The sequence below is a fragment of the Tamandua tetradactyla genome, chromosome 4 (genome assembly GCF_023851605.1).
Source record: "Tamandua tetradactyla isolate mTamTet1 chromosome 4, mTamTet1.pri, whole genome shotgun sequence".
Taxonomy (NCBI): Eukaryota; Metazoa; Chordata; class Mammalia; order Pilosa; family Myrmecophagidae; genus Tamandua; species Tamandua tetradactyla.
In genome coordinates, this window is record NC_135330.1 from 73,462,278 (window position 1) to 73,524,079 (window position 61,802).

Below are 61,802 nucleotides of genomic sequence, written 5' to 3' on the forward strand. Positions count from 1 at the left end.
TGCAGAACTTGTGTAACTTTTAAGTTACTGGGGTTGTGTTGGCAGTGGGGCGAAGCAAGTGGCTGCGTGGACCCTGGGCTTCGTGGCTGGTGTCGGAGACGGGGCCAATATCTCGGCGACTTCTCTTCTTCGGGCTGACTGATCCCTTCTTAGAATACAAACCCAGAGTCGCCCGAAATAGGAGCCTTGGGCCTCACACGGCTCGCTCCAGGACCTCCTGAGACCCGGGAGAGCGCCGCGGCTCGGGCGAGAGAGGTCACCAGGAGCTTGGCCTGTGCGCCGCCGGGACAGTAGGGGACCGGACAGGGCTCGGCAGAGGCAGCTCGCAGAGCCGGGCTGCAGACCGAGCTCGCTGATACTGCGTCGCGCGCGCTCCTATAGCAACCAGCGGCTCCTGCGCCCTAAAGCGGGCGGCGAGACTCGGCGGCCGCAGAGCACCGCGAGCCGCGAGCCGCGAGCCTCAATCGCCAGTACTGTGGGTGGGGGAGCTTCCTTGTTTACAAAGCCGGTTATCCCCGCTTGGACTAGGGCCTGTCCTCCCCCCAGGCGTGATGGAGGACTTACTGGGGCTTGCAGGGAACTTTTCCCGCCGCCAGTTCCCGGGCGTGGTGTGTGCAGAACGTGCATCCGAGTGCTAGGTGCAAATGACACAAACTTGTCGGCTAAAGTTCAAGCCATTTTTTTCCAGAGTTCGAATTTTTTCCTCTCTCTTTGCCTCCCTTCCTCCCCATTCTCCCCCTCCTCCTTCCCTGCCCTCCTCCTTTTTAAACGTCGAACTGAGCAGATGGTCTTAAGGTGTGGAGGGCATATATCCTTTAACTCCTACCAGTTTATTTGTGGATTGACGCTAATTTATATGTACAAAGTGGGAACTTAAAGAAAAATAATAGGACGAAAAGGAAAGGAAGGACCCTTGATTCATTCACAGAGCCCAAATTTCCCCCGGCTCAATTCCCCCGCTTACCTCGAAAGGATCCCACCAATACAAGCATTATTCTGTCCTTGCATCTAATGGGCATGTTGACAGATTATTTCTATTTCCACTTTAAATTGTTACATCCCGATTGAAATACATGATACAATGGCTGATCGTTGGAATGTGAGTTGTGTGTGTGTGCGCGCTTCTGCGATGTTTCTGTAAGGGGGGGCGGGGGTCAGGCGGCGGCGAAATGGGGCGAAATGAAGGCTATGGTGCTCATGAAAGTCTCTTTTCTTGTCACCGGCACCTACCCTGGCCCGGCTGATTTTTCCTTCTTTTCAATTTTTGAATTCCCTGCTAGAAAGTTTCCTACAATGTATAGAGTCGGACATGCCATCGCTATTCTTTTCCACGAAATTTAATATCGCCCTCACAGTTCTCTGAATTTGAGGCTGAAATTCTAACTATCCTAGGAGAGGTGTGTAGTGTCGCAGAAGATGGTGGTAGTGCTGTCACCGTACTTGTAACACAGCTCCTAACACCCTGTTGTCATGGCACAACATGATTCAACCTTTGATCTGATTAAATTCTAGGGACACACGTAAAATACTGGCTTCCATCCTACCTAAAACATGAGCGTCTACTCAGCTAGATATGAATATTTCTCCTTCGCAGCCCTTGCAAATCCTGGCTTTGCAGGATCTTCAAGTCATAAACACAACTGCTTTATTAAAAGACGTTTACTGTACCCCGTGAAAGGGACGCTCTAGCTGCGGCTAGAGGCTCGCTCTTTAGCATTTGTAACTTGGAAGCCCCAAGGAACTCTTGAAGAGCTACAATATCGAAAGAAATCTTGCTTTTTCTTTTCTTTTCTTTTTTCATTCAAGAACTGCCAAACCAAAGGGAATTTTCAATGGCATTACCTGGAGCCCCAGATTTAAGCGATTGAAATTCTTTGCCCTATTGGGCAAGCTTCAAAGTTTGTTACTCAGGCGTCAAAACTGTGTGTAAATCCTTATTGCGCCTCTCTCTGTCTTCGGTAATTCTGGGGAGAGTTAGCGGTAATCGCGAGGTAACGTTTGTAACTTTTTTTTCCCCCCAGAAAGGCTGTTGTACCTACAATTCAAATAACGTAACTCGAGGTAAACACGGCTAAATATTCTTCTTTCTATTAATTTTGACGGGAAATTGTCTGGTACTCAGCCAATGCTGGTCTTCTAATAACAAGTGCGGGGGAAACCTCGGGCACCTATTATTTTAATCCCAAACCTACCTATATTTTATTGTCCCGCTCGTCTTTAAAAGGAAGCAAGGGTGTCATGTATTCTTGATACTACCTATGATCCTTTAAAAAGTGCAATGATTTGAGGAGCCTCCACCCCCTTCTCCTATGCCACCCCACCCCTAAAACCCTCATTTTCCCTCCAGTATACTTTTCCGTGCCTTCCTCCACCCAAGTCCGAGGAGCGCTCGCTCTCTCAGCCAACTCGGCGAACTCCGTCAGCTGTCTCTGGGAAATGAAAAAAGAATAAAAGGAGAAGAAGAAGAAGAAAGAAAAGGACCTGCGTCCTGGAAGAGCGAGTGGGAGCCCGGCGCCGCTCGCGCCGTCGCCCGCTTTGCATAGTGCTCGCAGATGGCTCGCTCCGGCCCCGGCGCGGCGATCGAGTCGCCCCGAAGCAGGGGCAGGGAGGGAGTGGGGGGAGGCCGAGGATGGAGGCCCGAGAGGGGGAGCGCGGGGCCCCTCTCCCCTCCTCTCTCCCAGCCCCTCACCCCCACCCCTTTTATATTTTTTTCCTCCCAAGTTCTCTTGCCTCGCTATCCCCCCTTGAATCCGAAGGCGCCTCGCGATTGGGTGCTGGAGCCGGGTACGTCAGTCAGACTGTGACGTGCAGTCTTCCTGTTTCCTTCAGCTGTGTCTTAAAGTAAATCTTGTTGTGGAGCGGAGCCCTCAGCTGAGGGAGCGCTCTGAAATAATACACCATTGCAGCCAGGGAAAGCAGAGCGGCGCAAAAGAGCTCTCGCCGGGTCTGCCTGCTCCCTCTCCGCTTCGCTTCGTGCTCCCTTTTCTTCGTCTGCTCTTTGCTCCTCGCCTCTCTTCTCCTCTCTTCTCTTCTCCTCTCCTCTCCACTTCTCTTGTCTTCTCTCCCCTTCTCTTCTCTCCCTTTCTCTCCTGTCCTCTTCTTTCCCTCTCGGCTCTCCCTCCCCTGATCCTCTCCCACCAGCCCGGCTTACTCGCTCGCACACTCACCGGCCCTTGTCCAATTATCATATTCATCACCCGCAAGATATCAACGCGTGTGCGCGCGCGTGTTTTCCTCTCTCTGCCGGCAAAAAAAGAGAGGCTCAGTCCCCCCTGCTCTCTGCACCGCGTAAGTATCTTCTCCCCCTCGTGAGTCCCCTCCCCTTTTCCAGAATCACTTGCACTGGCTTGTTCTTGAATGAGAAGAAAAGAAAATAGACTTCGATTACTCATACCCGTGTAAACATTTTTTTTTCCAGGAGAAAATGGTGTTATTTAAATGAATCATAATAAAATAGCCTCTAAACAGTTTTCTAAGCTTGAACCTCAGTGGAACCCGGCGCTCCGCTCCTCCCAGTTCCTAAGAGTAAGTGATCCGCTTGGCTTTTATTTCTTTCTTTCCTGCTGGTGGCTGGGGGTGGTGTTTGCGATTGGGGGAGGCTGATATTGCTGGACTTGTCGCTGATCTTATCACCTTTTGTGTACTGTTTCTGGGGTTTGAGGAGGCGTTTGCTTCCTTTCCTTCTTTCTCTTGCCCTCTCTTCTCAGGAGGACCGCGAGGGGGACCGGGTCGCTTTTTTGTCCGTCTGGCTCCCTGGTTCTCGCCACCCCTCCTTCTTCCTACCTCCCCGGGTTAAAGGTCCTGGGCTAGTCCCCGCGTCCTTTCTCTTTGTCTTGTTTATTATAGCTGCCTTTCTTCCAGGCTCTTCCAATTTGCTTGTCATTTGCATACCTTTCACTTCTCCTTTTTAACCTCCGCAGAGGGCCGGGGAGTGGGGAGGAGGGGGAAAGGGACGAGGGGGGCGCTCTCTTACTTTCCTTTCAAAATGCTGTGGCAGCCAAAATGTAGAAATCCGGGTTGGAGTCGTGGAGAGATGGGTGCCGGGAAACGAGTGCGGCGCTGCTCTGCATGAGCTCGGTGGAACCAGGGCAGGGTCAAGTAGAGTTGGGTAAGGAGGCAGCGACCGGAGTCTCAGGGAGTGGAGAGATTGGGGCCTGAGCACCACCGAAGGACAGAAGGATTGGAATCCGGAGGGAAGGGGGGCTGCGGGGGGTGGGGTGAGGGGGTTGTTCTTGGGCAGCGGGTGTCCGAGGCGAAGAATCTCACAGTCATTGCTGGCAATCAGTGGTGTTTGCTGCCTTGGTCTTGTCTTGTCTGGGTGGTACCCACAGTTTTGCCCCAGATCGGAGGACTGGAGAGGGAGGAGAGGAGAGGTGAAAGTAATTGTTACTGGGAAGAATAGTGAGGAGGGTGGCGGAGACTGGGGGGGGAGGGGGGGGGTCGGCAGAGGGGGCGGGGAGAGCTATCTTGCCAGACCAGACAAAAAAGGGGGTGCCTGGAGGAGGGGGGGATGTTGATATTACCCACAGTCCAGTTTAGCAAGTTGTTGGTTCTTCTGCTGTACCAACCAGTTACTCCTGCGAAAACTGAACGTTGGTGAAGAGAGTGGATGGGAGGGAATAGGAGAGTAAGTAGCCTTCCAGGGACTTACAGGTCTCCCGCCTGTTCCCAGCGTCTTGGGAAGTTGAGAGACCTTCAGACAGGGAAAGAGCAGAGCTAGGAGGAGGGGCTGGAAGCGGTCTTAAATAGCCCAAGGAGACAGGTTGGAGTGTGAAACTGCTGTTCTTGGCAATCCAGAACCGTGCTCCGCCTGAGGGAAGGCTGGGAACTCACCTGCTTGTTTTTATTTTTCCAAGAAGGTCTGTGTTGTCTCCTCGAGTTTATAAAAACAGAGCAAGCCCAGGGTGGCCTCCTCTCAAAGTCAAGGCAAGAAGAGTTGGTTGTGCGCTCTCTTCTTCACCCATGAGCTCTCTTACAAAAAAATCATTTCCTTTCCTAAACTAGGTAGACAGAGGTCTATTAGCGGAGTGCTTGGGGGCAGGGCCTGACAGGTGCGTTGTGTCAAGAAAGACAGGTGCAAATTTCCTCTGTGTCTGTGTGTATCTGTACAGTTCCAGACCACAATGCTTGCTTGGGAATTGTAGAGGGTTTATGAATTTATGGGCATCCTGGTTAATAGGATTGTCTGTGCTAATAGGAATTGGACTGTTATTATATTTTGAACCCTGCCATGTGAGTTCTTTTGGTGGGGGAGTGGGGCAAGTTGGTATGTGTTTGTTTATTTTTCTTAAGGATATTGGCAGTCTGCTGCTGAGGCTGTGTCTCAGGCTCCTGTCTGCCAGTCGGCCAAAGGCACCCACGCTTCAGGCAGCAGGTGGAGAGAGATTGACTTTCCCTTTGCTTTCCTCCAGCTTATGCCTATCTCCCAGGTCTGTGCTTGGCAGAGAGAGAGAGAGAGAGAGAGAGAGAGAGAGAGCACTATGGCTGTCCTTTAGTATGTGTGTGTGTGTGTTTTGGACAGCCATGGATGATGTGTAATTGCCAGGAATACTAAAGTCAGTTTGAAAGTGTTACTGTTGTTCAAGCTTATCTTTCTCGCCTGCCTTCTCCCTGTCCAGAAAGAATAGGTGTGTGCATAAACTCTTTCAAGTCGTATGTTAGATACTCTCATAAAGTAGAATGAGCCTGTCATTATACCAGACATGTGCCAGATGTCCTAGATAATACTTTGATGGAGGAGGAAAATCTCAAGTATACGAGAGGTAACTGCACTTTTCTGTTTGATGCAAGATGTGGGCAGTTAGTTCTATAAAGAGTTTCTTGCAGAAACTTCTGAGAATTTTCAAAATGAAATGGACTGTTTGTGATAGGGAAGAAAAAGGAGAGCCTTTGCATTGTTAACCTGTCCATGTGGCTACAACATGGGCATATTTATACAATGGGGAAATAGACTAAGTTAGGACTCTGGCTTGATGTTTGAGGGAAGATCCTGGGAATTCAGTCAGTGTAAGCACTGTATCTGTATTCTTAAAACTTGATCTTTGTTTTTTCCTTTTAGCAGGCTACTTCTTTAAACAGTTGCATAGCAATAGGTTAGATGGCAGATTGTTTTTGTTGGTTTTGTTATTTGAATGGTGATCATCATTTCCATGAAAATGAGATAATATGTGTCATTTGTTCTTTAAACATCAAAGTTTCTCCCCCAATATTTTCCTTGGATCCTTTTGAATTTCTTTGATAATTAAAATGTCATCTTATTTGCTTTATTTTTTAATAGGAGTTATCTGTGCTTGGCATTTACTGTTATTTTATGTGTCCATTATGCAGAATTCTATTTAATTACCACCTTGTGTGAAAAAAAGTCATGCATATATAAGATCCATCTTTGTTTTCACTTATTCATTTCCTAGCATTGTTCCTATAAAAGTAGCATTTGGGATTTTTGAACATAAGCGAGCTTATTCTTTAAGTTGCCAAACTTGCTCTTAATTTGTTGAAAACTCATATAGGCCTCTCTTTTTTTTTTGCATAAATTTCTTATATCATTTCAGGAATTGTCTCACCTTTGCAACTGCTAATATAGGGAATTTTAAAATTCTGGGTTAAAAGAAGAAATTATAAAAACGTTACTGATTTTATAATATGAAAATGGATTGTGTATGATATATTGTTGTAGGATTCTAGTTAAAGAACTGCATAAATAAGAAAGACATGTACATAAAGAAGTTTTCATTGTATTGCCTGGTGCATTCTAAAGCTTCAAGGGACATTTAGGGCATTTCAAATTTCTGTAAAAAGAAAAAAGTGTACTTAAGATTATTTTTCACCCTCTCATTTATCAATTTGGTGAACTATTACTTTTAAAGGAAGTTAGAAATTAATATTTTAGCTATATCTCAGAATATGCAGTGTGTGCTCATTTTTCAGGGAAAAATGTAAGAAATTGTTGAAAGGATGGGGGAATCTTAGGATAGGAACTTTAAAATCCTGTTATAAGATTTTGACAATGCAATCTTAGTTCATTTAGGTATTAATTTATGTCAAATTGTTCTTCAAAATAAATATCAAAGGCTTTCTTAACCTAATAGTAAGCAGATACATCTATGAAGGAAAAGTTGCTAATTGGCAGAAATGAACTTTATAATATAGTACAGCGAAGTGGGCAGTTTAGTAATTTTTCAAATCATCTGATTTTCCCCCTTGAGTTACTAATTTCCAGATTGATTTAAAATGTTCTTTATGAATGATGTTCCATTTGATATTTCATAGCCAGGTTGACCTGAGTAGACTAGAGGCTCATTCAAAGATTGTTTTTTAAAGAAAGTAAAATGTAGACTTGAGCAATTTCTTGAATAATATAATCTAAATAATCTAGACAATAAAACCATGTCAACGTTATGCTTCTCCCTGACTCATCAAAGAATTGTCTGAACTATCTGAATAATTACCATAGTGAAACCCTTCTTTGTCCAGAATCTGAACTCCAGATTCATGCAGTAAAAGTTGCATATACCCCCAAAATAACTTCTTTATTTAAAAAGTACAGTGCTTAGCCATTTTCTTCTTTACACTGCAGTGTTTCTTTAAAATTCTCTTCAGAAAATTCTTCTCTGCTAACATCATTATCAGTTTCCTTAAGATTCTACACATTAAATAGTATGTGAGATAATTCAGATTTTAATGAAGAATTTTTGGGAACAGTGAAAATTTTACTTGATCATATCTAGATATTTGGTCTTATATTGTCTTTCTCTGGGAGAAATCTGCTATGTTAAGATATCCCTTGTATAAGAGCTATTAAAGCATATGCGTGGATTAAGTGCCAAGCAGTGCAACCAAACATTTAACTATGAAAAAATATTCCATATAGATTTTTGTTTTAATTAAACAGTTTACAGGCAGAATGCATATGCATCGGATCAATTATATATTTAGGTTCAAATTCTAAATCAGTATTTTTTTTTTTGCCTCCTTGCTATGCTGATGTTCACCAATGCTGATCAAAAGGTTTCTTGTGCCTATGTTGAGAAATAAAGCAAATTTAAAATCTTAAGGGATACAACAATATCATTGATACAATCATTGCCAGGATCCTCTAAATTCTGAATTGGGAAATCATGAAAGCACCTTGCAAATGTTTTTAAGAGATTTAACTTACATTATGGCCATTTAACAGTGCGTTTTCTTGTGTAGTAAACATATTCATATAAATATGTATCTTGTTTATGAAACATGATGCTAATAAAGTGCTATGTGAGGCAGTTATAATTAGTTAATCTTGCCTGTACCCTCCATGGATTTTTTGTTCCAGTGTCTACTACAGTATACTTATCTCAAAGTTTAGGTCTATGCTCTATGGAGAATTATTTGTGCCTGTTGATATATCGCCTTCTCTTGCAGGATTATATAATTGATCCTGTTATATCTGGCCTGGACATTTTACAGCTAGACCCAAAAATATTTTAATTTTTCTAGCCCCAAATAGAAACAAATTATTATTTGATCTAAAAATGTTAAAAGGTTGAACAGGAGTTGGAAAAAAATCAGTTTAGTTTGGCGAATTTGGAGGCGGTGACAGGATATTTTGTTCTTAACTGGTGAGCTTGTTTAATTAAAATTTATCCTGCACTGAAGATGAGCACATCATTTCTTTCTACCTTAGGAAGAGCATAGCCCTCCTCTTGGCTCCAGCGTGTGACAGGGATGCAGCTGTTGATACCTAGGCTAGAAGAGAGGAAGTGCAGTTGACGCAGAGGTACATGGCAGTTGGAAAAGGAAGGATGCCTGGGGATGATCTTGTGCTCATCTCTTACATCAGCGTGTCATTTCCAAGCCTCTGAAGCAGAGGTGCTTTTCTTCCCATGGCAAGGAAGAGTTGGAAGAAAGCACAGTTTGGGTATTTGGGTTAACAGGGGAAGAAAAAAGACTGCAGAAAGTTGGTGTAATGTTTTGATTGGAGATTGGTGTGCTTTGCAGGTGATGTTAAAGAGAAAAAGATTTGAACACGAGAAGAAAAGAGGTAAAATTTTAAAATGATGGCAATGAACTGTATTTTCAGAAAGCTGATATAAATGCAAAAAAAAAAAGCCTTCCTTGTTAAAGACCACCCCCCACCACAAAAGAAACATGCAAGTCTTTCTGTGATTAACAGAACTTTGAAATAATTTGTCCTTTTTTCTGGTTTGTCTCAATCTCTCTTTTTTCTACCTCTTACCTGACAGCTACACCTGATTTATTAGATCTAATGTGTTAGTGAAACATTTGTCATTGGATTTTTGTATTCCTGAAACCAATACTGGTGCATGAGGAGTCTCAATCATTCTGAATTCAATTTTGAACCAAATATTGACATTTTGGAGATTTGTTTCCATTACAAATTCAGGTAATTTTATCCTGAAGTATACAAAAAGAAATGTAAAGAAGCATCATTTTTTTCATAAGACTCTAAAATAGATTCTAAAATGTTTCTTCATATAGGAGCCAAGAACAAGGATTGCAGGATGAAATCTTTGTCACTCAAAAATAAATAAAATAAAAGAGGAAATCACATTGTTGCCATCTAAGCATTATGCGTTTTCTTGATTTTTACAGGTTATTTCATGCTGAAATTATGCCTATTTGCATGGATAGTCATTCTTTAAAACTAGCCACAGATGCAGTCCTAGGGAGCACGTAGATGTTTTTACAGGTGAACCGAAAGAGATGGGAGCTGTTCCAAGCGCTCTGCATGCTGCCTTTGGCAATAGACCCTGTTATTGTGAAGATGTGCTCTGTTAAGCAAACGTGAAGTTTAATATTAGATAAACCCTGTGTGAAAAAAATATTTTCGTTTTCTTCATAAAATGTTAATTATACACAAAAAGATATGACATCTTATATGTATATGAAATTTGGGGTTAGCACCACTAGTTAATGTTAATCACAAAATAAGTCAAGCGCCTTTTATAAAATGCAAGGAAGGATATTCTCTTTTTATATTGTGTTCCCAAGAAACAATGGACGTTCATATACCACCGAATAGGTATTTCCCTTTCTTACACATTTTATTGATGTTTTCTTTCTTCTTTTTGCATTTTCTTTCCATTTTTTTCTTTTATTCCCCCCTTTTAATTTGGCATAGGAAATAAAAATTGTGGGTGTAAAAGGGTTTCTTTAGGCATTTGAAGTATTATTTTGGTGTAGTCTAACAGAAGAAAACTAGTACTGAAGATTTATTTATCTTTGCCTAGACCAATGATGTTATTTCACATATTGATTTCTAAAATATAACAATGTCTTCCTTTGCAGTGTGTCCAACTTTATACTTATTTCAGTCGTCAGAAGGGCATGGTGAAATTTATAAATATTCTCATAGTTACGTTAAGATATAACAACAGATACCATCTTCCCATATGATTTTACTAATAAAAAATGCGTAACTTATGCTAAATAAACAGACCTGTCTAATTAATATTTGTTAATTCATTTCAGTGCTATATTGACCATTTATGTTGGAAAGATGCTGACGGGGCAGTTCTCCTTCCCATTTCACATATAGCAGGAATATTTTTAAATTAGATAATAAAGGGTGTATACTGAATATTTGAATTTAATTTAGAGTGCTTGCCCTTCAATAGCATTAAAACCACAATCATTTTAATACATAAATGGAGTTTTTCATCCGAATTCCATGCAGCCCCAAAATTTAACCTTATTTCTTAAATGTAGACCATATTCATCTTCTTTTATAATATGTATCCCAATGCCCAGAATTTCATCAGTCGGTTGTCAGAGGCTGTGTTCTTATAATCTACTGTTTCTTCTGAAGATAAACAGTATCATTTTAGGCATTTGTGAAAGAGAATCATATTACTGGTGCTTAAGCAGTTTTTGCTTCTTTTTTTTTTTTTTAATCTTAATCCATCTTAAACCGGTGGAGCAGAAATATTTAAAAATGTTTCATTTCAAGCAGAGTGCATAATAAATTGCAATAATTGTAATGTGCCATAAATCCCAGAGCCTATGCATTTTGCATTTGATTCAGGATTGAGGTCAGGAAATTTGGAGAAATTTAAAGAAAATGATTCATCAGTCCTTTTGTTCTGTTGGCCAGGGTCCCGGGATTCTTGAGCTGTGCCCAGCTGACGAGCTTTTGAAGATGGCACAATAACCGTCCAGTGATGCCTGACCATGACAGCACAGCCCTCTTAAGCCGGCAAACCAAGAGAAGAAGAGTTGACATTGGAGTGAAAAGGACGGTAGGGACAGCATCTGCATTTTTTGCTAAGGCAAGAGCAACGTTTTTTAGTGCCATGAATCCCCAAGGTTCTGAGCAGGATGTTGAGTATTCAGTGGTGCAGCATGCAGATGGGGAAAAGTCAAATGTACTCCGCAAGCTGCTGAAGAGGGCGAACTCGTATGAAGATGCCATGATGCCTTTTCCAGGAGCAACCATAATTTCCCAGCTGTTGAAAAATAACATGAACAAAAATGGTGGCACAGAGCCCAGTTTCCAAGCCAGCGGTCTCTCTAGCACAGGCTCCGAAGTACATCAGGAGGATATATGCAGCAACTCTTCAAGAGACAGCCCCCCAGAGTGTCTTTCCCCTTTTGGCAGGCCCACTATGAGCCAGTTTGATATGGATCGCTTATGTGATGAGCACCTGAGAGCAAAGCGCGCCCGGGTTGAGAATATAATCCGGGGTATGAGCCATTCCCCCAGTGTGGCATTAAGGGGCAATGAAAATGAAAGAGAGATGGCCCCGCAGTCTGTGAGTCCCCGGGAAAGTTACAGAGAAAACAAACGCAAGCAAAAGCTGCCCCAGCAGCAGCAACAGAGTTTCCAGCAGCTGGTTTCAGCCCGAAAAGAACAGAAGCGAGAGGAGCGCCGACAGCTGAAACAGCAGCTGGAGGACATGCAGAAACAGCTGCGCCAGCTGCAGGAAAAGTTCTACCAAATCTATGACAGCACTGATTCTGAAAATGAGGAAGATGGTAACCTGTCTGAAGACAGCATGCGCTCAGAGATCCTGGATGCCAGGGCCCAGGACTCTGTCGGGAGGTCGGATAATGAGATGTGCGAGCTTGACCCAGGGCAGTTTATTGACCGGGCCCGAGCTCTGATCAGAGAGCAGGAGATGGCAGAAAACAAGCCGAAACGAGAGGGCAACAACAAAGAAAGAGACCACGGGCCAAACTCCTTACAACCAGAAGGTAAACATTTGGCCGAGACCTTGAAACAGGAACTGAACACTGCCATGTCGCAAGTTGTGGACACTGTGGTCAAAGTCTTTTCGGCCAAACCCTCCCGCCAGCTTCCTCAGGTCTTCCCACCTCTCCAGATCCCCCAGGCCAGATTTGCAGTCAATGGGGAAAACCACAATTTCCACACCGCCAACCAGCGCCTGCAGTGCTTTGGCGATGTCATCATTCCGAATCCCCTGGACACCTTTGGCAACGTGCAGATGCCTAGTTCCACAGACCAGACAGAAGCACTGCCCCTGGTTGTGCGCAAAAACTCGTCTGACCAGTCTGCCTCCGGCCCCCCCACTGGCGGCCACCACCAGCCCCTGCACCAGTCACCTCTCTCTGCCACTGCAGGCTTCACCACCTCCACCTTCCGCCACCCCTTCCCCCTTCCCTTAATGGCCTACCCATTTCAGAGTCCATTAGGTGCTCCCTCCAGCTCCTTCTCTGGAAAAGACAGAGCCTCTCCAGAATCCTTAGACTTAACTAGGGAGACGACGAGTCTGAGGACCAAGATGTCATCCCACCACCTGAGCCATCATCCTTGTTCCCCAGCGCACCCACCCAGCACCGCCGAAGGGCTCTCCTTGTCGCTCATAAAGTCCGAGTGTGGTGACCTTCAAGACATGTCCGAAATCTCACCTTATTCGGGAAGTGCAATATCCTTTTGTTTTCCCCTTAAAGAAAAACAAAGCAAAAAACACAAAAGCTCTCCCCCAAAGATTAGGTTTACACAGTACATAAAATAATGTAGACTAGTATGTTCTTAAGAATGCAATCTTTCCTGTTATTCAAAGTCATAGGCTTTTATCAACATGTCTGGGACATTTCTGACTGCACAAAAGCTTAAAACTGAACCCAAATCACTTTGTCAAGTCGTTAATTGCCTCAAGAAGCTGGCGTTTAATAAGGTGCTTTTTCAGAAGTGTTTTCCCTGCTGTTCTTCCTGTATTATCTTCTTATCCTTATTTTTAAGAGTAGATTCCAAGAAGGAAAAAAAAAAAACTCGTTGTAAATATTGAATTCAATCAGGTATTTTTTTAAAAGATGGTAAGTTTTATAATGGAGTAAATAAGAAAAGTCTGTTTTCAGATCCCTGAGATTCCATAAGCAGAATTTTCCCTTTAAACTGTCTGCAAGACTCCTGGTCTGTTTAAAGAAGGCCAGAGTTAGATTTTAGGAAGAACGCTGAATAGGTGGGAGATTGGGATGGGAGAAAGATGGATGTGGAGTGGGGAGGTTAGATTTTCTGTTTAATCTTTAAGCAAGACCTTTTTGAAAAGGAAATACACAGGTACTGATTTATTCCAACGGCATCGGTCTCTCGTTCATCCAAGGTTTGTTCTTTGGGTCTGGTGCAGCTGCCTCTATGCATGATTAACCTCTGTTCAGCCATACACAGAAATCTTTTGTCCTAACATTCACAAAGCAAATTATTTTGGAAAGCGAGAGAGCACAATTAAATATAAAACTCAGCTGTATTAGATTTTTAAAAGGTTGTCTTTTTAGGACTCTTTAATTTTGAACCTGACTTTTATGTAGAAATTCTAGTTATATATTTTTATTAGACCTATTCTGAACTCTAGCTATTTTTAAATTGGCCTTTTCAGGAATTTTTTTTTTAAATCTTGTGGGCATTGAAGTTTTGGGGTAGTAGAATAGCAACATTTTGGGGCAGGTGGAAACATGTTTTTAAATAATAAATTACCAGATGGATAAAAAATTTAGCAATTAAGGCGGGCCGCGGTGGCTCAGCGGGCAAAGTGCTTGCCTGCTATGCCGGAGGACCTCGGTTCGATTCCCGGCCCCAGCCCATGTAACAAAAACGGAGAAACAGAATACAATAAAACAAGAAAATGTTTAAAAATGTTTCCCTTCCTTCCTTCCTTCTATCCTTCCTTCCTTCTCTCTGTCTTTCCTTTAAAAAAAAAAAAAAAAAAAAAAAAAAAAAAATTTAGCAATTAAGTTGGCTGTTGCTAAATTGAGGATTTTGAGCAATAGTCTTGATGACTAGAGACTGACATTTTAGTATCTAAGCCCACTCTAGAGGCTGCCACGTAAGTGGCAAAGTCCCGGCTATGGTGGAAATGTGTTTTCCTAGTTAATGCAGGTCAGTCTTAAAGCCAACTCTCAGGATAGTAGTGAAGAATTCTGAAAAGGTGAATGGGAGCCACAAATATGAAACCCACGTGGGCAGTTAAACAGCATCACTTTCCATAAAATGAGGAGGAAGAGAATCATGTCATGAGAGGAAGAGAAAAGAGAAAGATATTGAGCACTTTGGTATATAAATAGAAAGTAAGTCCTGGTTTGTTTGCTAATTTAACTTCTTCCTTTCAAAGATCTAAAAGTTTAGTCCACTGATCATGAATCAAATCATTATAAGCATGCAATAAATATTGGTCAAAATGATTGGAATATAGCTATTAGTGATGCAAAAGGCAAAGAAGACCCAATGACTCGAATGTTTTGTTTTATTTTGTTTTAACCCTTTGTAGGAAGAGCATTTTCTAAGGTTCTTCCCAAGCTAGCAATGTCCAGGACTAGACCCCATTGCTCCTCAGAGTTCCCTTAACTTCATTTTTTAAAAAATGTAATAGTGATTGTGGGTTGTTTATCATGTACACACACACATGCACATACACAAAGTAAAGGGACATACCTATTCCTGGTTAACTATTTAAAGCCAGATTTCAAAGTCCTAGAGGTCCATTCCAAACATTTTAGATCCATAGACAAGTTTTTCTTTCTTAATTGGACTTTAATTGTTACCAGATAATCAGGCTGCACTTTTTATTTTTATTCATTTTTTTGTAATTTGGGCTGTCTAGGAAAAAGAATCTTTTGAATTATTTTAAGTATTAGCTATGTCTATTGTCTCACCCTTTCTAAATCCCCTCAGGAATTTGAGGATTTGAATGGAAAAAAAGTTCCTTTTATTTCTGTACAGATTAAAGGCATTAAGGAAAATATAGTTGTATCTTCTCCAGAGAAGTAATTTCTCTCTCCTACCAATAGTGAGATCGGTTGAAAATGGTTGGTTTAGAAATGCCATGTTCAAATGAAATGTTAGTGGACAACATCTGCAGTTGTCTTTTTAATAGCTAAATAATTTTGACATCTCATTGCAATTAATGATTACATTTTCCACCTTTTGGCCTTCAATTATCAGGTTTTTCTTATTCATTTCTGTATGTCATTTCTCAGGAAGAAGATAGGCAAACAACCTTTTCTGTAGTCCAAATGATTCTGAAACCAAGAAGGAACTGAGTATTGGTTGGCAGAGTGGGCCCACTTTTCAGGTTGTCTTCATCCTTGTTTAGCAATGAGTCCTTCCCCTAATTCAAGCTTTTAGTTTGATAAAACTTGTGGAAAGCAGAGTGAGTGTTGTCTTACTTCAGTTTTAGTTTTCACCCATATTTGAACTTGTTATACGGTTATTCCTAGAAAGGATCGATAGAAATGAATAGAAATGGGATAAAATGATATCACTATGTTTGTCATTGTTTTTATTTTTAATTCATGTCTTTCCAAATTGTTGTAAGTAATTTAATTCTTAAGAAACAGTTTTTTCACATCCAAAGGGAATCATCTGTTTATTTAACAAAGTAGTCAAGATAAAAACTATTAAGAACACCAGCTTAGATAAATCCGTTCTAAGTACAGCAAGTTAAACATATATGTTCCATATAAGAGAACATATTACATCATTCTTCTTTTTAATAGGAAGGAAATACTGGATGTGTGTGTGTTAAGCTGAACGCCAACACACCTGCTCCAAGAGTTCATGTCTTGGGTATAAAAAACTATGTTCAGTATCTTTGCAAATGAAGCCGTTTAATCAAATATTACGTTTTATTCAAATTCCAAAAAAACACCCAGCCAATTGTTTTTCTTCATGATATTCCTTGTCATTCATCCTCTTTGCATCTCAAGAAAAATAGCCTTGGCTAGGCCTCAAGCATTTGCATACACCCAATTAAAGCACAAGAGTAGTATTATAAGCCTTTAAGATGTGCAGGTAAGGAAACCGAGCCTGTTCTCTGTGACAGCCAGCTCTCCCTGCTCGACTTTTCTGGAGAATGCTAAAAATAATTGAATTTTGGAAAGGAAAACTCTTACTAATTTGAAATTAAAATCTCACTGAGAACCTGGATTAAAAATGGATTTCGAAAATGTGGAAACAATCCGTGGAAGTTGATCTTTCACATTTTTAGAAGTCTTGTTGGTCTTTAATAATTCTCTTATCTATACAGAAGCATTTAAATTAAAGACTGAAAAAACTCTGGTCTCCCCAGTCCTCCCTCTGTACCCAGAAAAAAATTATAAAGTAAATTTAGAAAGAAAAGATTTCTATAAGCTACACATTCCACTGATTATGCTGCACATCTTATGGAATAACTTTCTCTATCGCTTCCATCATTAAATGAAAGCATTTCAGTCTTTTCTCCATTGAAGGTTTCTAGGGGAAAAGCCTCTTAGAAACACCGAAAATTGAAGAATAAGGAGAATGCTAAAATTCCTTCTGTTTCAAAGTGTTTCAGAAAATATTAGTAAGTAGCCCCAATCGATTTGGTTGGAACGACAGCGTGTAAAATCTTTAGCCACAATCCAGAGTCCAACTGGAAAAAAGGAATTTTCTTCTTCCAGCCTTCACAACCTATTATTCTTCCATTTGCCTTTTTGCTGCCTCCACTGCCCCTCCCGCTGCTGCTGTTTAGGTAAGGTTATATTGTACTTAGTAAACAGACAACACTTAGATTCTCAGGTTGTTTGAACACCGCTTTAGGTTCAGCTGCAATACCCTGCTTCTCTGATCTTTTATATTCCCGAGCAGATGTCTTTCATTAATTTATGGATTTATCATCTTTTCTTTTTTTTTCTTTTCCCTTTTTTTTTTTTTTTTTTACACCTGGCAGCTGTCTCAAGTTTCAGCAGTTATTGTCTATTTTGCATTACACATAGAATTGAATGTCATCTGTCTTCACAAAGCTATGGCTAAGAGAATTGAGGCAAAGCCACATGAGCTGCTGGGACAGATCTTGTTTGCGTTCCATCCCCCTCACCCCCACCCCTCTTTACCTCCTTAATATTTATTTGTGCTCATTTTCCTTCCTGGCCTTGAATGGAGCTTAGCTCGTGTTCAGTACAGCTGTATGTTTACTGAATCTATTCCATCATGAGTCATTGTGCGTGTGTAAGTATCCTGGAAACAGCTAGTGCTTTCTTGGAAGAACAGTTGCTTTTCAGCACAAGCACTTAAAAGGGAAATTAACCAATTGGTCAGTTCAGATTTATTTTGAGGAGGAAAAAAAGGGTTATCCAACTCTTGGCTTTTAAATGTTTCATTAACTATTTTTAATAGTTTATTAGAAGCATACATTTTATGGGGATTTTATCTTAATTACACGATAAGCGAGAGATAAAGATTTATTCTGTGTTCCATTTCAATTGCTTAATTCCAAGTATTACCAACAGGAAACATTTTGAAGCAAAAAATGAACTTGAAAAATTCAAATTACAATAATTTTTGCATTAAATAAAAGCCTCTAAATCCTGATCAAAACAAGATGAACAGTTTGTGTTTTTAATAAAAAGAATTAAAACATCTTAGCATAACTGAAAGCTTCTGGAAGATTTGATAGCTCTATGCTTATCTGAGAACCATGGCAAAGCAATTTGTATTTTGTATGGACACCAGATTTTAAAAGATTTTGGATTTTTCCTCACCGATAATTAAATTACAAGGTTGTTTTAATGTACTCATCTGATAGAGAAGATTAGAATCCAGATCTGAGGATATCTGCCGAAGTTTTGACTTGCCTAAAACTCTTATCACGAGGCAATGGGAGACAGCTTGCAACTATTATTTCACTTATCCATTTGGACAGATGGTCCTGAAGTGTGCCGGCCTCCTTTAGTCTTCTCTATCAGTCTAATGGAGGTTACTGGAGGGCCTTTCAGCTCTTTCCTTGGCACAAGAAGTATGTCAGTCATAAATTACCATCTTTGTAATCATTAAGGATCTCAAATGAAAACACAAGTTAAGCTGCTTGGGTTTACAAACATAAAACCAAAATTTGTTTCTTTGGTTTTTATCTTAGTGGGGGAGGGGGGACAGTAAGTAAGCATGGTCCCTAACTTTTCTATTTACAAAAAAAAAAAACCAAGCTGTTCTTTTGAAAATCGCATGGAATGTCAAAAGCAGTACTCATTGAAGAAATTCTCGGATATTTGGTTAAACATCCTGATATAAGTAGTCAAGAGCTTATCAATGTGCATTTGATTGTGTCTCCCGTGTAACTTTCTGGTTTCCCTTCGTTAAGATGGGTCATGGTGTACTTGGTGACGGTCATTTGGAAACCTTTGCCGTTTCCTAAATAACTGTTTATTTGCTTTTTCTGCATGAGGTGTGAAGTCTTGGTTGTGTAGTTGTGTGTGTGTGTGTGTTTGCACATACACATATGTTTTTCTCTCTCTCCCCTCCCCACCTCAGACTCTCTTTTAAGAGAAACTCCTTAGAGGAGCTTCTAGGAAGGACCCTTAATTGACCTTGGGGGGACCACATTGATTTTCTCCACGTGCATCTTCATTTCTGATAAATTATAAAGCCATTAATTTGCTGAGGAAATGGCAGGGCCAGGCTGCGGCACAGATGTGACCAGAGCCATCCCAGCTCCGAGTCTGCTGAGGAGTGCCAAGAATCTGGGGGAGAATCAGGAAGCCTGGATTGTTATGGTTAGCCTCACATTCTCTTGGGAACGGTTTTAGTTGCTGCTGTTTACAGATCTAAAAGGTAATGATGTTTCCAGATAAATAGGCCTTCTTATTTGGGGTAAGTGGCCATTTATTGATCTGATAACCCACATTTATTGATTTGTTAGCCCCAACTCCTGTTTTACCCTTAAAGGAGTTAACTTTAAATCCAGGAGAGGCAAATCGTATTTGGTTTTGGATCATTGCTTTAACAAAAGCAACACCCCCAGCCCCCATTCTGTCTGTGCCAAAACTACCCCTCCCAAGGTTTAGCTCTTATTTAAACACAAATGATTAAAAGGATGTAATAATATGATAGGAAGATACTGAGTCAAGTTGCTCCATTAGCACTAAAGGTAAAATGTGAAGCTTACATAGCAATGTTCAAAATAATGCATTTTATATCTTCATGTACATCAGTATAATAATTTGATAAAACTGCATAGTGTGAAGTGTGGAGAAAAGCACAAACAGAACTGTAATTCCCAAGAAGGAACAAACTCGTAGGCTCAGAGTTGTGCAGCGCATGTTGGGTGTGTTTGTCTCCTTAGCAACAAGTGATCAATATAGATACCATACAGACCTAAAACAGGGGTAATGTTTTGCTACCCTCGCCACAAGTTAGCCAAGTTTCTGCAACTAAACTGTGTGCCCTCACCATTATGTTTGGCAGTTTCTGAGAAGCAGTGGTTATTTTGGACAAGCGGCAGCAAGTCAGCAATGGATTACATGTCCAGTGCCATTGACCCTGCAACCATTCACACAGCTGCTTTGGTCAGCCTTCAGACTCTCTGGGGGTGGGGGGTGGGTAGAGTGGTCATAGGAGGTAGAGGTGGCAGCTCCTCTCGTTTAAAGAATTTTTTTCCTTAACCAATTGCATCCTACATGCAGGAAGGATTGTCACCCAATCACTTGAAAAAAGCAAAGCTCATGTTCTTTTATACCCGCTATCCCAGCTCCAATATGCTGAAGACCTACTTCTCCGATGTAAAGGTAGGGACATTTTGTTTTTTATTATCCATTTTTTTCACCTACATGTGTGATAATGATTTGAACTCTTGGAAGATAATGGAAGTGAAATGTGGAATCGATTCCTTAATTTCCTTCATACACCTGTGTTGTAATTGATATAATGCACTTTTCTTTTTGCCTAAAAGTGAACCAAGCAAAGATGACCTTTATGTATGGAGACCAAAAGACTGTTATTATTAAGCCTCTTGGGTTTTCTGTGGAGTCTTGGACACCATCTTTATGTATTTTAGCAGTTTCTTAGAAGAAATTTCAGCTGGTAATGGATGGTTTAGAGAATGTTTTTTTCCTCCACTCAGCAACAGTAAACTGTTTCTGTTTTTGTTTCTGTTGCTTTCCCATATTTGTGCTTATGAAAGCAAACTCTAGCACCTCTTTTTCCCCCTGTCGAAAAGGAGCGTACATTGAAATTCTCTATGCAGTAGCTGCTTAAAAACAAAAGTGATGATTGTCTCTTATTTACAACTTAATTTGTTGTTGATGTAGAGTACACTGAGCATAAGGAGAATGAATAAAGTGACAGATTCAGGACACATTATTCAAATGAGGATATGAAAGCTGTCGGCCTACAGCTGCAGCCTCCTTCATTCTACAGAATATTGGGACCTCCTGGTTCTGTGTGTGTATGCATGCGCGTGTGTGTGTCTGTATGTGTGTGTGTGTTTTAAGTAATTGTTTGCATCAACTTGATGTTGTGTTAATCATCTGTAACTTTTTAAAACATAGATTGGGTTTTGATGATGATAATGACACACATGGTATCATTATCCAAGGAACTTGATAAACATTACATTAGCTGAGATTAGTTTATTAGGGTTGGGTGCTTTTCCCCCCACTCCTCCCCTCCCCACCCCCATATGTACAAGTTCCTATTTCTGCCATTGAGAACTCACAAGCTGCCAAAACATGCACGCTCCTCTACGGCTGCCCCCCACACTGCTTGTTTTGTACTCATGCCCAAGTTACTTTGTTGGCCCCATTTTGCAGGCCATCTCATTTCAGTTTCCTTCACTGATGTTTTATTTGGCCTCATAAGAAAAGTTGTGTTTTCCCTCCTGTTTGCTTTTGAATTGTGTATCAACTTAAGCCCTTTATCTCTCCCCTTCCCTGGCTGTGCTTCTTTATGGAAGGCATGTTTTCTCCTTGTTCAATGCCAACAAACGGGTGAAATGGGGAAGATGGAGAAAGGCAGTAACTTAAATGGCTGATTAAGAATCAGTAAGCACAAAAAAAGGCTGAGTGATACAGTAGGCCAGAATAAGAGTTTGGGCTTCATGGGGGACTCTCTAGAATAGACAAATTTAAGGGAATTTGTCAACTGATTGAGGGCCAGCCAGCTTCTAGAGCCCAGGAGAACCTGGCAAATTCTTCTTCCAGGGAATCCTTCCAACACTTTAGCTCTTGGAGGAGGAAATGGGGGAAGGGGTTGAAAGTACTAACATGTGCGTGCAGGCATGCCTGTGTGTGTGTGTGTAGATGTCCATATAACCTCCTCCATCCTTGAGTACAATGACCTGCAGTGCTGTGATATAATGATGAGAAAAACTTACATCATTTATATTGCACCTTTCATCCAGAAAGGTGCCAAAGAGCTTTACGTAGGGATCACTCACCTACCATTGAAATACAACCATGTGGAGGGTGGAAAGTAGCAGTCTTTCTGAGCCATCAACACGACCCAACAGGCCGATGTAAATTTTAAGAAACATTCATGTTTGTATATGTGTGGAAGGGGCTGGAGGGCAAGGGTTGGGGAGATTGTTGATCTGTAGTTTTCTAAGTATCATGCAATATAAATCCACAAGAAATCGTTCCCATTCCTTTAGAATACATCTAGTAATTCAGCTTTGCAAATAACCATGCACCCTGTGTAAATAATAATTAAATACCTGAGTGAATATTTTATTTTAAAAAACAGAAATATTCAGATTATAGATTCTATCTGTGCTCTACCTATACCAGGAGAGAAAGGCTGTTAAAGTATGTGTGAATCTAGTTAACGCCCAATTATCCTCACTAATGGAGGGGAAGTAGTAGGGCATACAATGCAAAATGAAAAAATAACTGAAGGTCATTTCTCTTTTATTTTTGGAATGAATTATACAATTTTTAATTTTCCTAATTATGGTCTGTTTTTTCAGCTAGTAATAAATGAATTTTTATTCCCTGAGATAATACTGATGAAAAGGAAAAGTAGCAAGGCAAGGTAGGTTTAGAAACTTCCCAGGAAACAATGCCAACACATTCTGAGATTTCTTTAATATCAAGAATAATCTGGAAATCCACTGTATGCTGTTACATATATAAAAATATGTATATTATGTCATATATACATTATTCATATATGTATATATATATATAGATATATAGCTATCTGTATAGCTAGGTACATAAAGATATGTTTTAAATGCATGTGTGTATATATATATATATATATATATAAATGTGGACACTTATTTGCCAGGCTGTAATAGCCAGATGTTTCTCTATATGTGAATACACAATCCAAAATTTTATTTTGGTCAGGATTCAAGAAACCACTACAGGATTGAGAGGTCCTTCCTTAGAAATTTGGTGAAATGAAATCCTGAAATGAAACCCTGCACTGTATATCTTGAAAAAGACATTTACATGTGTCTGTGGACCAAGTAATACTTGCCATAAAAATACAGCCTATCCTTCATTGTGGCTACGTTCATGTAAGAGAAAATTCCTAGTTCTAAAAAACCGTGCCTTTCCATATCACAAAGTCATTTCAAATAGTGATTAGATGTTAGTTTTATGAGTTAAAACAAGGAGAAACACAAGCAGAAACTATTTTATCCCGTGAATAAGGTGTAGCCTACATGGACATCAAAATCACAGTTGGAGGACAGTGCTGGGTTGAGTTCATCCTCCAAGTGGTTCCAGAAGGTGTGCAAAGAAAGTGCAGCATACTTTTTGTATTTTTTTTTTTTTTTTTTAGAATGAATGCAGCACTTAACTCTTGATGAGTGACTTCCATTTGGGTAGAAATTATATGCATTTCAATTACCTTAAAAAGAAAGTAGAAGGAAGTCATATTCAATTCAGAGATGTTAGCATGGTGAGAGAATTTCTTCTTCTACGCAATGATGTATATGAAGGATAAAACCAGGGCTGATTTAGTTTAAATCCTAGAGTAAGAGTCTAAACAAAGTTCTATGTTCTCACAGGGAGTCCTATTTAATTCCCTCACAATGACCTTGAACCTGATAAAAGCCCCATGGCATCCAACCCTCTGAGAAGGGCAAGTGGGTAAATGGGAGAGAGAGGCCAAGGATGGACGGGCCATACCATGTTCTTTTCCCTACTGGGTGCAGATTTTAATGTATAAACTAATAATTCTTAGACCACTAAGTACAACAGATTCAGTGTCATTTTAGCTTTGAAGAACAGACGCTCACAGGCTTTTCAACCCGGCAGTGTTAAATGATGTATCTCATTCCCTCCACCCCTTGAGTCAACTGCTGCCTAGCCAGATTAAGGTGTCAGATTGATTTGTTTTATACATCTTTTGACCATGCTCATTGAATATTTAGGAAGTTTCTTCAGCCCATATTGAGGCTGAGATGTCCCGTGGGAAGCATTAATCAAAGTCACAGAGACTCGTACACTGAGGAAACACAGCCCCTTTATTGTAGCGATTAGTTTTTGCAGTAACACATTAACACACTACAGAGCTTTCCTTTATAGAACAATTGATCCTTTTCTTGTAAGCCACTACAGAACGGTGGAAATTAACTCTTTAAGGTTTAACGCATATTTCTCAGTGTGAATATCTGAAAAACAAAAAGGGAGTCTGCTTTTGCTTTTAGCCAGCAACTTAAACCGAAAAAATTTCAGTTCACTTCTAGTGGAGGGAAACCCTGTTCTTCCAGCCGTTGTGTTGTTCATTTCACTTGTCTCATGTTTTGGGGAGTCTGTTGTTTTTGACCATTCTTTCTCTCTGGTATTTCCATTCTCCAACAATAAGCTTTAAATCTCCCTTTATGTCCTATTCCTAAATAATGGCAAGTGCACTTACTTTTTTGTCCTCCCCATTAGGTCATTCATGACCATTCTAGAAAAAAAATACCCTTCGATTTTTTTTTTCCTCTACAGTACTCTTGTCCATATGAGACAATGTCTTGTAACAATGCAGAAGCCTAATCTCCATGTCAAAGCAATTTTCATTCCCCAGTGCACAGCCTGCTATCATTTTGTAATGTTTTGTTTCTTATTCTAAAAGAATTAAAAAGGAACAGTAAGCCGTCACGGGGGCCTGTAGTCCTTATCTCAGTGTCTGGAAATTTGGACAGTGTATTTTACTGCTGAGATAAAATGGAAAGAACTCCAAGTTCAGCAAATCGTAATGGGTTTAAGTTCTATTGAAATCGGCAACCAGAAGATCAGATAACGGGGGTCCTTCAGTTGTCTTTTTAATCGGGTTCCCCGCAAGGCTGAATAGAGACAGAGCAGACACACAGAGTGAAAATATAATTCTTGGATAGGTTAAGTACATGTTTGAACTCTTGCAAGCAGAAGCGATTTGCTGATGGCTTAATCATTTTCTGGTCAATTATCTGTAAGGACCCTTGCAACTGCATGGCAATTATGATGCAAGTTGGCCTTTTGGGAGAAACACCAGTCTCCCTGCTTCTGTTTCCTTGTTACTTCGATTCTCTGCCATAAATTTTCATTCATTTATTATGTTTGCTAGTATAGAAACAAGTTTCTGTGTAGTAATTACAGCCCCGATACACACTTTAGCTGTCATCTTGTTGGAGTCTGGATGTTCTCATGGCCAGTGTTTGATAAGTGTTCTTTGTTGATTTTTGATGAATGTACATCTTTTTCTGGGGGCCCAGAGAAGGGAATGCCTGTGATGACAAAAGGCAGGGGGTTGTCTGTCAGCCAGCCTGATATAAAGCTATGGATTTATTGGCTTTGACTTGGCAAGTTGAGATGCATCTGTCCTTAACGTGAACAGTGGACTGTCAATAAGGATGGTATCATTTGCAGTGAATCCAAGAAGACATCTTCATTTAAAAGGTCATAGGGAAACCATGGTAAACAAAGGTTTAAAACCTAATCATGTTAGAGTAAGTTGGCATTTAAAAAAAATGTAATAAAGATTATGACCATGTTTTCTGTGCACTATGTCTTAACCACACCTTCCGAACAGCATGGACACCAGCTGAAGGGAGTGTGGGTCTCGTCCAGTGCTGATTGTAGAGAGCAGATGAACAGGCATGGCAGTGTGCCCAGACAGCACTGGACATGGGTACTGTGGCCTGATGTTAAGTGGAATCGTGGCCGAGTAGGCATGGGAATCACTCACTATGAAAAACAAGCAAATGTTCTTCTTGTTTTGTGTGAAAGTCATTTTCCAGAATGGAGCGAGGCTGTGATATAGTGGCATGGACTTCTCATTAAAAAAAAAAAAATCATGCTAGTGGTGAAGTCATGTGATTTATCATCTCTGGTACCTGAGGTTACACCTCTTCCCAGGATTCTATAGCTTGAATGAATTTCCAGAAGAAGTATACAAATGCAATTGTTTTACTGAAAGGTTAAGAACAATATTTACAAAAAGATATTCAGCTTAAGGAAAATCGTATTTAGAATATGAACTTCCCATTTGCAATGTGGAGGGTTGTAATGTGATTTCCATTATTTGTTGCATTTGATAATACCCCGTAAGTATGTCATTCCTCCCACTAAAATCTTGCCACCATTTTGGAGGAATTAAAACATACCTTTCGGAGTAAAGAGGGGAGGGAAACTTTTAAAATGCTTCACATAATAAATGAGGGAAGTGGCAATATTCTTATCCTTTTCAACATTTAAATTTAACAGTTCAACAGATGCATTACCTCTCAGCTCATCAAGTGGTTTAGCAATTTCCGTGAGTTTTACTACATTCAGATGGAGAAGTACGCACGCCAAGCCATCAATGATGGGGTCACCAGTACTGAAGAGCTGTCTATAACCAGAGACTGTGAGCTGTACAGGGCTCTGAACATGCACTACAATAAAGCAAATGATTTTGAGGTAGGCACTAATCTTTGTTTTTGGTCATCTCCCTTCTCCTTTTATAAAAATGTATCTTCTGTAGAAAAATTCCCAAATCTGTTTTTGTCTTGGTTTCTCATGCAAGCATCCCCCGGTAGAATAATAGAACAGCAATGGAGAGCTCCCCCGTGATTCCCATCAGAGTCATGGGATCTGACCCACTTCCATTTCCTTTCCCATTTCCTGGCTCTGTTGCTTGTGTGAAGGGTTTATTGGGCATGGAGAAGGGAACTGGAGAATCCAGGAAAAATGGCAGATAATTTAGTGATTCCTTTCCAGAGCAAAAGTCTCTGCTTCAATAGGCCTTTTTCATATTTAGGTTCTAGGAGTTCAGTTGACCTGAAATTTGCTATATGCAATGGTAACTGTAAAAGGTGTTTTCTAAAGAAGTCTAGAAATGTTGGAGGGGGAGTGACTCCATGATTTCTAACTCTTAAACATATTTACTTCCTTTATGGAGAAAATGATATGAGAATTTGCTAAGTATAGATCATAAGAGTTCCATCAACATCTTTTTTGTTGTTTTTGTCTTTTTTTTTTTTTGAAGGAGAGACTAATGCCTTCATTGTGCATATGTGTACAAGTATGTAGCTGGTTGTTCCTACACTTTGATATTAGTCTATACCTACAGCATGCTTATTCTAGACACACACAAAGCACTATAGATAATACCCAGAAAGCAACAGCCATGTAACAATGAAGGATGTGTGACTATGAGTAAGGCATTTCTAATGTGGTGCCTCAGCAAACAGTTTTCATCATAACATGATGAGTCTCTATAAGACAATGCTAGCAAATCTCCCAGTACTCACAAAGGCATTTTGCTGAGCCCTGCTGGCTGAGACAACAATAGCTGGAGGTAGAATACAGCATGAATTCTGCAGGATGAAGCCCCTGATAATGAGTAGACGGGCTATGGGTTGACCAAATTGGTCCATTGCTTGTACTCTCTTGGCGGGATGCTGGAGGAATTTTCTCTGTCACATCTGCTGGTGTTGGAGCCTTACATTAATATTCTTGCCTTCCTCAGGTGGATAGGTATTCATGAATGCCCAGGAAGGTTTCTTTGGGAAAACAGAGGGGCACCTTGGTCTGACCTTAGGAATAGGAGACCTAATTCCCAGTTCCTTCCTTGTTTGTCCATTCCTTTTTGGGTACTCTCCCCACTGTTTTGGGCAGTGCAGATAGTTATGGTGGATCATAAAGAATTGAAAGTGGGAGCTTAGCAATGAAGAAGTTTTGGTTTTTGACTTTGAAAGTTTGAATGGTTATATTGCAGACCACCAATTTATCTTTGCCAAATATATTTTCTTACCAAACATGGGGTAAATTAAACTTTTCTTTTGCTGAACACATGAAATGTAGGGATACTTCTTGTATTGTTTCATTATTTTAAAAGTCTCTGCTGTAATTGAGCACTAATGTACTATGTTGGCAGAACACTCAGCAAATTTCTTCTAAAGCAGAAGAATATGATTATAGCTATACATTATAAAGAAATCTTAATTTAGAGTGTCTTTTTTTTCCTTCTTATGAGTCTATTGCTCAAAACCTTAAGCTAAGAGACTTCAATCATGTGCTGTCAAACAATTTACAGTTTATGACATAAATTTTTGGTTGGCAGCATGCATCAAACTCGTAAAAATATTGCCCAAGATTTATGGGATGATTCTCCATATTTCTGCATAGCATATTCAAGATGACAAATCCTTAAAATGCACATTAGGATTTGAAAGCTTGTTTAAACCTTACCTGGATGGAATTTAATCCCTTACTCAGAGTTCAAGGGCAAAAATGGCACAGACAGGGGATGGCTGGCCTCAAGAGGTACCCAACAAGCTCTCCATTTAGCATCCTCTAAATCCTCCTTTAATATGATTAACATCTGATATTTCTCTCTTTGTGAATCATATCCACTTTCAGCCAGGCTACCTCTCCTTTATCTGCAATGTCTATTTTAAGACCATTTCAGTGCAAGGTCTTAAATATGGGGCCTGGAGAGGAATTTTGTCACTTCTCATGCGACTTCAGACAAGTTATTAGAGTATTCTGGTTCTAATTCCTCTTTTGGTTAAAAGTAGGATATTGCCTGAAATGGAGTGAGAAAGAAGCAGGGCCATGGAGTCTACCCTCTTCCCTTACCCACTCTCATGAAGCTATGCACAGACACATACTCTTCGTCACAGAGGATTCTAATATTACTGAGTAGTTTTTAATTTAACCTCTCAGTTTGGTGCATTTATTAACTAAAGCTTCAGATAAGGTGATCCCTTCTTTTCCATGCCTTTGTGCATGGAGGTCAGTGCTCAAGTGAGATGCTTAGAAAGCCACTGGCCTCATCATTGTAGTTTTAGCAGTGTGGGCCATGGCTGGAAGCCAGAAGCAGACACAGCACCTCGAACCAAATACTTCAGCTGCTATTTTGTGTGCTTCTTCACTTTGTATTAGAGAACTGTACACCTTAATTTCTTTTTCAATTCTTAAATGGAGGTATGGAGCTTGGTAGAAAAACTCCAAAGTTGTGTCTACTTGATGCCCAAAGATCCAGCTAGTTAAAAGGAATGTATTAACTCAACTGAGTCTTAGCTGGTCAAATAATGAAAGGTCTTGTTGAAGGTATTTTTAAGCTTCTCAGCCAGTTGTTTGTAGCAATAATGACACATTTAATATTACTTGACCGTTTACCATATTACAGGCACCCTTCTAAGGGTTTACCAGCATCAACTTATTTAATGTGAACAATATTAATAGCACTGTTTCTGATATAGTAAAGAGAAAAGCTTCAGTGTTCCTAAAGCTTTGCTCTTTATAGAGTAATTATGGTTGGCCAGGGTCAAGGAGAGAGAAAGGGACATGAAGATGTAGCCAGTGCTTTACCCTTCATTCTTACATTTTCTTCCTCCTTTCTCTTCTCCTACTTCTTGTCTTTTTTTTCAGCTTTTTGCTCGATCTCTGTCTCTGTCATAAATTTGCTGGTGACACCTCTGTCATTGCTTAGCTCCGTCCCTCTGCAGCCCCTGCTGCTGAAGACTCTTAAGGCCAGAGAGGTTGCTGACCTCTGGCCTACAGAAAAATAAAGCAGATGGGGAAGGTTTATCACTGGCAAAGAGGGAGTGGCTTGTGCTTCTTTTCTATTCTAGACCTTGCATTTCCTGCCCTTTATGAGTCAGGACCTTCTAAGTGACAGGAGAGCTTGTTCTGCCTTTTGTTTCAGTCTGCACAATTGCTAAGATTCTTGGCAGAGACTTAGGGTGGTGAGAGCCTGAGAAGACCCAGGGGATGTAGAAGAAGACACTGAAGTTTAAAAAAAAAAGAAAACCTACACTTCTAGTTTGTGCTAAAGGGGGAAAAGTTGGCGAGATAACATGGGGGCAGGACATCTCCATTCTGAACGTGAGCTTGCAAAGGTGTATGAGAGGAGGCACGTTCGATTACAGGATGCACCTTTCACTCCTGCTTCTGACATTTAATGTGATTGGCAATAATAAATTTGTCTTTCCAGGTGTGATGGTATATATTTCCATGCTTCATTCTCACTTCACTTTGAAGAGCTTCCAAAAACAAATTTCATAGGGAGGCAAAGAGGGTTTGGGATTCCTTCCCAGTTTTTAAATCATACCAATACTTCTGACTTTAGAGACACTATGAGTTCAATTTTACTGTTTTTCTTTTTCTCTCATCACTGTGGCAAGTAAGAAAGGCAATGATCATTACATGGTGAGCTAAGAAAGCGGCAGACCCAAAAGTTGTGAGGTTTGGGATGGATTAAGTGTAAGTTGAGAAGAGAATGTGAGGAACACCTTTATACAGGCATGTTGGGTACCACGAGGTAGCTCTTCCCCCAAGACAGTAAGACAGGATGCCTCCAGAGGCCCCCCAGCAGGTGTTCATCTGTAGAAGGGTCCAGGTCCCCAGGAAGAGTAACTAGCCTCCATCCCCCTCAGTAAAGACCTAGGGTTTAGGATGGAAGCCGTAGGCTCCACTGATTACCAAGCTTGTAAATGCCATTTTCTAAGGTACCAGTATCTCACTTAGAGGCTGCTCCATCATAGACCTTGTGGGTTTGACATTTTTCTAGGTGATGTGACAACCAAGAAGGGTACTTCCACAAACTTACATGTTTTCTTATTTCCTCTTGGAAAGAGAAAATTAAAAAGCAGCATCATAATCCCACTTTGAACACGCACGCAAATACACCTACTGTATACATCTCTCTCTACCATCCCTACCCCCACTACCAACACACTCCCGCCTAAAACGGAACACGTGTTTAAGATTTAATGTCTTTGGAAGTCTTTTGTTCACATTGTCATCTCTTTAAAGAAAAATGAGGACAGGTGGATTTAGGAAGCGCTTCCCTCTGCTCCAAATAGATACTTAAATATGAGTGATCATTTGGAAGACTGCTGTTGCAGTCTTTTGGCCTCAAAGCCACTGAGCCATTTAAATGATTGCACAACACATTCTTGGTGGGTGGCAAAGAGGAAAAGAAACCGTTACCATTTCTTTCCTTGCCAGTCCCGCCATTGACAAGCCAAATTGATCCTTTAAGAGACTAAATGAATGTTCTCTAAATATATGTGTACACATGGCTGTTCTGGGCGCATATTCCTTCCACAGAATTATTGGCCTGAAATTTGAAGGAGAGAGCAGTAAAGAAATGAAGTTCGAGGTAGGGTTAAAGGGTTGGGGGTGGGGTAGAGATAGAATTCTGTGAACATGCATGAGGCTCCATTTTTATACCGCTGTCCTTTTGGGATTCAAGGTGTTCATCAGTATAATGAAGCGGGCCCATTGATTTATCATCTATTTGGTAATGTCATTGCATTTTTAGCTCCCTGTGTCTTTTTTGTCATTGGGTTACATTCAAGCACAGTAAGATCAACTTTAAAACCTCCTTACTCAACAGCTTTATTAGTTATAGCATTTCCGTGACCTTTCTCAACATTCTTAAAGAAAAAGATACAGTGTAATGTCGCTTTACTTTGCTTATTGTCCTTTGTTGGGGTGAACAAAGCATTTTCTACAGTGGCTATAGCACATAATTATACAGCTTTCAATAGCAGTGTCTTGGCACATATCAAAGTTCAGAGGAGCCTTTAGAAAAAAAAAAGATGTTTTGTGGCAGCCTAGGGAGGGTCTCATCTTTCCTTCAGAAAATAGTTCAAGGCTCTTCTGTCAAGCTTCCCTACTTAGAGCTTTTTCTCCTCCTGCTTCATAAAGTTTAAAGGGGATTCAGTGGAGTTCTATGATCTATTTCCTTTGAAAGATTGTTCCTCGGCACAGAGAGGCCCTTTGACTTCAAGAGTTCACAGATTCATGTCTTTAGGTATCATATGTCTGACCTTATCAGTTACTCCATTTAATGTAGGAGAAAAAGTCTCAACTCTTTGTGTTTGTCTGTTTTGCCTCTGTGAAATGATTTGGTGAAAAGACCATCCTTTTTAACACACCACTGAGAGACCGTTTCTGACTGTAACCTACCCTGTGGCTTTTCTCTCTTAAAAAAAAAAAATTGTCCTTGTGTTTTGTGTATGGATGAGTTCACAGTGAGAATAGAATTATACAAGGGCAGGCGCACACACAAAAAAATCTTTTGCTTTCCTCCTTTCCCTCCCCACCCCCCATGATCTATGGCTTCTCTCGGTGGCCGTACCCCAACAGGCGAAGCCATTTAGCAAACGCAGAGATAGCGGCTGCAGTGCTGGGACAGCGCAGGGTTTTCCCTTGCTTCGACCTACCCCTAAGGCCTTCATAATTAATTGTCCTTCAGAGATGAGGAAAGTTCAGAGACAGTGTGTGGAGGGGTGTCTATTGTCTGACATTCAGTTCTCCTTGCCACGGTGCTTTTTCTCCATCCCACAAAGGGTTATCAATAGGAGAAAGAGAGCAAGTTCTCTTCTGATGGCTGCTTGTGGTGGTGGTAGCATTCAGTGCAGTGTTATCATTGTGTTCAACCCATTTTGGAATAAATGTCTGGAGAAGTTCTAACAACCTTTAGAAAACTAGCCTGTTTATTTCATCTAGATTAAACAAACTCATTTAGCAAACTACAGCCTGTTTGAAGTTGGCGATCCCCACCCCCCTTTTTCCACCCCACCTTTAAATGGCAGAAAACATTTTAAATCAGATTTGTTCATTTCCCTCCCAGGATTTTATTTAACGTTAACTAGTTGGTTCTTTTTTCAGTTATATGCCAGAAAACCTACTCGTTTCTCTTAAGTACATCAGTATACATTGGCAGCAAGCAATATCTTTGCAAACATTCCTTTTGGTTAAAGATAGAAGTATAATTTTTGGAAGATAAATTATACCAGCCTAAAAACATTATTTCACCTTTAATGATTGCCTTAAGCCAATCTTCAACACTATTTTCTAATATGACATAAAACAAATACAATCTGTTCCTCTCCCTCCTTTTTTTTTGGCTGACACACAACATAAAGATGTGATACAGGGACGGCTATTTGAGAAGTATAGGAAAAGGAGAACTGTCTATTAATGATCATTATACCACTGTTCCTGTTAAATAGGGTGAAACCAAGAAAAACAAATATAATCATTCTTCCGAGGAGCAGTTGAATTAGCAAATTAGAAAGGTTTAGGATAACTGTATTGCAGTGTTCACAGCGATGTCAAGGTGGAAGGGAATCATATTTAAAGAAAAATCTCTGCCTCCCTTGCAGCAATTTCTTTTGGAGGAAGAGACCTATGGGATGGCCACCACCGATCTTGACCCCACTGTGCTCTGAGAACACTTTCACGATAAACCTTCTGGTATTTAAAGAAAAACTGTGTAAGGAAGTTGACACAACTAATATAGTCATACCAAAAAGGGGGTCATAAAAAATTAAAGTTATTCTGATGAATCTTTCATTAGAAGCATTGAAAAGGGACACTAGTATAGCCAAGTCCTTTGTGCTGCAATCTCTTCTTCCGGGCTCTGAGCTATTGTTCTTTCAGCTCCTCACACAGACTTTCACTTTCAAACTGACAAAAGTCACTTAAAAGCCAGACAGCTGTTCCAACACACCCACCTTTCTGAGCTGGAGCCACGGGCAGGTGCCGAGGCTTGCCGAGAGGCCGCGTTTAAAGTGGGCGGTGGTGTTTTTCTCCTGCCTTAATGCTGCTTTGGCACTAATTTTGGGGTGCTCCTTTTAATGCTCATTTGTGTTCCCCACCCAATTCCCCGTGAATATTTTGTGTCTCTTTCCAGTGGGAGGCATTGACACCTATGATGATGTTTGTACCTTGGCTTCTGTGGCTAGGATCAGATTAGTGAAAGTTTGCGTGCTCATAGGAGACAGGGGAGTCGGACTCAGAAATCTCTCTCCTTCCCTTTCTGCCCTGCTGCATGGTAGTCAACCTTTTCCATCCAATTCCAGATCTCTCTTAAGCTTTTCAGATTTCTGTCAGGAGCAGCTGGGATTAGATGAAAACACCCACTAAAGGGAGAGACAAGCTTCCTCTTAGAATTTAAGGTGGAGGTAGAGATGGGTCGGTGGGAGTTCTGCCCGCATCCCAGCCCACAGAGCAGCAGCCGCCGTGGGCCGCGGCGGGCCCCCTGTGTGTGTACCCCAGGCCTCCCCTCCCCTGTCACCTTGTGTACAGTCTGGTCTGTGACACTGATGGTGATTATGTCATTATTTTGCTCTGGGGGCCCTGGCACATCTGCAGAGCCCAAGCACATCTTCTTTGTTGCGCTGGCAAACGTCCCACGCCGCAAATGCTTCATTAGCCCTGCTGCCGGCCTCCTTGCCAGACGCGAGTGCCCAAATCCAGGCTTCTTTTTGCTCCGTTCTTTTGTGTAGCTGATGATCATGTATTCATCTTCCCGGTTCTTCCCCATTTTCCTCGACTTCTGAACTCCAGATGTCCCGGTTTTCTTGCCCAAAATCACTCTGAAGTCTACAACAAGAAACAAGGTGACTCTTTCCCCCTTTAACCCATCACACCCCTTCCAACCTCTTCTACTTTTTCAAGCGTCAAATGAATAGTGGCTTTGAATAGCTCCTCACCATAAGGGCTCACCGTTGTCAAACTTGCAATTTGAAAAGACACCACATTGTTGCTTACAGGTTGCGAAGGTAGACGGGGTTATTAGATTCCGTTTATTATATGTATGCTTTTCTCTTTCATCTTCACCTTCACCCCCCTTCCTCCTTCTTTCCTTGGCACCTTTATTTTTGTTTGCACATTGCTCCTTTTATCAGTTTTCAGAAAGCAGTTTAAAATGCGACTACAGAAAATATTCTTCACACCTCACTGTGCGTGCTGTGGTTGTCTGAAGGTTCCTTTTCTCTGAATGGAATCTTCATCTCCGCCCCTACCAAAATCCCCTCCCCTCCTCCTCCTCCTGCTGTCATAACCTCCCAGCCCTCCACAATGACCTATTATTAGATATTTAAAGTGGTTAACACTTGGCTGTTTTGGAAACGAGCTAAAACATTTCTCTCTGTCTAAAGTTTTACTTTAGATATTGAACGGTGCCACAGCTTTTAAGTATATTGGTTTCTACATAAATGGCAGTAAATTTTAGAGCTTATTATCTCGGTCTTTGATCAGTACTACATAATTGGTATGTTTCATTTCCCTTAAATTTAAATTAATTGATCTGTGTTAGCATATTATAGCCAGCTTCCCCAATAGAGAGTTTGACCAGCTTTTAGCCCCCAAACGCTATCACATAAGATGTTTTAAATGTCTCCATCTTTGGTTAAAACGTAGATTTTAGTTTTGAGATATACCTAAAGGGATAAATAAATATATTTTGTGAGACTTTTGGTCCAATTGTTGCCCTAAATTCTAATTTGGAATCTTTGGACAGAGTCCCTGGTAAGGATTAAAGAAATCTCCCTCCAAGGAATGAGTTGCTTCTGTTGTACCCGGTTCCTGAGCCCAGTCACTGAACCCAGCTCCGAATCTTAGGGACCCTCCAGCAGCAGTGGAGGTGGTCAGATCAGTGTGGCACTGAGGCACTGTGGCACTGAGGGGAGAAGCTAGTACCTGCCATGGATCAAATCATCTTCAAAAAAACTCAGGATGGGGCAGGCAACGGTGGCTCAGTAGCAGAGTTCTTGCTTGACAGGCTGGAGGCCTGGATTCCATTCCCCGTGCCTGCCCATGTTAAAAAAAAGAAGAAAAGAAAAGAAAACTCAGGATATTCCCAGAATACTCCTTACCTCCTAGTATTAGATCATTATGGTTTTATCACCCATAGGGTTATTTAAGCCATTTTAAAATCTAATCCTCTTCTCAGAATAAACCACTCCTTGAGATAATAATTGTTTAAATTTATTACTTGCTGTGAAAATAGTACCTTCTTTTCATGGCTCTTAAAGTGATTCCCCTTGAACTCCAAAGGGATTTCCCTTGTCATAATATCCTAGGATTTGTGAATAGGGTTGTGGCCATATTCTCCATTTCCTTTCTGATTTTACAGACTTTGATCATTATTCCCTCTTAATCTTCATCTCTCCAGATTAAGGAGCTCTAATCCTTTTTAAAAGCCTAATCTCATACAGTAAGTGGGTTGCCCCCGATCATGTGAGCTGCCCTCTGTAATGCTTTTCCAGCATGACTGTTTTCCTGAGGGACAGTTATGATGGCTAAACAATGGGACAGAATTCCAGGTATGGGCAGCCACACCTGAGTTTGATAATTGTGTTTCATGCACACTCAATGGGACATTTTTTTTATTGCACCAGAAGTTTGTTCTTTGAAGTTGCATTTCTTGAGTAACACCTCGGTAGCACTTAGTGGTTAAAATGATCGTTTGAGACCAATTTATCAGACCCTCGACAAGTATTTCTGGCAAATCTGATGGACATACCCAGCCAAATTTTTAAGAGAAGCAGACCCACCCTGCTACCCAGATGTTTTTGGTAGATAAAGTATTAGGGTGTTTGATATAATGAAGCCACAGCTTTAGACTTGGACTTGAGACTATAAAAAATGACAACTGTGACAAGAAAGCTGTGGTTTCTACTTTATTTGATATTATTCTCAGGCAGGAATCAAAATGTTCACTTATGAATAGGCACAATTTTATATAAAATTACCATGTTGAAATCTTAAAAAGAAAACCCTTTGGGGGACTCTTTCCATTGTCAGAAGGTCCTGGATCAATGCTATTATAGAGCTTTAGTGCACAGACTATGCAGACAGCTCCTGAGATCAAGTCCCAGTTCTGCCATTTTCTAGATATTGGCACATGTCTTACTGTCTCTGTGCCTCAGTTTCTTTATCCATGAAGAGGGGGAAATAGCAGTGCCTCACATTCCTCATGGAATTGTGAGGACTAAGTGGCATATAGTAAGTACTGTATAAGCATTTGCTCTTACTCATTTGCAAAGCCAAGTAAAAAGTACTGTGACACTGCCATCTGGATACCCAACTATCGCATCACGTCCTATTGACCCTAAATAGGAAAAGCAAGTAAGCAGGGAGCTCTCATATTCTCACTCTCCTAAGAATTGGGACAAACATTCCAGGAAAAACGGGTTTAAAACCAGAAAGCAATTCATCTTGCCACAAAATTTCGACCTAGATCATCTCTGGGATTTTGGAATTACCTGTTTCTGATAAGAAGCCTGGTAATGAGATTACAGGGCATAATGGAATGAGTTCTGGCCTGGAAGGTCAGCTTCCCTCTAGAAAACCTGCCTTCTTGGGCTTTACTTTGCTCATCTGTAAAATGACAAGACGAAACTCAAGATTTGCTCTAGCTCTGAAACTCTGTGATTCTAAGAAAGATCATTCTGCATTCTCTAAATAAAATCTCTCGAATCCCAGGCATAATGCAGAGTTTTAAGCTCTAAGTGCAGAGGCCCTGGTAGTCCTAAAGGGAATACTTTACATGTTCTCTCATGGCTCTGCTGTGGCCTAATTATCTGAGTAAAACTCTCCAGAGTACCCATTTCAGTTTTCTCCCAAGGCCCTCTTTGCAGATTCAAATCTCAACAGTACCCTTGGAGACGTGGCAACTCTCTTACTGGAACTATAGCATCTAATTTATAAAATTAGTAAACAGTTGATTGACTGCATTGGCACTAGCCATTATACTCGCTGCACACTTTCATTTGTTACCTTGGCTGGGGTGGCTAAACAATGAGAAATTTTGTGCTTCAAAGCCCTCATGCTTGTGGGTTCTCCAGGAGACAATGCTGACCTGAACAAACTAAGGGGGAGTCTACACATCCTCCACAGATTCAACCTAGGCCACACCTCAATGCAGAAAAGTCAGTATTTGTGATATGTATTACCTTTTACATAATGTACAGTATCTCCCTTCTTTTGGGAAGGAATTAGCTGTTTTAGACTATATAAACTACCTTCGCTACTCTAGGCTTCGTTGGTAATTTTTGCAAATCCAACACCATCCTTTCCTTTAAATATTCCCCAAATGATAGCAATCTAGATCATAAAAGTCTTTTCCAGTGGGATTTTTATTTTCCCCTGTGAGTTTAGGGTTGACACAAATAAAATGCTCACACTAGTCATTGGGTAATGAATTTTTCATATATCTCATGGTTACTGCACCCAACCTCTTTTTTAAAGGCCATACTAAAACTTTTAATTAAAACCTGGTACTAAAAGTGACTTTTAGTTAAAGGTAACGTATTCATTGGGAACTAGTATGGGATGTGAAGAGGGCCAAAAGCAGAGAAATGACTCAAAGATGAAAGGCTGTGGTTTCAAGGCCACTGCATTTCCTTTAATATATAACCTATTTTTAAAGATATATCGTTTTAAATGATCTGAAGGTGTATGAGAATCAGTTTGACTCCTGAAGTTGCGTTTCAGCAGGGCCAATCCTAGGTCTTGACAGCTTCCTATAAAGCTTCTCACCCTATCACCTGAAGTGCAACTAGGTGTTGGTGGAGGTGTTGTGACCTCCAAAGGCCTCTGAGCTTATTCTGGAATCTGCTTCTCTGTGTTTGCAAACTAGTTACCTTTCTTAAAACATAGACGCCCAAGCCCTTTGTGAGCTCTTACATACCTTTTGAAGTACAGCCCATCCTTAGTTTTGCCAGGGGTAGTTGTGGAGAAGAAACCAGAAGAATTTCCTAAGAAGCACAAAAAGAAATTTCTTTGACAGAACAAAAATCTGTCAGTTAAAACCAAGTGATTGGATTGAGGCTGATGATTCTGTCCTTTCCCAAAGTGTATTATTTGCAGTGTGATAAGCTATCGTGAGATGACTCGCAATATCTCCCATGATCTTGAGGTCTCTGAAGCTCTGTTTGATTATTATCCTTATCACATGGCCCTTTGCTGGGTGCTTACCATGAACAACGCTGTTCCCATCGTCCTCTCTGAGCCCACTTCCTACCTAGCTTCTCCCTAGGCCCGTTACTTACATTGCTCCATCAACATGCACACAGGGCAAGCAGACTAGTCTTAATATTCGCCTAAGCAAAGCTTAATTACAAAGGTAAATCTGCTGCAGAGAACAATCCTGTAATGCGTTCTCGAACAAAACAGGTGTAGCCATGGATTATCTGTGCCCTAGCTTTCCTTCATGCAATATGGAGAGTTCATGCTGTGTTGTTTTAAAATAATCTCCCATCCAATAATGGTACCAAATTTGACCCTATCTAACTTACCCCCTTGCCTAGTACTTGTAGCAAAGATTAAACTTCAAGAACCTTCAGCTTGTCTTGGCTCAGATAGCAATGACATATCATTCATGGTGCTGATTTGAAAGAAAGTTAACACTACAATGAGTCTGTTACACTGCTTGCAGTGCCTGTTTTTTTTTCATCTAAGGTATCTAGCTAACTGATTAGATGTATCAGGGAACAGTGAAAGTTTTCTCTAATTTGCATATTGAAATATTTACTAGCAAGAAAGCTCCTAATCAGAGCCTGGAGTTCTCCTGGTTCTTGACCATCTCTGTGTGTGATTTATTAACTCTTTTCCCTTTGACGTGGGCAGTATTAACTGCATCTGAGAAATGGAGTGACATTGCAGGTTGAATTCGGGTGAGTCCATTCCACCTACCCTGCAAGAACAACTGGTGTACTGACCCAGCAAGGCACACAAGGATTAGTGTAGAATGAGAGAGTGTTTGGCCTTCAGAAAAGTTGTTAGACCCGGGGTTTGGCTAAGAGCAGAGCTTGGCAAACCACAACCCACGGGCCAAATCTGGCCCTTGGTCTGTGTTTTTATGGCCCCCAGGCTAAGAATTCTTTTTACACTTTTAAAGCATTGTAAAAAAAAGAAGAAGAAGAAGAAGAATATGCAACAGAAACTAAATGTAGACCACAGAGCCTTATTTGCTATCTGGCCCTTTACAAAAATTTTTTGTCAACCCTTGGCTGAGGGTTGTTTCTCTCCAGTGTAGTGCACGAACCCTCCGAGGTCTTTTCTAGTTCTGAAGTTTCGGAACTCTATGTTCCTTGATGGAATAGTCTTGATCCAGCTTTTACATGAATAACCTGCCGGATGGGAAATCCCAGCAGAGATCTTCCAGGTTTTAAGATTTGAGAATATCTTAGTGGCACCTCAGGTGGGAGCAGGGAAGAGGAATGTTAGGTTTTCTCTTCGATACTTTTTCTTTGATTTTATTCTTGTTCCGTTTTGTTTGTTTAAACTTGGAGTCACTTCTGGAGACATGTGCAAAGTTTGGGAGAGAAGGAAAATATGTTCCATTATCACAAAACAACCATTTTGCTTCCTAACATATATAACACCAAGACTTCCAAGCATGACCAAATAAGCTCGTTTCTTGGAGCACATTCAGTTAAACCAAATTTCAGCACCACAGAATGGTTCGCACAATCTGAGTTTATTGTAAAGGCATGTCATTCTGTTCCCCGCAAGCCAGTACCTCCTTTTCTGGGACTGTAAAAGAGATAGCTTTGTTGATATTGATATGATAATGAAATGCATATATAATTTAGAATATATACCTAATTTAATAGCAGATGGAGTAGAAGATGTTAAAAGATTCCTTTTTCTGTTACCTGGAAGTTGGAATTATTCAAAATGCTCAATTCTAGTGCATTGTTTATAATTATACAGTGTTTTTTATTGATACATAGTAAAAGGTATAGGCATTTTATTGTGAATTCCGTATTTTCTAAATAACTCTCTTACAAGGCAAAGACTCAAATTCAGGTGAGGAAACAAGTTCTTAGGGAGGATCTCTGCCCTTGATGCATGCTGTTATCAGATGTGCATACGAAGGCGACAGCATCCAGCACCCCACTCCCCACACAGCAGAACAAAGTCCAGTTCCTCAGAATGTTTTTCAGGGAGTCCCACTGTCCATTCAATTCAAGTCCATTCCTTGACCTCCTTCCTTGGCAGTTTCCACATGCATGTTCATTCTTTTTATTACATTTCTTCCAGTGGGGCATTTCCACTGAATCCTTCATTTCTGGTTGCTGCTCTGCCAGCATTTAAAAAGGTGGAGATGGCTTTGCTGGATTTTGCATGGTTTATCTTGGGCGTAGCTTTGCAACAAGTTCAGTGGGGTCTGTGCACACCAGCAGACCCAGAGAGATGCTTTCCTTTTGCCCCGTTTTCTGACTCTCCCCACAGCTCTTTCACTCTGGCCGAGAGAAACCTTGGGGCTGGCGTGTAGCCATCCACTCAGGTTCCTTCCCCAGGCCATCCCTGGGTGTGCTCCCCTCACCCCTTTGCCCCCTCTGCACATTAACATGACACCGTAGGGGGAGCACAGAACGGGAGCAGCTTCCACCAGCTAAAACCTCTGATCCCAAACTCGCTAGAGAATTTGGCTTTGGGATTTTGGCAAGAAGGCCTGTTGCCCATCAGATCAGCATGAATAAGATGTCTTTCTTTTTTAAAGTCAAACATCAACTGAAACTGCCCCCAAAGCTCTCTTTATCAAGACAAGTTAACCCCTTCTGTCAAGTACGTTTTCTCTTCTTGAATGCATGGTGTTTGCTTTATTCTGAGACAACCAAGAAATCTACAATATGTAAAATTTGAAACAAAATCAATTCTAAACCAATCTTATCATTTTTAAAGTATGTTTATCCAGCTTTATAGTAGGAACAAGCAGACTATTTGAAGGCCACATACTTTTCAAACCTTGGTTGCAACACGTTTGCCCCGTTTTGAAACTGTCTTTATCTAGCCGAGAAAACGAAAATCTATTTGACAAAGTGGCACTCTGACCAGTTTATCTTGCAATATGGCTTTAGCTCACTGAGTCTATTGATTTCCTTAAATTAATGTTTACAGAATGCTACTGAATTTTGCTCAACAGGACATTGTTCTTTTGTAGCTTTGTGGAAAAAAAAATGATATGGACTGTTATTACCGTGTGTTGCTTTGCTTAGACCAAGGAAACATAGTGTTCTGCTTTATTTTTTTTTAAGGACAACCTTGAACTATAGCTCCTTCCTACAAGCATTTACTTTTCATGTATGTAAGTAGCAAAACATGTTACTAGGAAGTGGGCCCACTCTTGGGGCCTACGATTGCCTGGGCATTAGATTAACCTAATCCTTTAAGGGCCTCAAGAGCTGAATGCCATTGGAGCATCAGAATGAAAGACAATGTGAGTCCAAAGGCCCAGTTGTTGAAGAACCTTCTTCTGCCTCATTCGATGTAACTGGCAGGCATCTGAAAGCCACTTCAGAGCCTGTGCTCTTGGGATAATGCTAGTCCTTCTAAACATAGGCACAGGCGTCCTAATACAATTTAAATGTCGTTCAGTCATTTGTGGAATCCCTAATATAACACCTTGCTAAAATCTAATCTCTTAGAGATGATTGTAAAACTAGCCTTCCCAGAAAAGTGTATGTATCCATTCAGCTATGACAGTGCAGAAAACAGGGATCAGTATCACAATCATGAAAGGACCAAAATCAAACTGAGGAAACACAGGGTAACTTTTCTCAACTTGTTGACTCGGCTAATAAAACCACCCAAGGCAAACCCCCTCAAAGCATCTCTCAAAATGATGCTTTCCACATATTTACTAGTCACAGTGAAAGGCTTCCCAGGAATGAGAGCTCTTCTTTAAAGTTTCAACCCCCCACCTTCTTTTTAGATTATATTTTAGGTTTTCTAGAGCTCATTCATATTTGCTTTCTCATGTGATCCTTCCCTGTAATGAGATGGCATTGGAATACAAGCCTATGTTTCACTATGTGTAACAACCTGCACCATTTCTTCTTTTCTAAAAGGTCAGTTAGTCCAGCTGTAAACACAGGATAAATGCATGCATGACTGCAAATAACAGACTCTTAGTAACAGCATCTTGCAACCATATTTCATAGCTCCATGATTCCCCTTTTCTGTCTCCGGCAAGAGAACTCAGTGAGACAGCAGAAAGAAGCAGCAGTAACATATCTGTTCTTGCTTTGCATCTGATAATCTTTGTGAGAAGTTACTACAGCATCTGAGTTTATCCATTTAAGTCCACTCTGTCTGAAGTATAAGTCCCCAGCTTGTGCCACTGCTGTCAGGAGATATGTCTCTTCTTGATCAATATTTACTTACCAAACAGGAGGGATGGGAGAGTTTGTTTAGAGGAATCATGTGCACACCAGGGTGAATGAATGCTCGGGAAAGTACTTCAACTGTTTGTCTCCTTTCCTGGGATCTTTGTAGGCATGTGTGTGTGCGTGCATGTGTGCAAAGGCCCTTTTTCTTTTAACTTCTCCGACAACACTTAGATGTCGTGTAGGAAAAAGCTTTGCTTTACAATAGTATGCTATTCACATCGTCAAACAGCTCATATTGTAAATTAAGTTTTGAAATCAGCAGCCCAAAGTTTTTTGTTTGTTTGCTTGTTTTTCCCTGTTGTGGACATTTTGGAAAGGGTCTTAGGCTGAACTAAACATTCAAGCATCTTTCTCTGACCCCTTTCAGATGCACAGAAGGGAAGCAAATCAGATGGAGGCAATAAAAGCCATTTGACAAGGCAATCCAAACTATATATTTCTGATAGGATTACATATTCTTTGAAAAGGCCCAAAGAAAAAAAGTAGGTTTCCAGAATTTCAGAGTCACTCACCCAGTGTTTGGCATTAGATTCGTTTCAATCTAATAACAAATATGAATAACACGGCCCTGAAGTTTAGAAAGCACTTTCTTTCAACTTCAATGAAACAATTGCTTTAAGGCTCAAGTCATCGCCTTCAATGCAGTTGACTTGGAGGCATCTGGGTCCGGTTTGAGGGGTTTTGTTTCTGTACGTGGGTAGGGGCTGTGGGGGGCTATGGGAGGTATTTATTTATTTGATTTTGTGAATCAGAGTTGTAAAAGCCATCTGAAATATTCATGCAGAATTGTCTGAGAAGCCCGTTTCTGTTTTATTTACTGCACAGTAGAACAGCCACAGCGGATTAGTTCTACAATACCCGTAACAAAAGCCCAACAGCTGATGCATGTGATGTTAGGAGGTGACAAAACAGTTAAAGTATGCTGCTGGCTACAGGCAAGCAGTCAGCAGATGCAGACAAAAGGGTTTGTGACAAGAATAACTCTCTCTCCAAGGCGAGCAGTGAAGAGTATCCAAAATACCAATACCCTTTTCTCCTTGACATTGTCTTCTTACAGTCAGCATTTTATTGCCCTTTTATAGTATTAAAAAAAGATGGAGGAGGAAGAAGAAAGAAAACCCACACACAAACTAATTCACCAAAATACCAGCCAAGCGTTTACTTTTCCATCAGTTAGCCAGACCTGCCTGTACATATGTTTCCTTTTCAATGCCCTGTTAAAGTAAGTTTGAAGGAGAAAAAAAATTTTTGTTTAAAAGCTGAGCTGGAAAGATTCTCTCCCTTGACAAGGTTGTAATCTATTGATAAGCCATTTCAACCTTTGGTTATTGGGGAGGGGCCAGGGAGAGAGATCTATGCCTAGATCCTTATCCATCCATTTTAATAAAAATCATTTCACTAATGAAATTAGGCCAGTGGGCCAGTTTTCAGAGGGGATCAATGATGGAGGTGTGTCCGTGGAGAACTGTGCAAGAGGTGAGATTTAGATCACCTGCAAGGGCCAATGAATGAGCTTATAGCTATTTCAAAGGTTTGAAAAATCAGCTTCTCTGTCTCCAGAAAATAGGAGAGGCTGTCTTCTTTTTAACCTTTGTAATTCCCCCTCTATTCTCTATGACATTCATTCAGCTGCCAAGTGCGTTTGGCAAGGTTTGGGCCAGCGAGCACACTTCCAGTGACCGCTAACCTTGGTATGTCCTGACACTTATGATGAGTATCTGCAGGACACAGAAGGCAGGCAGCCTGCTATGTCAGGCTTTTATTATGTACTGCAGAGGCTAGGGACAGTCAGTTTAATAAAACAAATCATCCTTGAAGGTAAAGCAACTGGGAAGAGGAGGAGGAGGAAGACAGGGAAAATGTATCTTTGCCACTCATTCTGATTTTTTTTTTAATTGAAAAAAAAAAATAGAAAGACACCCACCCACCCAATCCACAGCAATGCAGCCGCTGACAATCAGACTTGAAACAGATGAAAACACCTTCCCATTTTCCCATTTTTTTGAAGCCCACAGGGCCCTCATTTGCGTTGAGGAGACGCAAGTACAAACAATTGTGGTGAAATTGATAGATGCCAATGCCAGCCCCCTTCAGATTTATGAGTGTATTTAAGTATCTCATCACAAGGATATTGTCCCCCATAGATCAAGGCGAGACCATTTGGGGTGAGGTTCCTATATTAGGGTGCCTTTTTATGAAAGCAAAATTTCCATTCTCCTCTCCTGAAGAACCCTCGACAAAGCAGCTCCCACAATAGCTTCAAAGTTCGAGCCAGGAAGGTTTTGGACGCCTTTTGTTTTTTCCCTGTGGCATGTCCAAAGGCAGAGCCTTGCCCCCACCCTCCCCCAGCAGCCTGCATTGTCTTGCATTCCAGTGACTTGATTGACTGTTGCCACCTGATGCTGAAGAGATACTCCAGGGTTCATTCTGCAGATTGTTGGGTTCTATTAAAAGAAACCCAGATAAGGGATTACTTGTCACTAAGGGATTTTCTGCAGATGTTTATTAGTGATTGGAAAGTTATTAGGTGTGAAGAGGTGCAAAAAAATATGGGCATCATCATTAGCATAAGCCTGGATTCTGAGACACCCCTCCACTACCCCAAAAATAAACCATTAGAATGACACCTCCTTTCTCTGTTGAATGGAGTTGCGCAAAGTTTTCAAGCAGAAGTGTGAGGGTCCCTCTTTTCATGGGTGATATTTTTACCTGTGGACAGAATACCTTGGCACCCTCTCCAAAGACTAGATGCTCTCCCACAGTATACCTCTTCTGAAGCCACCAAAATGGATTAATTGCTACAGTATGAACAATCTCATTGTAACTTTCTTTTGTCCAGGTCCAGTCCGTTGCATGAGTGTTGCCTTAGGGAAACCACTAGAGTAAATTAGCAAACCATTTTATTTACTCATCAGAAATCCATCCCTTTCCAAACATAACCCAATAACCAAATTCTCCTCCTGGCAATCTTTTAAACCACTTCCATTTATTTGAAGTTACTAGCTCCTCTGTGGTTTTTCTTAATCACAGACCTGCAGCTTGTTAAGGTGTTGATGAGTCATGTAAGTAGAAACTGCTAACAATGTATTAAAAGACAGCCAGAGTGGTTTAATAACAAAATACCTGGGCAAGTTATTGTTGCATGATTCTTGGTTCCTTCATCTATAAAGTGATAATTTCTATAATCTGTTTCAACTCTTTAAATTCCACCTTATTTTATCATTACTTTAAACTTTAGTTTTTTAAAAAATAGTATTGAGGGCGGACAATAAGTTCGACTCTAGAGTCATATGGAGTAAAGCAGAAGGCAAGATCTCATTCTGATCTATTTATCATGTGACTATGCAAAAGATACTCTGCTAGGCATTGTGGGGAATAGAAACCATGGTTCTTTATCTGAAAACAACTTATGATAACGTTAATTAAAACTTTACATAAGTAGGTGAAAAAGTTAAATCATATCAAGATACAAATATAAAAAATGTTACAGACCAGCCCATGATCACTATCATAATAATTAAATATTTTAAACAGGATTAAAACCTGTTTAGGTTTTAACTAACAAAAAGGTTTAGGTTTTAACTAACAAAAAGGTTTTGTTTTTAACTAAAAAACATTAACAAGCATGATGGATGATGAGAATAACAGGGTGGAAGCTGCACGCAAACCTCAAAAACATTACCCTGATTTTCTCTCTGGAAAATCCTAGAACCACACTTCCTTTCTTCTTCCTTCCTCCAGTGCGGATGCTGCCCAGATGCCTCTCCCTCTCCTACCATCTCAAACAGTGCCCTTCCCTTGGTCCCTGGCCCCCCAGATCTCCTGTGGGCCACTGGAGTGTGGGAGAGGGGCTTCCAGCCTTCCCCGGCTTCCTGTGGAGCAGCTGCCCCTCTGCCCCTTGCAGTCTCAGCCATGCCCTGCAGCATCCCCGAGTGTTCAAGGAACACAGCTCTCCACCACGGCACTGTTGCCCATGGCCACTGAAACCACACTTCTTGAAATAGTTACCTTATTAAATGTCTATGGTTATGCTTCTGTAGCATTTGGCTAACAGCTCCCAAGCCAAGTAGTTAGAATGGATAGTCGTAGTGCCTAACTAACTTCTCCCACCAGGCAGATTATCTCTCGCAGTGATGCCCATTTGATAAAATGTGAAGGATTATCTTTAAGGGAAAGCAGGATACTCAAAAAGTCAGCTTAATGACTTTAGTGTAAGGTGAATGGAGAGCTAGCCTCTCCTCCAAAGCCCTCCTATCCTTCAAATATTCATGTATATATAGGATATTTGGGGGGGGGGGAACTCCAGAAAATCCAGATGAATTCTCATGAGAGGATGGCTGTTGGGTTATGTGGATTTGCAAGTCAATGGGAGAGGAAGCAGCACTAAATATGATTTTTCAGGCAGTTTTGGGAAATGCATCCTGAGATACTGGTCGCTGAATATGTCTTTTGGAGGGGATGCCAAAAGTGTTACTTTTCCTAAACTCCGATCAACCACAGTTAGGGGTCCTTTTATTTTTTTAGAGGAGTTATTAGGCTTTTCTGTAAGGGAGACGTGACTTGCCATTGGAAGCAGTGAATTTCTTTGTCCAATTTTAAATGTGAAAAACAGCAATGTCTGGTGATTATTCTAGCTTTCTTTACTAGCTACTATCATTAAAAAAAAAAAAAAGGCCCATTGCAATAATTGAGAAAAGGTGGGAAGGAAAGTATTGTAAATGTTCAATGTGATGGTGTTTGCCTTTTACTTTAGTAAGTGACATGTCTGAATTAAGATGAAAATCTTTCCTCTTGTGTATGTGAAGCAGACTTGCCTACACATATATTTACAGTGCTGAGGTGTACTTGCAAAAAAAAAGTGAGTTCATAGAGTAAGTCTGTGAATCTATTATCTTGGTGTGTGGAAAGTTAGGCCATGCTTAACCATAAATAATTTACAAATACTAAATAAATACACCAATGGCTACTATTATCCTTAGTCAAGAGGTCAAAACTATTAAATAAACATTTAGGGGAACACATGCACACACATTGCTGTGGAAGAAACTGCTTAACAAACAGGGATCCTACAAAGAATTTTGGGGGAATGTTTTTCTTGGAATCTAGTGACAATATCTCTAAGCCTCAGTTTTCTCATTTTGAAAAGGGCATGTTAAGAGAACATAACTCATGGAGATACTGGGAGAAGAGAAGGAAATGATTCATATTCAATACTTAACATATAACAAACACTCAATCAATGTTTAATTATAATAGTAGTAGCTGCCCAAATCATTCTGTTATGGAGCTCTTCAGATCTCAGGCTACAGTTTCTGACATAGTATTTTAAGATTCAGTTCAAATTTTGTATTTCTTGACTGTGTTAACGGCATTATCTTCCTCCTTTATGTATGTGGAATGCTTTCCAGTGCAGACTACTTTAACACATAGTTCACCATTTGAGTCAACAATCCTTTGCCTCAAGCAGGAAATTGACATTTTCGAAGGTTTTCATTGTTTAAAGTGTGGGTTTAGTTTATATCAAAGCCCAGTCCTTCATTCTTTTACTTGGGAGAGCACATTTTGTTTTCATAATGGAAATCAAAAGGGAATATGATTCTTATTTAATAAAGTGAAGAATCACAGCAATCGCATCCCCTTTTCCTACGCTGGTATACGCACCGCAATCCTAGTTCCTTTATGGGTCTGTATATGTCTTTTCACAAGCCTCTTTCTAGAACTCTACAAAGCTGTCAACCTCCCATTACAATGCTACTATATATAACAACTCTGCATAAGACAATAGGGCTCGGCCATTTTTAGAAAATGCAGGTGCCGTGTAAGCCCCTCTCTGAAAGAAAGAACTTAGCTCAATTTCCTTTGAAGAACTGGAGACTTGAAACTGAAAACTTTATTAATGCCGTTGTCTCCTTGTATCAGCAGGTTCCAGAGAGATTCCTGGAAGTTGCGCAGATCACGTTACGGGAGTTTTTCAATGCCATTATCGCAGGCAAAGATGTTGATCCTTCCTGGAAGAAGGCCATATACAAGGTCATCTGCAAGCTGGATAGCGAAGTCCCTGAGATTTTCAAATCCCCGAACTGCCTACAAGAGCTGCTTCATGAGTAGAAATTTCAACAACTCTCTTTGAATGTATGACTAGTAGCAGTCCCTTTGGGTGTCCAAGTTGTGTGTGTCTAAAGTTTATTTCATACGTATGTGTATGGGAGGCATGGATATGTGACGAAAATCAGCTGGTAATTCCTCCTCATGCTCTTTCTCTCGTTTTCTTTTGTTTTCCATTGTAAGGGGATGGTTATTTTCCTTCCACCTTTAGTTTACTTTTGCCCGAGGCCCTTAACATTTGGAGACTTCAAATAGGCTTAATTTTCAGGGAAAAGAAAAATTGTTAACGAGGGTAAAGTCTACACTAGCAAGGAAGGACATTTGTTAAAGATGCTTCTGCTTGATTGATGGGCTTATTGTTTATTTCCTCAGTTGGCTGAGGAAAACCCAGTGACACAACACAGACAGTGATGTGTCTCTTGTTTTTACTGCTAAGAAGGTCTGAAAACTCAATGAAACCACGTCATACATTTAAATATTTTGCTTGGTTTGAACTCAGCAAGTTCTTTTGCTTACATGTTTAAAAAAAAAATGGAGTTTTTTTTGCAGTTCACTTAACAAAAGTACCCCAAAAGGCCAAAAGAAAAATGAAAAAATGATTATTAGCTATCAAGTTTTCCCAAAGAGGAATGGCAAACACCCCAAACTAGTACCAGTTTCTTATGGAAGCAAAGCAGTTTTGCACAAAACCGGCTCAAGTTTGAGATTGGAAATTCATGCATGATCGTCTAGCCAGCCACTTCTCAAAACTGTACAATATGATCTTCAAAATAAACGAGCATATATCATCCTTCATAGAGAAACCCCTAATCTTTTATCATTTTCTATTTATTCTCATCTGGCTTCAGATATTAAAAGGCACATAGGTTTCAAATTTACTCTTTGCTCAACTTTGTTTTTATGCTTTAAAACATTATCATTTGTTTATTATTTAATAACTTTTCTAAAACACTATTTTCTGAATACCGTTCTGTGGTAAGGAGTAAAGGAAATTCTATCTTGATAATAAAATCCCTGCCTGCACTAGAAGTTTGTTGACAGCTGTTAGCTGACTTGACCCTCACCTCCTAAGAGGAGTGCATATGAGAATGACCTATTTTCATAAACAATTCCACAGCACCCTGATGGGTATTCAGAGTGGTGACAGTCCAATTAAGTGTTTCTTCCTTTTAGATGTAGCATTTTAAAGCAACTGATACAGTTTCTTCTAATTCAGAAACTAATATTGATCAAAATGGGAGAAGAGAATATAGCATAGGAAAATTTGGGGTTAGCCTAAAAGACGTAATTTCAGCACACTTAAGAAAGCTAGCTGCTATTTTGTGCTTTCTTCAATGGTTCTCCCCCTTTTTTATTTCTTTTTTTTCTTCAATTTTTCAAAGGTATGCCATGTCCTGTGTTTGCTTTAAAAAAAAATCATATGACTTCACACTTGTTGTTTTCTAAGATGGGCTTTTGTGTGCAGATGCAGTAAGAATTCATTGTTCTTTTTAATAGTGTTTTGCAAACCCCTCTCCCCTTAGGTTATTTGATACACACCTCCTAAAATGACACACTAACAAATCTGGTATTTAGATCATATAAAACATAAGTACCACTTTTCCTTAATTAAAAAAAAAATTCATTTGACTTTGGAAAATACAGGTTGACCCATGTGACCAACTAGCTGACCCGATCGCTGTAATTTAGCATCATTTATAAATTCTGCTGATGGACAGGAATGTATGAACACAATTATTGTCAGCACAAAGCCTTAAAACCTGCTGACTTTAAATTAAATGGTGCAGTCTTATGATGCACCGTTCAGCAGCCTCACAGGCTTTCTCTGTGCGGACAGAGGGGGCAGCATAGGGTGGGCTGAAGCAACAACCACTTCCCTCCACTCCCAAAGCCAACCAGATGTCCCAGCTCTCCTTCACATCTCACACGATGCACGCAGAATTATTAGATCCACTTTGTTATTAACTCTTGCTTGCTTTTAGGAAAACCATGTTCGGATAATCCTTACATTGGAATAAGATGGAAAAGAAAAATTCCAATCAGCACAAAGTAAGAAAAAGCAATCTCAAAAATTGCTTTTTTTTTTTTTTGAAAAGTAAAAGCAATCTCAATTTGTGGTCATGCTGTCTTGACTTGCTTACTTTGAAAGAGCGTGGCGTCCATTGTCCGCGTCAGTTTACTACTGAGTCTCTGGTGTTCCTTTGTAATTTGTATCAATATTACCTTCCCATTTACAAGGTAAAATGCAAAGCTGTGGTGTATTCACCTTTTGTAGACAGATTGCTGGGTATCTTCTTGATCTGGGGCAAATTCGATATTATTGATTCCAGGCTTTACTTGAATTTTTAGTATTTTCCCCTGCCTTTCTAATTTAAATAGACAAATTAAGCAAAAGTTTGTGTTCACAACCAAATGTTGATGTGCTTATCTACTGATAATATCCTCTCAGTGTTCACCGAGGCATAGAAATTATTTCAGAGCTAGAGATTGCATCATGAGGATAAACTCACCTCTTTTGTTCTGAAAATAGAACTCAATCACTTTGCTTTTAGGTGGTTTGTCCCCTTTTACAATCATAAAATCTTGTGACTCCCAGTGCGTTAAAAAATAACAAAAGCCTGTCTCTGAAGACTTCTATTTAATTAACAGTTAAAAAAAAATCATCGTCTTTCAAATGTTAGATCAACTGTCACCAAGTTAAAATTGGCTAGTTTGGAGAACTATAAAAGATGAGGGACTATGAAAGATGAGGGACATTTTACACAGGAAAAAAAGTCTACAGTCCATGTTGAAATAACACATTACCACTTATTTTCTGCTAACTCTAAATTGTTTTTGCACATGCATTTGAGTTTATAGTCTGTGCCTAGACCTAAAATGCACCAGCGGGGGGATTTTTTAAAATCCTTCAAAATACCAGTTTTTTCCCACAAGTACAATTGTTCTTGTGCCTTCTGTGGCTTTCGATTTCATCTTTTTTACTTTATTTCCAATTACTACAGCTGCAATAAACACTAGATTTTTTTTCTGGCTGTTTGACATAATGTTGATAGCTATGCATATTTTGTGTCTTTTTAAAACAAAGCGGGAGAATACGTTTTTGAAGAAGAGAATTTTTAGAACAGTTTGATACCGCAAATTATTTTTTTCCTCAATTGTTTGAGCAGCATTCAAGTTTTGAAAATTCTTGTAGAAGCCAATTTTTTGTAACTGTGGTGCAAATCTTGTGTTTTCTTAGCCTAATGAAAAGTAGTATAGAAGCAATATTTCATACCATGTGCTATATCTGTGTATGCAGATGTGTGAACACATAAACACATACACACATATACACACATGTAAAATATACATATATATATGCGTGTGAAGTGGAAAGCTTACCTTTTCCTATCTAGATTTAAGAACCTATTTTAGACATTTGTTATGTTTTGTGAAAAGAATGTTCTATTTGCAACAACGAAACATTTCATTCTTACTGTATCTCTGGCTGTTTAATGAAGACGTTTCACATTTAAATGGTAAAACACGTGGAAGATGTTAGAGTGTAGTAATTATTTAAGGAAATGTTCACCCACATGTTCCCGAAGTTTGCTTTGTGCCTCTGAGTATTATTTAAAGTGTTTTATGTTTGCAGAGTCTCTGTTACTGTCCTAAGGATGTGGGTGAATACCATTTTTTAAAGTTTTGAGAAACGAAACAAAACAAAAACACTAAACCAAGAGGGGAACTTTTATAAAGCAATGTAAATATTTAACCTCATGGCTGTTGTTATGTAAGACATGAGATTTTAATAAATAACTACATTCTCACAACATCTGTTGAAATTTATTAGGAGCACTACAGTGACTGTATAGACAGTTGAAAGCATTCTTGAAAATCCTGCTCTCTACTTTTCAAAGATAACAGCCTCTTTCATCAGATGTCAAGGGCAAGGGCAATGCAGTTTCTGTAAATTTATGAAATTTCTTTTTTTATGTACATGAAGACATTGAATAAGTAACCCCTCCCCATACACCCACATACAGGTTAATATTAAGATATAAAAGCTAAAGATTCGGGGGCTCTGAAAATAGGATGTTCCCCAGAAGCAGTCATAAATTCATCAGCGAAAAAGCGGTTTACAGACTCCCTCGAAAGAAGCACTGTACATGAGAGAACAGCGCAAAATCTCTTTGCCATGTGTAATATAATGAGTATTCATTGATGTGAATAGTACAAATGTTTCCTTCTGGTACAAACTCTGTGTTTGAAAATTACAAGAAGCATTGTTTTCAAAAAGCTCCCCTTAAAAGAATGTAACTGGTTTATATGCGTAAGCAGTTACTGTATTGCACTTAAATATTATGTTGAAGGAATTGCAGTTTTGTTTTCTGTGGATCTGTTGGTTGTAAACCACCTTTAAAACTAAAGCTAAAATGCTTATATTCAGAGCTGGGATCAAAACTGGTATTTAACCTTTGCATCTTCTCACCATTACTCTCCTAAGAATATAGCAGAATCTGGAAGCATCTGGACTTTGAGTCTTTTTAACTGGGCCTTCACTCAAATCTGACACCCCCTAAAAGGCATAACATGAACAGAAAAGGCAAACAAGCTGGCCTTCTTTTGTTAAAATGTATCCATCCTCTATTTTTAAAATATTCAATTATTCCACAGGAGAAAAAAATAACTTTTAAAAATGTATATCACCACTTCAAAATTAGAGTTAGAAAAAATATATATTTGGGGTTGGCCTCAGTGCTACCTAGAAGAATCAAAGGCTGTGGCTTCCCCCTTATATCGTCCCAGCCATTTCTCATATGTATATAGTTACAACCCGTGACGAAACACTGCCTTTATATTATTTAGCAATATGTTGTAAATAGCATTATTAAGCTCTTTTTTTTTGTAATAAAGACCCTTTGATTTAAATATAGTACAATAACTGAACTGATAAAGTCAAATTTTTGATTTTTTTTTTTTTTTTTAGCTAGAGGCAATTTCAATTGTGGATTTTTGTTGTTGTCTATTGTTCTGAAGACTTTGCATAATTTATTGGTTTAATTTATCCTAATTTATTTGATGAAGGTGTACAATTTTGTATTACCAAGGATGTACTGTAATATTAATTGATATGATAAAAAAATGAGACTCCCTGTCCATATTAAAAAGAAAATAAAAAGGTGCAGTAGACAATTGATTTTAAAGTAAAAGTAAACAATTTAGTTTGGCAGCTACTAAAATTTAAAACAGGAAAAAAGTTGTTGGGGGTGGGGAGGGGGGAAGGGGGTTTTACTTTGTGTGTTTTAAGCTTTTGTATACTCTCCAAACTTTTACCTTTTTGCTTTGTACCACTTAAAGGATACAGTAGTCCAATTGCCTTGTGTGCCTTCCATCTTCTCTTAAACTGAATGTATGTGCAGTATATATGCAAGCTTGTGCAAAATAAAATATACATTACAAGCTCAGTGCCGTTTGATTTTTCTTTTGAAAATGTGTAATATTTAATTTTTCAACCTGTATCCAATTGTAGGACACTACGGTGGTTGTGACTATACTGTCAGTTAAGGTGTTTTTCCTTATTCTTATTCTTATTGCAATTCTTATTCAAGCCTAACAGTAAAGACTGCAACTCATGGAAATAGCTCTTTTCCTTCAAAAGATTGCAGTAATCTGCTAGATTTCTCTCCAAGACTTCATCTCTCAGATTTAACTTTATTTAGACCTTGAAATTTAAAAACAACAAAAGCTTTAGCTCAAAGTAATGTGTTTTTGTTGTTGTTTCTCGTTTTTTGTGGTTTTTTTTTTGGACAGGCACCATCAAAGTAACGTTTTGCTCTTAATTCAGCGATTGCTAACATGTAATGCTTCTAACACAAAGAGAAGATGTTCCCAAAGTCACCGACTCTATTAGTTGGAACATGGAGATCAAGAGTTTGTTTTGTTCCTTCTCTGGTTGGGCTCAAGTGTTCCTTTAGACATGACTGGTAGTGTGTTTCTTACTAAGAATATTTGTTGTATGGCTTTTGAAATTTCCTTTGATTTCTTTTGCTTTGGATTAAAATCATGTCTTCTTTATCCTGGAATAGGAAACCTGAAGATTTAGCAGAAAGCATTGGCTGAGTCTTCTTAATTTCTCAGATTTCTTCTTTCACGTTGACATGCATGATTAAAAAAGACTTTGTCATTTTGACCCTGTTAACAGAGGTGCATGGAATCAATGTAATATCAAAAATGTATTAAATGATATTGTTTTCTACTTTCAGTTCTTTTTCTATCAATGGCACAAATTTAAATAGTCCTCCAAACTAAATCACCGAAAAGGATATGTTTGTGTACTTCTGTGCTGAAATATTAATTCCATGATTGGAGAAAAAAGGAATTTCTCTTCATTCCACTGTTCTTGGAAGGAAGAAGGCATTTGCAGTAGTGTAATATAATGACTCTTCCATCTTCTTGAACTTATTTAACACTTATCTGCTTTGAACCAGATTGGATCATGCAAGTAGCAACCAAATCACTTGAAGTTTCAGAGGCAATATTTCCTGAGAGTAGATTTACTAGAAATATAGCTTCACGTCATTGCTTTGGTGATTCCAAATTATCTGACAGCATTGATCTAGAATAATGTGTACCAACAATCTCCACATTAACATGTACCCTGATCATAATAATAAACCTTGTTCCTCACATATCTTGATATTTATTATTGTCCACGTACAGTTAAAAAGGATAGACTTCACGGCAAGATAGCAATAAAGAAAAGTCTGACTTTATTCATTTTGTCTCTCTTAAAGCAATCCTGGATGGTTTACAAGTTTTTTCCTAATAGCTAGCAGTTTAAAATTATATTTCCACAATTAATTTATTAGCACATGCTAAGGTATAGATGCCCCTAAATAAAATTCATAGAAAAATATAAAATATTTGCAATATATTACCAAGTTCTGGGATCTGTGAACACTCCTGTTTTTCATAAAACCTAAAATACAAGGGAAGTATACATAAAAGAAAATAGCTGATACAATAAGTAGGCAAAATTATGAAAGATTGCTAAAGAAAGAAATGGCATTTCACACCCTCACCAAAAACCTAACCTTTTGAAGGGAGGGTCAAAATCTAAAGGGCAACTTTAAAAAACTTTAAAAACTAAAGGAAAAGTGATCAAGAGAGCAATCCTTTAAGTGTCAGAAGACCTGGCGCCAATCAATTCAATTCTAAAAGTATTTACATGGCATATTTAGGAAAATCTCAGCAAACCTCCTGACCCTTGAGTCTCCCAGGAGAGTCAAATGAATTCTAACGGGCTAGAGGATTATTAGAATCGGTGTAGCCCCATGCTGACTTTCTCCTAGGGATGGCTGCATGCACGATGGTTTTTGCCTCTTGTGAGAAAGGCAATTTAAGTGTCAGGACAAAGCAAAGGCAAAATTCTGAAGCTGGCCAAGTGTGACTTTGGATCCTTTCCTCTCCTCTCATGATTTGTTCCCCCTCTGTAAGTGTCTCTGCCCCTTGCCAAAGCGCTCAGTGTCCTCGCATTGCCCCCAGCCGCCTTCAGTTCTCAGGGGTGAGCCATCTCGTAAAGGAGGCGCTAAGATATCACTGACATGGTGCATTTGGGTTCCCAATGGTTTATGCATTAAAAGCTGCATGCACGGGAACATACGTTTACTGGTCCCATAGGAAGTACAATGACAACTGAAAGCGGTGATGGGGAGCCGGAGGGTAAGGCTATGTCTTTTGACTGGTACCACCCAGGTCCAGTAAGGTCTGTCTAGGCATTTTTGGCCTCACAGCTTTCCTCTCTCTCTCTCTCTCCAGGTCTTGTTTCCCTTCTAGGATCATAGAATCCTTCCAAATCTTCCCAAAAGCGTTCGTAAGAACTGACAGGTAGAGGGGACCCTTCTCCGCTGGAGATAGCTTTATTTTCCTGGTTACAGAGAACACCGATTAGCCCTGAAGAAATTTTAGAGATAATCTAATGCAGTAGCTTTTATTTCCTAGATCTCAAGAGTAATGCAGTCCTACCTTGGGCTGCAAGTTGGGGCCTCTTTTAAGCAAATGAGCTTTATCATTATATTGGGATGCAATAAACAGCTAATTTAAAAATAGACAAAAAGGAGGTCTCTGCTAAAAACAATGATTCATTGGGGATGACAGAACAGGTCTTTCATTATGAGTGTGAGGATTAAATGAAATAAATTCTCTAGAACCCTCATTTAAAGAAACAATCTCTGTAAACAATAGCAACACAACAAGCCTCTCAGCGGATATGGTAAAAGCCAATTAAGGATTAATATAAGGATTAAAATAAATGCATAATGTGATTTCTATCAAATCTTTTTAAGAAAAGATTTTTATACCATAGAAGCTACACAGAGCTTGGGACGTGGTTTGTACCAAATGACCGTTAGTTCCCTTCCTTCTCCCCAGTTCAGGCCTATTATTGTGGGACCATGTTATTTTAAATTGTAATCCAAGAACTACACCCAGACCCACCCAAATCCCCAGGGCATTCACATTTTGAAGAATAATGGAGAAGTTCTCCAGGAACTGAAAGCTTCTGTCCCTTTCCTACCGCTTCCCCAGGTCCTTGCCCTCAGCTTCAGGCAGAGCTGCTGTGGCCACACCTTCAGCCTGCTGTGCTTGGGTGGGCCCCAGAATAAGAGTGGAGCAGCTTAGAAAGATGAAGGTGCCATAACAGGCAGAAACAGGATAACTTAGGCTGCCTCTACGCTGGCAAAGGGGAGGGTATTATTTGCAAAGCCCCCTGCTGAGTCGTCCAGGTGCTAGCTAGACAGGCTCAGGAGATAGTTTGGCAGCCACCCTGGAAAAAATGCCTGTGTCTCTGCAAATAAATCTGCCGGTGCAGAAAGCACTGGGTTTTCCCCAGTACTTGTGCAAATAGCGCTCTGTGCTTTGCTGGTATTGGAAATTCCTTGGTGTGAGTGACTCTAGACCGTGAAAGTTGAAGCTATGGATTTTTTGTCATTGCTGTTCCCCTTGACCTGTTGGGAAATCATTTCAGAAATCGATGGTCCTGATTTCAATTATTCACAACCGCGAAATCTTTGGTAACCGGAAGAAATGTTTCCCTAAATCCCCTCCTTCACAGATCCTAGCAGCTGACAATCAGGCTGAGCAGGAGAGTCTTGTAGCCTGGCACAGAGGTGGGTAAACACGCATGTCCAAGCATGGTTTGGGCATGTGCCTCTGAGGGAAGGATGCAGCGTTCTAGAGGAAATCCTGAATAATGTATAGGTTGCCAATTGAGTATTATCAGTGTCTTCTCCCCCACTCATAATCCAGTAATTTTTACATTCACCACTGTGGTTAAATATGTGAAAAATCTCATTGACATGGATGCATTTCTAAGCAAAAAGGAGGCATCAAAATTTACTCTATAAATTAAAACTTAAACAGAACTAAGCCTAAGAAACTGAAAAAGTCCAAAGAACTAAAGTCTCCTCCCCAACCCGAAAGGCACCTGGCCTTTTTGGTCTTATGGGTGAATTTTATCAATCAATCAAAAAAAAAAATCTTCACATCATAAAAATATATATACATTACCAAATTTATTCTATAAAACCCATGTCTATTAATACAAATGCAAAAATCCTATAAGCAAATTCAATCAGTGGTATAGTAAGAAGAATATTATACTACAAATAAGCAGCATTCATTACTTGTGACAAACTGGAATGAAGGAAGTTCTTGCTCCTGGGTGAAAAGCAAGAAGTGGTTTCTTGATATGTTGATTTGCTTTTTTTGTCCTTCTAACGACAATAGGAACAAATATTCCCTATTGGGTCCTTCAGTTACTCAACCATTATTTGCTACTGCTTCCTAATTTTTCTTTGCTAGAGCCAAATAGCCTTGGCTCTTTCAGCCATTTTAACATGCCAGCTTGCCTAACTCAGAGTCATGTCTCATTTTAATATGTGTTTTTAGAATTCTGAGTCTTTGGAAAAAGTTGTTCCTCTAGTATGGCTTTACAGATTTCCCTCAAAATTTACATAAAATGGAGAGAGGGAGGAAGATGGGGAGGGGGAGAGGAGGGGGAGGGGAGGGAGTGGAGAATGAAAGTATGAGAGAGAGAGAGAGGGAGGGAGGGAGGAAAGAAACACAAAAAAAAGTAATGTCGAAAATGTTCTAAAATTGATTGTGATGTTGAATGTACAACTATGTGATGACACTGAGTAACTGATCGTATACCTTGGATGGATGGTATGATGTGTGAATATATCACAATAAAATTGCATTTAAAATAACGCTGATTAAAGATAGGCTAGTCATACTACATAAAAAGAATCATGACATTTCATTTTCTGGAATATTGATTTAAAAATTAAAACCAGGTGCACTGGTGGTTCAATGGTAGAATGCTTGCTTTCCATGAGGGAGACCTGGGTTCGATTCCCAAACCATGCACCAAAAAAAAAAAAAAAATTAAAACTGACCTGCATATAGGGTAAGAGGAAAAGATAAGATACCAGCACTTAAAGAAGGCAATTTGGTGAAGCTATGAGAGTTGCATCATGAACAACATAACTCTGAGGCTTTATTTTAAGGTAGATATAATATACAAAAATGTGCTTTCTTATTTTTAACATTTTAATTCTCTAAACCTATATGAAGTGGAATCAACCCCAGTGGTGATATGAGCCTCCTCAATTCTCTCTCCCTCTTTTTTCCCTACTGATTTAGGCTCCAGAAGAACATGAGATCTCTTGCCCAAAACTCACAGCAATAGACACTGGTAAAAGTGCCAGAAGAGGCCCTTGCTTTCCCCTTTAAGACTGGCAAAATTTTGTAAAAATCTGTAACACCCAGAGTTCAGCAGGGTGTGAGAAAAAAGGTACTCTCCAACTGTCCATGGTGCAGGGTGAATTAGGAACACCTTTTTTTTGGAAAGAAATTTTGCAATATCCATATATATATATTTTTTTAATGTGCAGATGTTTGCCTCACCAACTCCACCTCTAGCAATCAACCTTACAGAAATATTTACATGAGTAGACAGGAATCACCAAGACCCCCAGGGCAAAACGTGTGACTTTTTTTTTAATGTATATAATTCGATTTAGTCTCTAACTCAAGCTCCTTTTCTGTCTGATGGCAGAAACCAATCCAGTCACTTTCAGGCTGCTCAGCAAATTCCACTTAGGTTCCATCCCTTTCTGCTGCTTTCTCTTAGGTGATGTTTAAGTGCCTGGGTACCTAGCGGTCTTAAGAGGTTTCTGGTCATTTGCTGACCTTTTACAAGGCTGCTCCCTCTGGGAGTCGTGAGGCATCTCATCCTGAGCTGCCATTATAGCACTAGGCTTTTGGTTGCTAACATGGCCATCACCACATCAGGCTTCCAGCTAACGTGGCCATCACCACATCAGGCTTCCAGCTAACGTGGCCATCACCACATCAGACTTCTGGCCAACAGGGTTCATGCCACTTTCCACCCAACTGCCCTCAGACTCTCAGTGGTCACTTTACTCCTCTTCATATCCATCCAGAGGTCTGAGCAAGGCCAAGTTTGCCTCTTTTCTCAAGCCGCTCTGAGGCCAAGGCCCTCCTCGCCTCTGGTGCCTGCACTGCCTTTTGTACCCTACTGTAGCTGCACCAAGTTGGCCAAGGACCTTCCTACACAGCTACTACATTTTCGTTGCCAGGTGGGACACAGGCACAAGATCCTTCCAGTAGAAGACAAATGTACCCAAGTCCCAGACTCAGCACAGAGCACAAGGTGCAGGGCCCCTCTCAGGGACATCCCCAGGGTCAGCTTACACCCATTTTTCTTCCCTTAGCCCAAGCCAACTGCTTCCAGCTGGGGAAGGTGGCTAGACTGGCTCCTCAGCCATGCCCTTGCTGCTCCTTGCTGTAGAGTAAGCATTTTGCCTTGATTTCCTCAATGCTTAAACTTCCAAATCTAAAAACCTTTTTTATCACAAAAATTCACTCTCTGGTAAATTAAGAGCCCTGACTTTTTTTGGGTATGCTATTTGGAGGGGGTCACATGTCATTCTTTTTTCCATGTGACTATTCCATGATTGCAGCACCATTTATTGAATTTTTTTATTGTTGTTTTGCTGTTGTTAATGTGTTTGTTTTGGGAAGTGCATAGGTTGGGAATTGAACCCAGGTCTCCCGCATGGCAGGTGAGAATCCTACCACTGAACTACCCTTGTGCCCTCCTATAAGCCTTGACTTTTTTAATGCAATTTCACTGAAATATGTTCACTTTCCATATAATAACCCAAAGCACACAATCAGTGGCTCACAGTATCATCATAGTCGTGCATATCACCATAAGCAATTTTTGAACATTTTCATTATTCCCCCAAAAAATACAAATAGAAAGGAACATCCCAAACATCTCATACCCCTTATCCACCCCGCCCCCCTATTATTTATTTATTTTTTGTCTTTATTTTCATTCTCATCTGCCCATACACTGGATACAGGGAGTGTGAGTCACAGTGTTGTCCTAATCACATGGTCACACCATAAAAGCTGTATAATTAGACAATTGTCTTCAGAAATCGAGAACTTTGACTTTTTTATTATTAATTAAAAAAATTTTTTTAGAATATCAAAAAACACCAAACAAACACAAACATTCGTAATTTTTGATCATTCCATTTTACATATATAATCAGTAATTCACAATATCATCACATAGTTGTATATTCATCATCATGATCATTTCTTGGAACATGTGCATCTATTCAGAAAAAGAAATAAAAAGAAAACAGAAAAAAATTCATATATACCATATCCCCCATCCCTCCCCCTCACTGATCACCAGCATTTCACTCTAAATTTATTTTAACATTTGTTCCCCCTATAATCCATCTTTATTCCATATGTTTTACTACCTGTTAATAAGGTAGATAAAAGGAGCATTGGACACAGTCACATTGTGAAGCTATATCATCTTCAAGAAACATGGCTACTGAAACACAGCTCTACATTTTCAGGCAGTTCCCTCCAGCCTCTCCACTACATCCTGAATACAAGGTAATATCTATTTAATGCTTATGAATAACCTCTAGGATAAACTCTCGGCTCTGTTTAGAATCTCTCAGCCATTGAAACTTATTTTGTCTCATTTCACTCTTCCCCATTTTGGTTGAGAAGGTTTTCTCA

The 61,802-nt window shown here is 39.9% G+C and overlaps 1 protein-coding gene across 8 annotated transcripts; it reads left to right on the plus strand.

Annotated features, from left to right (window-relative positions):
* Nucleotides 1-2,823: 2,823 nt before the first annotated feature.
* PROX1 (prospero homeobox 1) lies at nucleotides 2,824-54,127 on the plus strand. Of its 8 annotated transcripts, none has more exons than XM_077157794.1 (6): nucleotides 2,824-3,288; nucleotides 3,419-3,525; nucleotides 11,093-12,884; nucleotides 19,867-19,974; nucleotides 25,870-26,064; nucleotides 48,495-54,127. In XM_077157794.1, exons 3-6 carry the CDS (start codon nucleotides 11,160-11,162, stop codon nucleotides 48,681-48,683), a joined length of 2,217 nt encoding a protein of 738 aa, XP_077013909.1. In that variant the 5' UTR covers nucleotides 2,824-3,288; nucleotides 3,419-3,525; nucleotides 11,093-11,159; the 3' UTR covers nucleotides 48,684-54,127. The 8 variants fall into 8 exon arrangements, with proteins under 8 accessions (XP_077013909.1, XP_077013915.1, XP_077013916.1 ...); XM_077157800.1 differs by having other exon boundaries at nucleotides 48,498-54,127; XM_077157797.1 differs by lacking the exons at nucleotides 2,824-3,288; nucleotides 3,419-3,525 and adding exons at nucleotides 4,479-5,762; nucleotides 9,222-9,382.
* Nucleotides 54,128-61,802: the final 7,675 nt, after the last annotated feature.

Bases quoted from the DNA above. Each gene is read 5' to 3' on its own strand.
- PROX1 (XM_077157794.1), top strand. From the start codon at position 11,160: ATGCCTGACCATGACAGCACAGCCCTCTTAAGCCGGCAAACCAAGAGA. The intron at 12,885-19,866 runs ATATCCTTTTGT...ATTGCATCCTAC, and splicing joins CACCTTATTCGGGAAGTGCA to ATGCAGGAAGGATTGTCACC. The intron at 19,975-25,869 runs GTAGGGACATTT...TAAATTTAACAG, and splicing joins CCTACTTCTCCGATGTAAAG to TTCAACAGATGCATTACCTC.